The 71,439-nt window shown below is 33.7% G+C and overlaps 8 protein-coding genes and 1 long non-coding RNA gene across 12 annotated transcripts in view; 3 read left to right on the top strand and 6 right to left on the bottom strand.

Annotated features, from left to right (window-relative positions):
- Positions 1-312: 312 nt before the first annotated feature.
- LOC110229947 lies at positions 313-740 on the bottom strand. The gene is made up of 2 exons (XR_002333230.1): positions 617-740; positions 313-545 (listed from the first exon to the last, which is right to left on the bottom strand). It is a non-coding gene; the product is annotated as an uncharacterized LOC110229947 (long non-coding RNA).
- A 4,497-nt stretch (positions 741-5,237) lies between these two features.
- On the bottom strand, positions 5,238-5,450 carry LOC110230136. Its single transcript, XM_021032135.1, has one exon. The coding sequence runs from the start codon at positions 5,430-5,432 to the stop codon at positions 5,238-5,240; it is 195 nt and encodes a 64-aa protein (XP_020887794.1). The 5' UTR covers positions 5,433-5,450.
- A 1,090-nt stretch (positions 5,451-6,540) lies between these two features.
- LOC110230135 (triple functional domain protein-like) lies at positions 6,541-8,981 on the top strand. Its single transcript, XM_021032134.1, has 3 exons — positions 6,541-6,544; positions 6,896-7,472; positions 8,368-8,981. Exons 1-3 carry the CDS (start codon positions 6,541-6,543, stop codon positions 8,414-8,416), a joined length of 630 nt encoding a protein of 209 aa, XP_020887793.1. The 3' UTR covers positions 8,417-8,981.
- A 10,846-nt stretch (positions 8,982-19,827) lies between these two features.
- On the bottom strand, positions 19,828-24,052 carry LOC9319927 (zinc finger protein-like 1 homolog). Its single transcript, XM_002883814.2, has 10 exons — positions 23,950-24,052; positions 23,626-23,734; positions 23,282-23,362; positions 22,569-22,686; positions 22,376-22,470; positions 21,498-21,569; positions 21,013-21,267; positions 20,793-20,904; positions 20,388-20,574; positions 19,828-20,272 (listed from the first exon to the last, which is right to left on the bottom strand). Exons 2-10 carry the CDS (start codon positions 23,647-23,649, stop codon positions 20,185-20,187), a joined length of 1,032 nt encoding a protein of 343 aa, XP_002883860.1. The 5' UTR covers positions 23,650-23,734; positions 23,950-24,052; the 3' UTR covers positions 19,828-20,184.
- Positions 24,053-39,705: 15,653 nt separating this feature from the next.
- LOC9322007 (IST1-like protein) lies at positions 39,706-41,843 on the bottom strand. The gene is made up of 3 exons (XM_021031169.1): positions 41,337-41,843; positions 41,031-41,162; positions 39,706-40,935 (listed from the first exon to the last, which is right to left on the bottom strand). Exons 1-3 carry the CDS (start codon positions 41,784-41,786, stop codon positions 40,363-40,365), a joined length of 1,155 nt encoding a protein of 384 aa, XP_020886828.1. The 5' UTR covers positions 41,787-41,843; the 3' UTR covers positions 39,706-40,362.
- A 3,306-nt stretch (positions 41,844-45,149) lies between these two features.
- On the bottom strand, positions 45,150-46,782 carry LOC110229944 (histone deacetylase 6). The gene is made up of 4 exons (XM_021031174.1): positions 46,625-46,782; positions 46,405-46,544; positions 45,524-45,649; positions 45,150-45,441 (listed from the first exon to the last, which is right to left on the bottom strand). The coding sequence occupies exons 1-4, from the start codon at positions 46,661-46,663 to the stop codon at positions 45,312-45,314; spliced, it is 435 nt and encodes a 144-aa protein (XP_020886833.1). The 5' UTR covers positions 46,664-46,782; the 3' UTR covers positions 45,150-45,311.
- A 4,233-nt stretch (positions 46,783-51,015) lies between these two features.
- On the bottom strand, positions 51,016-55,272 carry LOC110229941 (BTB/POZ domain-containing protein NPY2). 4 transcript variants are annotated; one of them, XM_021031165.1, is made up of 6 exons: positions 55,191-55,272; positions 54,278-54,376; positions 53,605-53,884; positions 53,263-53,332; positions 51,796-52,974; positions 51,016-51,710 (listed from the first exon to the last, which is right to left on the bottom strand). In XM_021031165.1, exons 3-6 carry the CDS (start codon positions 53,664-53,666, stop codon positions 51,120-51,122), a joined length of 1,902 nt encoding a protein of 633 aa, XP_020886824.1. In that variant the 5' UTR covers positions 53,667-53,884; positions 54,278-54,376; positions 55,191-55,272; the 3' UTR covers positions 51,016-51,119. The 4 variants fall into 4 exon arrangements, with proteins under 4 accessions (XP_020886824.1, XP_020886825.1, XP_020886827.1 ...); XM_021031166.1 differs by having other exon boundaries at positions 53,605-53,700; XM_021031168.1 differs by having other exon boundaries at positions 53,605-53,691.
- On the top strand, positions 54,040-55,319 carry LOC110230134 (the record flags this gene model as incomplete). Its single annotated transcript, XM_021032133.1, is given in 2 exon segments — positions 54,040-54,211; positions 55,252-55,319. Coding segments are annotated over 2 exon segments (240 nt in total), but the record flags the coding sequence as incomplete, so codon positions are not given.
- A 13,865-nt stretch (positions 55,320-69,184) lies between these two features.
- LOC110230437 (putative pentatricopeptide repeat-containing protein At2g01510) overlaps positions 69,185-71,439 on the top strand; it is a 2,652-nt gene continuing 397 nt past the window's right edge. Inside the window, exon 1 of the mRNA XM_021033353.1 lies at positions 69,185-71,439. This exon is cut by the window's right edge and continues 397 nt beyond it. Coding sequence (XP_020889012.1) covers positions 69,218-71,439 — 2,222 coding nt within the window. The 5' untranslated portion in view covers positions 69,185-69,217.

The following is a 71,439-nucleotide window of genomic DNA, read 5'->3' as shown; positions in this document are numbered from 1 at the left end:
GTATTTTCTCATGGCCAGCTGTATGTTGCCTTATCAAGAGTCACTTCCAAAAAAGGTTTGAAAGTTCTTATTGTGGATAAAGAAGGAAAAACTCAGAGTCAAACAATGAATGTCGTCTTCAAAGAGATCTTTCAGAACCTAAGGAATTAGGATAGTTTTAGTTTTTTTGCTTCTGTTATTTAACTTTGTAGATGTTTTGTATTGTTTTTTAGAACAGCAAGTTCCTGCTCAGAGTCATTTTAATCGAAACATAATCAGACTCTCTGCAACTACAGTAGTGTAAGTTTAAGAGTTCATTTCTAGACAACAAAATCAAGAAACCTTAGTTCAATTATAACTCCGATTGAGACAAACAACAACTTCAATTTGTGTCTACAACTGAAAAAACAGATCCAAAACTAACCTTATAGAAGTGTTGTCGATTTGCAAAATTTGATCTGCAAATGGTTTCATTCAGGTTCTGTTCTTCACTGATCCCCTCTCCCAGATTTCTAACAGAAACAAATTCATCATCTCAAGTGCTTTATCCGAATCCTATATGAAATCTGAAAAAGGTAATTGATCACAGAATCTAAATTATCTTGAAACAATTCAATTGAATTAGAATGAAGCTTACAAATTAAGAAGAATTGGCGCAGAGAACATGTCTATTGATGTGAGCTTATGATCTGATTATCAGCTTCTTCGGTATCATCGGTAAAGCTTAAGCATGTCAATGGATGTAAACTTTCGGTGGAGAACGAGAATCATCGTTCTCATATGTTTTTTTTTTTGTTTTTTTTTGTTTTTTTTATTTATTTAAATACACAACTTATGTGTCTTTAATTTTTTTAAAAACATAATTTTAATTTGTTTACTTTATCTTCAATTTTTAAAAATTTTTTTATAAATGTTAGAATCTTTGTTATGCTAAAAACAAATTCTCTTCAAAACTATATAGTAAAAGAACACTTATAATCACAAAAACAATTACACCACTTTTACTATTTCACATTTTAATATCTACTTTTACTTATATTAACATTACAAACCCATTTTATAATTAATACACCTATTTAAATATATTAAATCACATTCTTCTAAGTATTAAATAACAACCAACCAATTAAAATACCACTTATTAGTTATAAAGGATTTAATTTAAAAACCAATTTTATAAATTATGTATATAAAACATAATCAACTACTTAATAAGAAAACCGCACAAAATCTACGCCCGCGGGATACCGCGGGTTAAATCCTAGTACATTGTTAATTGTTTGTTCTCCTATGTCTCTTGTAGTTCCGTTCATGCCAAATAGAATGCACAATATTTTGAAGACGCGATACGTGCGGTTGAAAAGTGAATTCGATATTAGAGGTCATCGTTGTAAGTAGGCCTGGTCATTCGGGTACCCGTTCGGGTTCGGTTTTTTTTTTCGGGTATCGGGTCTATTCGGGTAGGGGGTTAAGACTCATTCGGGTATTCTAAAAATTCGGTTCGGGTTCGGGTCGGTTCGGGTATTTTAATAAAAAAGCAAAATACCCGAAAATAACCAAAAATACCCGGAATATTTTCGGGTTCGGGTTTTTAATTCATATATACCCAAATCTAACCGAAATACCCGATTTCTCGAAAATACATTGGTTACTCTTTACCCAAATATAACCAAAAATATCTAAAATACCTAATATATTCGGATTTATGATTGTAATTTTAGGTATTTCGGGTATTATAAATATAAAAATAACTAATATTTTTATGTGTATATTTGTATTCGGGTACATTCGGGTATTGGATTCGGTTCAGGTTCGGTTCGGGTTTTTTTTCGGGTAGGAGGTTAGGACCCATTCGGGTATTTTTAAAAATCGGGTTCGGGTTCGGTTCAGGTATTGTTCGAGTTTTTCGGTTCGGGTATTCGGTTCCGGGTATTTTGCCCAGGCCTAGTTGTAAGTTGTAGTGTGATGCTGAATAAGGCCTCATGTTAAACTTTCCCAGACTCAGTAGAGTAACTAAACTACACAAGAAGAACAAATGGTTCTGATCTTTACGGAAAACAGAAGAAAAATTCACTTTCGTATTACAAGAATTCATTTTATCTTTCCCGTGGATAATCCATGTCCACGGATAATCTATAAATAACAATATTTGAGAAGTGTTTTTGCTGATGTGTCGGACTCTCGGCTCTTGTTGAGTCCTTGATTTTACGTAATTACTTAAATACCCTCTATTAAATCAAGTCGAATATCAACTAATGTTCAATTACATAAATAACCCTAATAAGTGAATATTTGATATAATTTACATTTTTTAAAATTAATAAAATTAGTAAACACGAAAAAGTAAGAAAACCTAAAAAAAATGGATCGATTGTAACATTTTTTAAAATTAATAATATTCGTAAACACGAAAAAATAAGAAAACCTAAAAAAAATAGATCGATTGTAATTTACGTACCACTTTAGAAGATGTTCATCGTACCTCATCATCATGTTCTTCGTCGCATGTAAACTTTTTAATATACATAGCGGACTTGAAAACCTAAAATATAGCATATAACCAGAGAGAATCGACAATTTAATGATAGAACATCACCTTTTGATCGAATCTGAAATGATGGAAAGACGACTCTTAATTAATATCTTGTCCATGCCAAGTTTTCAAACCATCATATTGAATTATTGATGCTATCCTGCATCATACAGTTCAAGCTAATAAAAGAGGATGTTCTTTAAAATTACCTTGGATTCACCAAAAAAAAAAAAAAAATTACCTTGGATTATCTGATTGGATATCATGCACGAATAATGAGTATAGACTGGATGAAAGTGTATTAATCTCCATTGATCGTAATAAAAAACGTGGGATTTCGTAGAAGGAGACGGAGAATGGTCGTGTGTCTTCCTTTTTCTTTTTCTTTTTTTTTTCGTTTTGTTTTCCGTTTTTTTTTTTGTTGTTTTTTCTTTCCCAACCAATCGTTTGTGATAATTATGAGTTAAAATTTAACATTTCCCTTTTTGATAAGTAGATATTTGCAAAAAATATCAAAACAATCCTACGTATATTCTTTAAATCTGATTCATATCTCTAATAAAATTTTATTTTTTAAATATTTTATGTCGATAATGATGGAAAATCTAAACAAATGTAAGATATAGTAGTAAATCTAAATCGTTATGTTATTATTCCATCTTTATCTTAAAATAAAATGAAACGTTACTTAAAATTAATATGTATAATATTGAATAAGACAATTTTAAATTATTAATTGTTATGATAAAGATTCGCTTCTTAAAAAATATATAAATCTTCCTTTTTTGTTGTAGATATTACACCGCCTCTTAAATTTCATATAAATACCTTGCTTGGTAGTCACTTTTAGATCACAACTAACCCCTGTTTTTTTTTTCTTCTGTAATTTATTTATGGCTCGATTTTTATAAAAATATTAATGTTGTTTACATTTACGTATGATTGCAGGATGGATTTGCATACACAAGCAGGTTTGTAGAGAGAAATACGTGAAGTATTACGGCTCACAATCGGTCTGATTTCAAAGTAGACCACTTAGGTACGGTGGCACCGGCGATGATGGTTTGCGGTCGGATTCATTACTTGGATGGATCGCCCCAGAAAACGTGACCAACATCAACGGTAACGGATGGACCGCCCCAGAAAACGTGACCAGCATCAACGGTAACGTTAATGGTACTCTTTGTCTTCTTTACGATTAGTGTCTGATTAGGGTTTATGTGGGAATTGAAAGTTTTTGTTTTTTTTGTTTTAATGTGGCGTTTGTAGCTTGGATGTAGCGGTTAGGGTTGCAAAACGGTGGTGGAAGTGAATCGTATCCCGAACGACCGATTGTATATATTACTTAAGAACGGTGTCTGCGGGTACGGGTCGAGACCCACAAAACTCGAGTTGGTAATCAACCCTCTTTTTCTCTCTGGCTTTGATAAAGTGTTTGTCTTTCTTTTTGTCTGCTTCCTATGTGTTTTTATTTTATTTTGATGGAGTATTTTTGTTAATGGGTGAAAAGTAGTTTATTAGATATCGCTGAAACAGAATCTATGATTTCATTTGTTCGGAAGCTCTCACTGATGTTTTTTTTTTCTCTGCTTTAGAACGTCTAAAAAGCAATCGTTTTGGAATTGGTTTCACTTTGGTGATTTGAGGAGTGTTTGAGTAAGAAGATTGATTCTTAATATTTTGTTTTTCCATGGCAATAGGTATATGCCAATGATGGAGCTTGGTGTGTCGAGTGACATGTTTGATATCAAGAAGAACGCTTTGAAGAACCTGTCTAAGCAACAGGTGAAAAGTTGCATTTCAATACTATCTTCGTCTTTCGTTTCATTCTCATGAGCTCAATCTCTTTCGTTTTAACTCACATACTAATTCTTTCTATTTTCAGAGTGCTTATCGAATCAAGCTTTTATCGTCGTACAAGGAAATGGTGAGTGTGACAATGCTAAATCTTGTAAATTTGGGAAATTTATTCTCTTGTAATTTGGAATCTATAAACAAAACTTTAGAAAAATGCAGGTAGCTGTTGTTGTTGAGATGGTAAATGCAAGCAGATCTCTGAGATGTTATACCAAGATACGTACCGAGTCACTTGTACAGTTCTTTTGCTCTAAGGAAGATTCCAGTGATGCTGGAGATTGTGGTGGCATCCCTGTATTTAATTTTTGGAATGTCTCTACATTTGGTAAGACCCAAAAACAAAAGTTCAATAGTTGATTCTCATGTGTGGTCTCTAAGGTTTGGTACTTGCCATATTGATATGATCACAGAGAAGATGGCTGAGGAGTTTGTGGAGATGTTCATACGCCAAGTAATGATAAAGGTACTGTCTATTCCTAAGTCCTGCATATATCTTGGACTCTAGATCAACTTCTGATCATTTTCTGAAAATTAACAAAGAGATATGGGAATCCCTAAAACCTCGATTTGATAATCGAAAGGCAATAAATCTCCCACTTGTTCGGGATGAATGGCAAAGTCTAAAGTTCAAAGACTTTGATAAAGTGATGGATTATAATTCCGCTATGATGGAAATTGTGGTTAAACTAAAATATTATGGTGATCTTATCACTGATTCTCAGATGCTTGAGAAAACGTATACCACGTTTCATGAAAACCACATTACCCAGCAAAAACTGTATATGTCATGTGGGTATACCAAATTTTTGGATTTATTTGTGGCACTCCTAATAGCGGAAAAGATTAATGAGACCGCTCATGCGGATAACTAAAATGCTTGTTCTTTTAGTTTTATGCAACATTGCATGGATGGTTGGCTTTCGGCTTGTACCACCGACAGACATACTCGAAGATCTGTCCAGATGCACGCCACTTTCTCCTCCTCCTCGACTCTAACCACCACTCTTTGGTCGGATCCAAGGACGACAAAAAAAGCAATGAATACTAATGTAATGAACTTCATGTCTTATAGCTTTAGTGACTCATTCACTACAAGAAAACCTGCGTTTTGCAACTAAACTTTGCGACCGAATTATTAGTCGCAAATGTTTGCGACTATTTTGTGACTTTTGAACGACCATTTAGCGACCACAATATTTACCGATGGAATATAGTCGCTATTCCGCGACTAAAACAAATAGTCTTTACTTGGTCGTTAATTTGCGACGATTTTAAGACCGATTATAGACTAATTTATTACAGTCGCAAATGGGTGGCTGATATGCGACTGATGTGCGACTCAACTTTTGGTCTCAAATGATCATCGCAATGTAGTCTCAAATGTGCAACTAGTTAACAACCACTTGTTATAGTTACACTTTCGTTGCAAATTAGTTAGAAAGAGTTGGTATAAAACACGTTAAAAATGCAGCGATAGCGACCGGTTTGCAACTAGCACCTGAGGATTTTGCGACTGACACCTGATAAAGCGATCAGTTTGCGACTATTTACCAACTCTCGATTTTTGTTTTCTCAATTTTCACATTTTAAATTTGTTTGCATATAAAGTTAAACAATTCTACACTCATTTGATGTTACTTAGTAATAAAAACTTAACCAAAGACATTAATATTGATGTTTAAAAACAAAACATTCAAAACATTCAAATCTCTTTGTCTTGTTACATTACTCTTATGAATAATGTTTAGAGATTTAGTAAAATATCTATATAACTTGAGTTTTGCAAAAAAATTCAACCTTAAACTAATATATGTCCTCTATAACACTAATATGAGTGTTTTTGAGTGATATATATCACCATTTTGGATCATTATGTGTATCTTTCTAAATTTTATTTTGTGACTAATAGATATCCGTCACAAGACAATCGCAAAATTGCCACCATTTTGTAACTATTACTAAGTTTGCGACTATTTTGCGACAACAGTTGTAACTATTTGCCGACCAATGGTGCGACTAATTTGATACTCTTATGAGTAATGTTTAGGGATTTAGTAAAATATCTATATTACTTGAGTTTTGATAAGTTTTTCAACCTTAAACTAATATATGTCCTCTATAACACTAATATGAGTGTTTTTGAGTGATATATATCACCATTTTGGATGACAATGTGTAGATTTCTAAATTTTGGCTTGTGACTAATAGTCGACAGTCACAAAAGAGTTGCAACAATTCTTGCAACTATTTGCCGACCAATGTTTCGAGGAATTTGATACTAATCGCGAAATTTCTAAGATTTTTGCTAAGTGTTTGGGTGGTTTCGATTTCCCCACAATTTTTTTATTTGACACCGTTGTGCAACTAAATAGCGACCAAATGTGAAATTCATAAGGGTATAATGTTTAGGGATTGAGTATAAACAACGACCGTTTTGTGACTGATACAAAATAATTCAGATTTTCATCAAATATTAAGCGGGAATTTATTTCTCCCGGTTCAAAATAATTTGGTGATATAATTAAGTGTTTATTGACCCTTTACATATCTCGAAAAGCAAAAGTGTTTACACTTTCCAAAACAAAAACAAGAGAAGCCCTAGAATCTCTCTAGAAATTCTTCCTCTCCGGCGCTTCTCTTCCTCTTGTTTGCTTTCTCTCCGCCATTTCCTCTACGGCGCTCTCTTCCTCTTGTTTGCTTCCTCTCCGGCGCTTCTCTTTGGCAGATCCGGCGGTGGTGTTCGAATTAACAGTGGCGGTAGATCAAACGGAGTTGGTGGGTCGTCTTCTCACTCCTCCAACCCGTCATCTTACGAGACAGGTTCGGTTTCTCAGCCGGTGTTACCTAGTCAATATCCATCATCGTCTCAACAACGACCTCTCCGTCAGCCACAACCAGCGGCTCAAGCTTCACAACCAATGTACCAGAATCCCCATCATCAACCGCCGCCTCCTCCAAATCCGGAGCATCAACCGCCGCCTCAGGAGCCGAATCATGAGCAACAAGACTTTCAGCAGTTGTTGGATGCTTTAATGGTTCTTCCTGGAAGACAACATCTACCAATCTTGAGTCAACATGATATCCCTGATCGTGAGACTATATGGTAAGACAACATCTTCTCGTTTCCTCTTGGTATTGGTCTTTGGAGCTTGACAATTTCGATTGAGATTTATCCCTTTTTCATATTTTGAATATAAGACTCATGCTTTCGTTTCTGGGTTAAGATGAATTCGATTTTGAATATGAGAGGAGCTAGTGATTTGATAAGACGTCAATTGCTGATAATTTGGAGTGTTTGGGTCTTAAAATTTGGAGTGTTTGGGTCATAAATTTGGAGTCTTTGGGTATGTGATTACAAGAGCTCAAAACAAGCTGCTACGAGTCTAAATCTAGAGTATGGTACTCATAAAAGTGTTCTGGGTAATCAATGCCTTTGTTGTAACCAATGATATCAAATGACAATGGATAAAGTGTGACTGTTTCATAGCTTCGTTTTTAAAGATGACATATTTCTTAAGGTAATTTCGACTTTAGTTTAATGATATTGAGTGTCTGGTTTGCTGATGTTGAGAGTCTTGTTTTCTGAGTAATATTGTCTGCTTTTCTCACGTTTATGTCTGATTTTGCTTAAGAGTAGAGTCTGGTTTTCTGAATTTCGTTGTCTGGTTTTGCTCATGTTTATGTCTGATTTTGTTGATGTTCATTTTCTGGTTTTGCTTATGTTCTTTGTCTGATTTTGCTGATGTTTATTGACTAGTTTTGATTGCTCTTTTGGACGTTTGAGAGAAATTTGAGATTACTTGATGTTGATTCTCTGGTTTTGAGTAAACACTTAATTGTATTCTTGTTTCTATGTTTATAATCCTCTTTTGTTTTGATTGACTTTTTTTTACAGTTTCTCTTCTCTTTCTTTATGAGAATGAATGTTTTCTCTTCTCTTCTCTTGTTTTACAGTTTCTCTTCTCTTTCTTTACAACTAAAAATGTTTTTGTGTTTAGTGTACTTTCCAAGATAATAAGGGAAACCCCTTTCGACTTGGACAGCTGAAAGAGACGATCAAAAATGGGAAGAGAAAGGAGAGTTATGGAAGCTCTTCTTCGTCTTCACTGTTAGAGATGCAAGAAGATCTTGTAGCTGCTCGTCGTAAGCTTGCTGAAGTGGACCAAGAAAATGCTAGACGTGACGAGGAGCGACACAAAGATCAAAGTCGTATCACAAGCTTGGAAATGATGGTCTCCTACATGAGGAACAAAGATCCTGCCTTTGCAGAATTATTGGCTACTCAACAGCCAGAAGCAACCGCAGCAGCCACCGTAGCTTCTTAACCACCAACAACCGCAGTCATCATACCACCCAACAGTCATCATACCACCCATCACACAAACAGGCACCCTTCCAACAACCACAGAAGCAGCAATCCAACCAGCTGGACTCGCACCTACTGAAACCACACCCGCCTCTCCTTTATGTAACACTGATTCAAACCCTATGAACTAGTCTTTTATTTGCTTATGTTTTTGTACTCTATAATACTTTGTTAGGATGGTTTTTATTAGTGTTTTTGAATGATGGATTATTTGCATTTGAAATCAGTATTGAAGGTTTAGGATTATTTGCATTTGAAAGCGAATTTGCAGGTTTGGGATTATTAACGAGTAACCAATCTGTGACCAAACTAATTAACAAATGTGACCAATGTGTGACTAAACATTATTACAAGAAACTCCAAAACGGTCGCAAACGAATCGCAAATTGGCCCAAATATGTAAGGTTATTACAGTTGCAAATGAGTCGCTAACATCCTTTCGTTGCTCTTTGGTCGCAAATTTGCAACGATATTCACCTGTCACAGATTAGTCGTTAATTTGCGACGATATATTTATAGTCGCCAAATAGTCGCAAATTAGCGACTATAATGAGACACATAAATTTTGCGACCGTTTTTTTTGCGACTAATGGAAATAGTCGTTATTCAGTTGCAAAACCCTATTTTGCGACCGTTTTGCAACCAATATGGGGGTCGCAAATGACGTGTTTTCTTGTAGTGATTTGATCCTAATCTAATTTTATTTATTTTTCTTTAAAAAAATTTGTGATTTGATCTGGAAAATAGAATTTAACCCGCGGTATACAGCGGGGCTATATTTTTTAAAAAAATGTAATGTTATTTTTTAAAAGATTAACTAAAAATATATCATATTAATTTGTATTTTTAAATGTAGATATCTATCTATCAATTTTTGAAGTATAGATACGAAAACATACATTTTTTTTAAGTAACGATGTATGGTGGATTTTAAAATTTTGAATATTTTACTCTGCAGTTTACCGTGGGTTTGTTTTTTTATAACTAAAAATTTTAAATTTAAGTTGGATTTTTTTTGTTAATATTGTTTCTTTTGTTTTGTGTTTAAGATTGTATAATTGTATTTTGATTGTCAATTTTAGGATTTCATCTGTGATATACCGTTATTTATTAATATCGACCCAAACCCGTCATCCCATATAAACCCGTCTATATTATCTCGTTAGCTAAATTATTAGTGTTATAAAATCCAAGAAAATAAATTATTATTGTTATAAAATCTAATAATTTTAGGATCTCACCCGTGATATACCGTTCTTTGAACGATTTTAAATTTATACTACTAATATATATTTCAAATTTATCATATAAAGTATATGATTTCAAGTTTTTATGTTTTTTTTTTAATTTAAATAAAGCAACGGCTTAAATGATGATAGATATAGTTCTTTTTTCTGTATGTGTATATGATTTTTCTATGTGAATATTTTGATTATTATAAATTAGTATTTTTATTGCTATGCAAAATGTTAATATAAATATTTGTTATAAAAACTTTTTGAAGATATATGGAAAGATCTACTATACATTTTTGCAGCAGTTTTTGGGGTACCCAAATCGGGTCAAATTTGTTTAATTTTGACCCGGAAATCTTCAATCGGATCTTTCCTTAAATTTTGGCAAAATTAAAAAAAGAAAATAATTAATAAAATCTAAAATATATATACTTTCACAACTAATTACTATATTTAAACGCTTTATTTATGGTATATTCTCCACGATTTTTATAGATAAAGAAATCAAATATGATGATTTAATGCTAATATAACAAATTTGCACTAATTTCCTAAAACCTCTCTACCTAATTTAAACATAAATATATGATTCTTATTTCACTTTTATTTGATCTTATATTTATATTATTTTAAATTATTATAAAATATATAAATAGTTAGTAAATTTTAGTTTTTTTTTTCTGCATATGTTACAATTCAAATTTTTTAAAACGGACATATATTACTCAATCGATGAATAAATATATGTGTGTAATCTATATTAACATTTTTAAGAACAAATTGAGCATTTAATCATATCGTTATTTTATTCAGACCCGAAATTGAGTCATTCGGATCTTTCTTTAATTTTTACAATTATCTAAAATGGGACAATATATCACGGGTGAAATCCTAATTAGTATTTTAAGATACAATTATAAATTGTTTTTACGGGTTGGTCCAAAAACACACACTAATTTAAAAATATACATGGAAACTATTTGAAAGCAACTTTCAAATTAACTCGAATTATATGACATTTAAATAAAAGTGTTATTAAGAAAATAACAAAATGATGTTTAATTTCATTTTAGATTATATGGTTGGACGGGTTTGGGTCAATATTAATACGAGACAATATACCACAGGTGAAATCCTATAAATAACAAATCAAAATACAATTATACAATCTTAAACACTAAACAAAACAAATACAACTTAAAATTTTTTATTTTAGATACAACGCATGTGACCCGCGGTATACAACAAAAAATATTATACACAATAAATTCATCAATTTATAAAAATAAAAAAATCAAATAATTAACCCGCGGTGTACCGCGGGTCATATCCTAGTTGTGTAGAGATTTTTAGAAACAAATTAGGCAAGATATTGTTTGGTTAATATCTTTTATTTAAATTTTGTAAAAGTAATAATAAATGTCAATGACATTCTTTGTAAATACTGTCCAACCCCAGGATTTATTTGCTAAAAGTATTCCAAAAATGTATATATAGATGGTTAAGATTCATAAACCTATATTCAAAGATTGATTATAAATAAAAGAATTTGGAAAGTGTATAAACAATCAAAAGAAATATATCTATTAAGCTATACAATAAATAAAGTGTAGTCACAGTAAGAAGGATTCCAAATTGGATATCTAATAAGTTTTAAATGATTTGTATTTAAGGGTAAAAACTAAATAGATTATATATAATTATAAAATTGATGTAATCCATTTTTTGTGGATAGCGTATATTGAGTTTGAATCTGAATAGTGACATAGTAAGGCCAACAACATAAATCAATAATATGATTTCGTATTCTTCTTTCATGGTATAATTTATTATATGTTTAAAATTTGTAAAAACGGTAAATTAAGGGACATTTAAAAATAATTAAATGGATAGAATTTTAAGGTTAATTAATGGTTAGAGTTACCAAACCATAACTTATATATATTTTATTTTATGGTTAACTATCTTGTATTGTTATAGTCTGGTTATGGTCTAAAATACGGTTATGATATGATTTTGGCCAATTCTAATTAGATCAACTTGAAAAGTTGGTAATTTGTTTTTTTTTGTAACAACAATATGTTACTACTAAGTTTGTTTTTATTTTTGTGGATGAATAAAAGAGACTATAATTTGTATTAAGTATAAAAATAGTATAAAAGCATTGATTTTCCTAATCATATGATTCTTCATGTTACAAAAAGCTTGCAAATCAAAAAGTATACACAAGCATATGTAATATGCAACTCAAAATATTGTTTGATATTATTAATATATTTTCATGTTTTGTTTTGGATGAACATATGTATACACATGTATGTTCGTAAACTAAAAGTATGATAACAGTAGTTTGTCAAAAATATATATTTTTATTTTTGGTTTTATTTTTAATACAAAATCATATATTATCATTTTAAATTTATCTCTTTATTGTCATGCTTACAAAGGACCAAACATCTTCAAAGAGTTTTTGTTCGACATTAAATGGTATTTTGAGAAGTTTCTCTATTCATACATCTTCTGTCATGACCTAATTTAGCCTAAATTTTGTTAATATGATTTCAATTCGACCACATGTTTCTATGGTACCACCAGAGTTTATTTGGTCAGTAGATATTTTAGAAAATATCCCTATCTTTCAAAAATTTAACTATGAAAGCCTATCAATCGTTTGAATATTTATGCACGGATTTGTGGATATGCCTTTAAACCTAAATGAATCATTTTCTTCTTCTATTATATACTCTCACTTGTGTAGTTGCATCTTCACTTATGATCCAAGCACGGATCTCTCATTTCCCTCTTTCATGTGTAGTTGGTCCCAAATACTGTGTTTTTAGAGAGAAAACTTAAATATATCCAAGGATCTTTGTTGTTTGCAATAGCCGGGTGAGAGACTTGTACATTAAAAACGAATTTTTGCTGCATTATGGGAAAACACTATTTTGTTTATTGCCTTTTGTTTCTTAGCCGCATATCTTAATCATTGCATCATTAAGACCGTCAAGTGCGCATCCAAAATGACAAAAATTATTTTTCCTTCTGAGGACTTTCTGATGCTATAGTCAAAAAGAACAACGAGTCGCTTTCCGTAGGACGATTGGAGTTTTAGTTCATAAAAATAATCTAATTTTGTTGTAAAAGTCAAGGAAAGCTGCAACATCAAATACACATGCGTAAACGATCGTAAAATAATATTTTGTGTGGAGCCCACCGTCACTATGCATGCATAGTAACTTACTTTTTCCTGCCTATATAAACGAACGAATTCGTTCGTTGTAAATCACAATTGATATTTCAACAATAAGAAGTTATAAGAACTCTCTCTCCTCCTCTCATCTCTTTATTTTCAGTATCCCGATCCTTCTGCGGGTATAATTTTCTCTTCATTAAATATTTATATATCTACCATAAAATCAAATACTCTTTTATAACACGTTATCAGCACGATCACTCTATGATCGCTGAAAAAAAAATACGGTATTATACTGGGCGGTATGTCGCCTCGTTAAAAGAAAAAATATGAGAAAAAAAAAAAAAAAAAAAAGGAGAAAAGAAAATTATATAAATAAATAAAAGAAACTATATATGTATATATATATTACTTCATGCACCATAATTAATTATTTTCTGTTAATGGTTGGCTGAGCCACCTGAAATTTTATTCACTGCTTTAAATATTTATTTCTGCTACCGGTCGGCTGAGCCGCCTTAATTTTATGTACTGCTTTAGATATTTATTTCTGTTGCCGGTCGGCTGAGCCGCCTTAATTTTATGCACTGCTTTAAATATTTATTTCTGCTACCGGTCGGCTGAGCCGCCACATATATATTTACTGTTTCTATGTGGATAATTCGTCACCATAATATCACTGTGAATTATTTGTTTATATTATGGTTTATTCACCTGTATAAATATTTTTATTTGAATCGATAATTTTTATCTGATTGATCTCTAATTTTTCAGATTATTTTTTTTTAAATATTTTTCCGCCAACGGTCTCAAAGAAAAATTTCAAAATTTTTTCAAAAAAATTCAACATTTTTCCAACGGCTAGGAATAGTATTTTTCAATCTATAAATTCATTCATTTTCTCATTCATTTCATCAAAACAAAATTTTTCATCTCTCTAAAAACTCTCTCCGAAAAAAAAAGAAGAATTTTGAAGTTTTGAAGTTTTGAAGAATGTTTCGATTACTTTTAATATTTGCTTTTGGAATAATTATTTTGTGTATTTATAATCTTTGCGTTGTAGATTTTACTCCGCAAGAATTTCGTTTGAACATTAGCTTACTTGTTTGTACGCTTTTTCTTTTTGTAATCGCTTGCATTATTAATGTAAACGGTTCATTTTAAATATGTTTTAAAATAAATTAAATAAAGATTTCTAATAATATTCCATGTTTTTATTTTAGATAACTAATGACAAGCATTGAGAAGCTTAAGTTTCCGGTTCTAGACATCACTTTATCCAATTATATATTTTGGATTGCCAACGTTGAACTACATTTACAATCTCTTGGCTTAATAAAAACCCTAAAAGAGAATAATACTTCGACGGTTCAAGAAAGGGAAAAATCGGTGATCTTTATTTTAAGACACCTTGATGAAAATATCATATGTGATTATGCACACATAAAAGATCCCAAAGAGATATGGGAATCCCTAAAAGCTCGATTTGATAATCGAAAGGCAATAAATCTCCCACTTGTTCGGGATGAATGGCAAAGTCTAAAGTTCAAAGACTTTGATAAAGTGATGGATTATAATTCCGCTATGATGGAAATTGTGGTTAAACTAAAATATTATGGTGATCTTATCACTGATTCTCAGATGCTTGAGAAAACGTATACCAGGTTTCATGAAAACCACATTACCCAGCAAAAACTGTATATGTCATGTGGGTATACCAAATTTTTGGATTTATTTGTGGTACTCCTAATAGCGGAAAAGATTAATGAGACCGCTCATGCGGATAACTAAAATGCTTGTAGTGAGATTGCTAGTCTCCAGTAATGCCATTATATAAGTTTTATGTATTTCTGTTGTTTGAAAATGAAATTGTTTCTGAAAATGAGCTAGTGTATGATTATTCTATATTTTCAATATCAATGATATTTGCTTAGATTTATTAACGTCTATATTGATTACAGAGAAATGGATCAAAATTCAAACAAAACGATAGCAAGGAAAAATATCAAAGATATTTGTATACCAGATAGTGGAACAACGCACACTATTCTGAGACATCAGAGATTTTTCTCTGAATTAAAACCGACAAAAATTATTGTCAATACAATATCGGGTCCTACGGATTTGATTGAAGGAAGTGGCAAAGCAAATTTTAAATTGCCTAATGGAACAAAGTTTTCCATAAATAATGCCTTATATTCTCCAAATTCTAAGAGGAATTTGTGGAGTTTCAAAGATATATACCTTCATGGATATGAAACTCAGTCTGCAACTGAGGATGGAAAGAAGTATATGTATATAACTTCTAATAAATCTGGAAAAAGGCACGTCTTGGAAAGATTTCCAGAACTTCCTTCTGGTTTGCATCATACCTATATAGATGCCATAGAGTCAAACCTTGTGATCAAAAGAAATCCAGAAGATTTCGTACTATGGCATGATCGCCTTGGTCACCCAGGCACCACAATGATGCGAAAAATCATAGAGAGCTCACATGGTCACTCATTGAAAAATCATGAGTTGAAACATGAAAATAAAATGACATGTGCAGCGTGTTCTCTTGGAAAGTTGATCATAAGGCCATCGCCAACCAAAATTGATAAAGAATCACCAAAGTTCCTTGAACGAATTCAAGGCGATATTTGTGGACCGATACATCCACCATGTGGACCATTCCACTATTTTATGGTAATGATTGACGCATCTAGCAGATGGTCACATGTTTGTCTATTGTCATCTCGAAATTTGGCATTTGCGAGATTTATAACTCAGATAATCAAATTAAGAGCTCAGTTCTCTGGTTATTCCATTAAGAGGGTTAGACTAGACAACGCTGGTGAATTCACATCCCAAGCATTCAATGATTATTGTATGGTAACAGGAATTGAAGTTGAACATCCTGTAGCTCATGTTCATACACAAAATGGCTTGGCGGAATCATTAATTAAACGTCTGCAATTGATTGCAAGACCATTGATCATGAGATCGAAACTTCCAACCTCTGTATGGGGACATGCCATTTTGCATGCAGAAGCACTTATTCGGATAAGACCAAGTGCATACCATAAATACTCTCCACTACAGTTAGCATTTGGTCGAGAACCAAATATATCTCATCTAAAAATTTTTGGTTGTGCGGTGTATGTGCCTATAGCACCACCACAACGTACAAAGATGGGACCACAAAGAAGGTTGGGAATATATATTGGCTGTGATTCTCCATCAATTATAAGATACCTAGAACCGCAGACTGGTGATGTCTTTACGGCACGCTTTGCTGACTGTCATTTTGATGAAAAAGAGTTCCCAGTTCTAGGGGGAGAAAGCAAACAAGTAGGAAAGAATATAAAGTGGAGTGTACCATCTTTGTTACATCTTGATCCTCCTACAAAACAGTCGGAACTAGAAGTTCGACGAATTATGCACTTACAAAGTATAGCAAATCAATTACCTGATGCTTTTGCAGATACTAAAACGATAACCAAATCACATATTCCAGCTACAAATGTTCCTGCTCGGATTGAAATTCCACAAGAACATGGAAGAACAGACGATACACGTGAGTCTAGAACACGCCTGAAGCGTGGTAGACCAGTTGGTTCTAAGGATAAAAATCCTAGAAAGCGAAAGGAAGCTGAAAAGCTCGATATTCCCAAAATAGCAGAAAGCATTTTGGAAGAAACGAATCATGAGTCTAATGACAATGATGAGCATCATGAGCCTGAAGGAAATCATGAGATTTCTATCAACTATATCCATAATGGAAAGATCTGGGATCGAAATAAAATGGATGAAGTCGATGACGTTTTCTCATACCTCGTAGCAAAAGAAATAAATGAGGAAAACAAAGATCTAGAACCACAGTCTGTATATGAATGTCAAAAGAGACACGACTGGATAAAATGGAAGGATGCCATCCAAGTCGAACTTGATTCACTTAAGATGTGAGACCGGTTGGATACAAGTGGGTTTTCGTTAGAAAACGAAATGAGAAAAATGAAATTACGAGATACAAGGCTCGTCTCGTAGCTAAAGGATTTTCTCAAAGACCCGGGATTGATTATGAGGAAACATATTCCCCCGTTATGGATGCAATAACGTTTAGATTCTTGATGAGTCTAGCGGCTGATAAAAATTTAGAAATGTTTAGATTCTTGATGAGTCTAGCGGCTGATAAAAATTTAGAAATGCGTCTCATGGATGTTGTTACAGCATATTTGTATGGATCATTAGATACAGATATCTATATGAGAGTTCCCGATGGGTTTAAGATGCCAGAAGCATTGAAATCTAAACCCAAAGAGTTATGTGCAATAAAGTTACAAAGATCATTATATGGGTTAAAGCAATCTGGGCGAATGTGATATAATCGTCTCAGTGAACATTTAACAAAAAAAGGATACGTAAACGATCCTATATGCCCATGTGTTTTCATCCAGAAAACAAAATCCAGATTTGTGATAATCGCGGTATATGTTGATGATCTAAATATAATTGGGACTCAAGATGAAATACAGAAAGCAACAAACTATTTAAAAGGGGAATTCGAGATGAAAGATCTCGGACAAACAAAGTTTTGTCTTGGCCTACAAATTGAACATTCCCAAAAGAGTATATTTGTGCACCAATCCACGTATACTAAAAGAGTGCTAAAACGATTCAACATGGATAAGGCAACTCCTCTTAGTACTCCTATGGTCGTTAGATCACTTAACGTTGAGAGTGATCCATTTCGACCGCATGAGGAGAATGAAGAGATATTCGGTCCTGAAGTACCGTATCTAAGTGCAATTGGAGCCCTTATGTATCTTGCAAATTGCACTCGACCTGATATATCATTTTCAGTCAATCTTTTGGCTAGATTTAGTTCATCCCCTACACGAAGACATTGGAACGGAATTAAACATGTCTTTCGTTATCTTCAAGGGACTATTGATTTAGGGTTATTTTATCCTAAAAATATAAATGGTCAAATGATTGGTTTTGCAGATGCAGGATATTTATCAGATCCACACAAAGCTCGATCCCAAACAGGATACGTATTCACGATTGGAGGTACTGCTATATCATGGCGTTCTCAGAAGCAGACACTTGTAGCTACTTCTTCAAACCATGCTGAAATCATCGCACTCCATGAAGCGAGTAGAGAATGCGTGTGGCTACGATCAATAAGTCGACACATTCAAACGAGTAGTGGAATTCGTCTGAATACGGAGCCAACTATCTTGTATGAAGACAATGCTGCATGTGTTGCTCAGACAAAGGAAGGATATATCAAAAGCGATAGAACCAAACATATCCCTCCGAAGTTCTTTTCATACACCCAAGAGCTCGTGAAGAATAAAGACATTGAAGTAAGATATGTCCGATCATCCGAGAATTCTGCGGATCTCTTCACGAAATCATTACCCACCTCTATATTCAGGAAACATGTTCATAATATTGGAATGCGTCGTCAACAAGACTGTAAGTTATGATCCTGATCATTCGAGGGGGAGCTTGCGCGGTTGCACTCTTTTTACCTACTATGGTTTTTCCCACCGGGTTTTCCTAGAAAGGTTTTTAACGAGGCAACATAAAATATTACGCAAGAGACATAGTGACACTGGTCTCCAAGGGGGAGTGTTGTAAAAGTCAAGGAAAGCTGCAACATCAAATACACATGCGTAAACGATCGTAAAATAATATTTTGTGTGGAGCCCACCGTCACTATGCATGCATAGTAAATTACTTTTTCCTGCCTATATAAACGAACGAATTCGTTCGTTGTAAATCACAATTGATACTTCAACAATAAGAAGTTATAAGAACTCTCTCTCCTCCTCTCATCTCTTTATTTTCAGTATCCCGATCCTTCTGCGGGTATAATTTTCTCTTCATTAAATATTTATATATCTACCATAAAATCAAATACTCTTTTATAACAAATTTGTCTTATTTGCAATTTTTGTTGAATAAGATTAAAAGAAGAAGGATAAAGAATCTACTTTGGTATTTCTGAAACTTTTTATAGTTGATGGTAGGCCTAGGCATTTGGATTTTGGTTTTGATTTTTTCGGATTCGGATAATTCGGGTAGAAAATTTTATTATATGTTCAGGTTTTATGACTAATCGGTTCGGTTTTGATTCGGATAGGTGTCGGTTTCGGATCGGTTTTCGAGAAAGAAAAAAAAAACAGAAAAGTTGTTCAATTTTAATTAAAATTTGTTTAATCTGACTATTAAATTTTGCAAAAAAAATGTATAAGTTTAACAAATATTATAACTACAAATTTTTGGATAACTAGGTTATTTACGATATTTTTGTTATTTGGTATTTTTTGGTGTAAAATTATAACTAAAAATAACTAATATTTTTGGATATAATTTTATTTTGGATTTTCAGATATACTTTTCGGTTTTCTATTAGGATGGGGTTCAGATAATTCAGGTATGAGAATTCATTATCCGTTCGGATTTTGTTATTTTATGCCCAACCCTAGTTGATGGTGTGTTACTATGTTTGTCTCAGAAAGAAATCCCTAAAGGCCTAAACTCTCTTTCAAATAGATTGGGCATTCATAAAAGAGTTCAAATATTTGGAACCATATATTTTACTTAGCTATTTAAATTACTTCAACCGAAGTAAAGGCCACGGTTGCAGAGATGCAGATTCTAACTCTTGTTTGACCCAAATTATGAGATATACTACTCAACAGCCCACGAAATATTGAACATCGAAACGTCCATAAAATGCGTTTTCGTCTACCAAAAACAATAGCTACAACTAAAACATGACGACTGAACCAGAAACAGAAAGACAATCGATAACTTTAGACCAGCCACAAAACAAGGAAACTGACACAAAGAACATGATGTGTAACGCTCTAACAAATCAAACCGCAGCCCACAATTCTCAAAATCAGCTCGTAAATAACATTTTCTAGTCGTCCAAAAGGGTTTCCACTTGATTTGGATAAAGCCGGAATGTATATGATATATGTTGCGCCAGCCTTATTCCCATGTATGATTAGATATTACCTCATCGCTGCTCCTCATCGGGTAATTCTTGACCAATTGCCTGTAGCGCAAGTCTGTAGTATAAAATCCCCATTGTTGCCATACACGCTCTGCACATTGGTCACATAGATTTAGGCTACAATTGATAATACTAATTGATTCTGCACCAAACATTTGACATTAACAAGCAGCTGAAGAAAATTTACACTGTAAACAAGGTCTTACATGAGAGCTATGAAAATTAGTATTTTCCTTATATCCATTCTTGATGATCGTTGATGCCTTACACGGCCTTCAGAACCATCATCTGCCTTGGTTGCATCCTTACGAGGTGGTGCAGTCACGGGTAGAGTTGGTAATGCACTTGACCAGAAAGGTAGTAAAGCACGTAGAACCTTGTGACGGAAAGGACCTTACAGGGGAAAAGAAAAAGAAAAAAAGAATCAGTTTCAGTCATCGCGACAATGCTATAGAATCATACAAAAGTGGAGTTCGTCTAATGGAAGGCAGACACATGCATGTCAGAAAACAAAAACAAAAAGAGGAAAGGAGAACCAAAACTTCAGCGTAAGTGTTGTAGTAAAGCAAAAACCAGACAAGAGAGTACGAACGATAAGGTTTTTCTCCCACCTCTTCTTGAGTACTTTTTACGATTCCCGTCTTCATCGTCCGCATAATATAGAGTCTCGGAGTTCTGCCTGTCCACAGCGGGTACTCCTTTACGTGCAGCAGCAGCAGCAAGCTATATACGACATAAACAAATAGATAACATTGTGACAAATCATAGAGGAAAACAGAAACTGCAACTATTTTTTGTGAAGAAAACCAAGTTTTTAAAAGAATCTCTTACTCCAGGGCTTGAGCTTTTCATGTAATTCCCAGCAGAAGCAGGAACATCTATCTCAACTATCTCTGAAACCGCAGGTTTGGAATATTCTCCGTTTCCATCTACTGAATAACCATCAGGAAGGTTATTCCCTTCTTGTGTATGAGAAGATGATGATATATTAATTAATGCATCCGAAGCAAATGCAGGTGGTGGGCTACGAGATTCGGTGGATCGAGAAACTGGATGGTTCCCAAGTAAATTCTTCTCAAGACCAGTCTGACATATAGAGAACAGACAATTAAAATCCAACAAAACCAGTAATTCTTTCAGGCTGTGTGACAATACATACAACAGGACACTGCCAAATCTCTGCGAATTTTATATGCTCTTACTGAGAGATGTCTAAGTGAGGGTAACACTTGAAAAGGTATTAGTTTTAAGATTTTGACTTCAAGAAGAAAAGTTGGATAATCTGGAAAACAATTGAGCTAAAAGATGAAACTAACCTGCGTAATTACTTCCCTTAACAGAGCATGAAGCCGAGATCCTGCATCTTTTACCATCTTAGGAGGCCATATCTGCATTTAATGATCATATGAGAACTATATTATGGCACTCTCCCAAGAATGAAACAACACTCCGAAGTAAGGTAAAACCAGGCTATACAAAATGTTTTTCCAGTAAAACATAAGGACAGAAAGGAATGGAATACAATCGGGATGGCTATTAGCTCAAACCCTCGTGAACCAAAATAATCAAGATAGTTACCTGCCTACCTCCAGTATATTACATCATAGAGGAAAGTATAACACACCAAAACATAGTAAGCAGCTAAAAGTCATCAGAAATTTGCTAGAAAAGAGTCAATAGAACATGAATTATCAATCGTTAAAATTTGCTAATTTTAGTTACTTCCCCAAGATTTATCTGTCTAGGTGTAATTTTGATAGCTAGACTTTCATCTGCTACATTACAAACAAGGGTTGCTGCTGACTTGAAAAAGCTAACTAAACTAGAAAATCATGTACCATTACTGCCCGAAGAATCAAAGGATACAAAATTGCCTAAAACGTTAGGTCCAAAACAAGACACCCAGATATTCATAAAAATTTACACATGGTCTCCACATGCAGATAGTCTTTATCATGCTTCTATGGCCAAAAGGCCCAGAAAGCAAGAACAACACTGATCAAGTGCTCAATATTATTATAGGGAAACACAGGAAATCACTCCAACTCAAATATTTCTCTAAATCCATGTATCAATATGAGACACCAAAAAGAGCTCCAGCCTATACAAACACACAAGGAAAACAATGCGATAGAAACATGAAGAACACAAAAGAACTTTTACTACTAAATTAATATGAATCAATAGGGCTTACAGGTGTGCTACATGATGGGCACACATAACCAGCAGGTGCAGTATGAGGAGGAAAACTCTTGATAAGCGAAACCAGGCAACTTGTATGTATAGCATCTGACACAAACAGAGGGTAATGAAGGTTCCATTAATTTAGTTATCAAAATTCATAACTAAAACTCCAATCCAACAATGGTAAGAGTCAGATAACATACGCAAGCAACCCAACCGAGTGACTTGATGACCTGCCCCCTCATCAAATGTTGCTTGGCATTGACAACACTTTGGCTGGTCATATTCTCCATCTATCACCCATTCTGAATAAGTCCGGACCTATTGAGTACAACATGATAAAAACATACTTCTATCATTGTCGCACCATGTCTACCATGAAGTGGTAAAAAGAAAACGAGAAATTCTGACATTGTTCAACTTATAACGAAGGAAAACAATTGCAGAAAGATCATAAAATAGAGCAGATGGCTGCTTGTGCATACAATCAGGACACAAAAAATATATATATATGCCCCATGAAATAGAACTTCCTGCCACTAATATTGATCTCAGGTCTGTTATGATGGAGCAGTGTGAAATTAACATCAATAAATGTCTAAACAGCTACATTGACAAAATCAGAGATGGAGTTTATACTTTTAGAAGTATTTAGTTGTTTAGAGTGTCAATTCTATAAATTACCACATAATTACTTGGGCACCGTATATCTACAACATCCTTTACAAATGCACAAAGATAAAAATCAATAACTAAACAAAACCAAATGCTTCCGTTCCCATAAGCAGCAATCTTTGCAACAGTTAGATATCTTCCACATAAATTTCCAACTTCTTTTCCAAACAACAAGAGACTAATTTCTCTATCAAACTATCAGTTCGCGGTAACACCAAATATAGGATTTGATCAAACATACCACACAGGTTTGATGCTCCGGGAAACAAATGCATTCCCCGCAAACAGGGACCTTGTGAACAAAGCAATACAGCTTGGTAGCCTGACAAAAACGTAGAGAAATTGGAAACATTAGGTCCGCAAGAGAATTCCAAGCAGAACAATTTTACAAACAACCAAATCGTTCATAATTTCCCACAAATCCAGATCAATATTAGGGGAAAATTGTCGCAACAAGGTACACATGCAAACAAAATAAAAAAATTCTCTCAAATTTCAACTGAAAAACTCAGATCACGAACACTTTGATTTGACAAGAAAAACCTCCCACAGATCATCAAATGGTACAATTCAAGAATTGCATACCTTTCTGCATTTGCAGACCACCATTGCAAAACGACAAGATCAGAATAAACAAGCCAGAGCTCAGAGAATTAGATCGCACTCCGCAATCGAAGCAAGCTTAGGGTCTCGGCTGGATTAAGGATCACACAGAAGAAGAAGAAAACTGAGAAATTGAGATCAAATTTATGGAAAAAACTGAACTCGTCGGAGACATTGCAATATTCATAGATCAGATCCGAATCAATCGAAGAAACAATTGAATACGACAATTCAAAACCCAGATTTTGAAGATCAAGGATCGAGAGAAAAGTGAAGAAGATGAGAGATGAGAAAGAGAGAACGTACCAAAGCAGAAGAAGCCGCGAACCAATTTTTCCCTTTGCTGGTTCCTGAAGCTCTTCTTCTTTTTTCTTGTGTGCAATTCTTCTCTTCTTTTTTTTTTTGCCCTATATGAATATGATATTACTCTTTCTTTTTGTTTTATTTCACACAAAAATCAAATAGGAAAAATGTCATTAAAATCCCCAACTTATTCAAAACGTTGATTTAAATCCTCAACTCACGACGAAACGAAATAAATATCAAATTTATGTTGACTTTCCAAATAAATATTAAACTTATGTTGACTTTCTAAATAAACACCAAACTTTCATTGACTTTGCCATATTAGACATGACGTTAAGTGAGTTAACAGACAATGTTAACGGGATTAATTTTCTGTTAACAGATCCGCTAATTAAAAATGACAGTATTGTTGAACTATAATCAAATCTCATCTAAGTCATGTAACCTAAAGTCGTATTCATATAAGTTAGTTATTTACGTAAGAGTCACGAATGTACATACGTATAGTTGTGTCTGTTCGTAAAGTTGTGTCTTTTCGATTAACACATGTACGTACACGTTGTTTCGTGTTGTATAAGTAGATCGAGTCAAACTCAATAACATCATTGTGTGTAATACATTTTATCTTATCAATAAAGATCAAATTTCTTCATACTCTATTTTTCATTTTGGTTTTGTTCTTCATACTCTGTTAAAACAGAGTTCGTTTGTTGATCAAAACACTAACAAGTATTCCTTCTAAACATAAAACGACGTTGTTTTGTCGTAACTGTTCAATAAAATCCCCAGTTTCAAATCATACTCTATTTAGGGTTAGGGATTTTGCTCGATTTGGGGATCTAAGATTGACTTTAGGGATTTAATTCAATCGTTACGACAAAACGACGTCGTTTTGTTGTTATATGAAACAATGTCGTTATCAATTAACATATATGTTAACAGAAAATTACCTCCGTTAACGAGATCTATTAACCCACTTAACGTCGTACCTAATATGGCCAGGTCAACGGAAGTTTGATATTTATTTGGAAAGTCAACATAAGTTTGATATTTATTTGGAAAGTCAACATAAGTTTGATATTTATTTGGAAAGTCAACATAAGTTTGATATTTATTTCGTTTTGTCATGAGTTGAGGATTTATTAACCCACTTAACGTCGTACCTAATATGTCAGGTCAACGGAAGTTTGATATTTATTTGGAAAGTCAATAAAAGTTTGGTGTTTATTTGGAAAGTCAACATAAGTTTAATATTTATTTGGAAAGTCAACATAAGTTTGATATTTATTTCGTTTCGTCATGAGTTGAGGATTTAAATCAACGTTTTGAATAAGTTGGGGATTTTAAAGACATTTTTCCCAAAATCAAATTGTTACAAACTTTTTTTTTTTTTTTTTTGTCAACCGCACGTTAATTAATCAGAAAATAAAAGTCTAGAAAAGCGGGTTAAGCAGTCCGTTTTAACATTACATAGACGAGAAATAAGGGAAAGCGAGAAGAAAGGAAAATAGACGCGGAGTAAGCCAAACTCATCAAGCAAATTAGAGAAAGCGGGCCATTCATCAGGTGACTGTATCATCGTGACTAACTCCGAACAATCTGTTTCAAACGCATGACAATCGATCCTTCTTGAAATAATATTCTTCATAGCCCAAATTAAAGTTTTAATCTCCGAGTGAAGGGGGGAGGGACATCTCCGAAGGCACTTTGCACCGAGCAGTATCGTTTATTCAGTTCCTTGAAAACACCACCATCCTATACACATAGTTGGATCTGAAATTTTCCAAGAGTCATCAATCCGACATCTTATTGACTGAACTGGGCTATCCAAAGTTTCCGTAATAGAGCTAGTGTCCGTAATCGGTTCCACCTGAGCTTCTTCCCACAATAATTTTTCACTCAAAGCGTGATTTAAAATATATGTGGGATCATATTGTAATCCCTTGAATACCTTTTTATTCCTATCTTTCTAAATGAACCACAAGATCCAAGCATAACAGTAGGTTTTCCCCCCCCCCCCCCAGCTAGCGAAGATGGTAACCTCCAATAAAGATAATCTAGGTTTAAAAATTCCGAGCTTAGAGGAAAACTACCTGATGCCGTAGGAATTACGGATAAATCCCATATTTTTTTTGAATGAGAGCACTCAAATAAAGCATGATTTATTGTCTCCTCTGCCAGCTCACACCTTTTACATATAATATCACATCGAATCCCTCTATGTGCTATGTTTGAAGTAACTGCTAGGGATCCCGAAGCAATTTGCCATAAGAAATATTTTATTTTTGGAGGGGCTTTGACTTTCTAAGCTTGTGCTTGTAATGATTTATAATTTGGGCCCCATTCGATCGGTTCTGTCATCTCTCGAGCAACCCGATAGCCTGACTTTACTGTATATCTTCCTGATTTTGTATGATGCCAAATAAGCCTATCTGGCTTATAAGCTTGACTAATAGTCAGTCCTCTAATAAACTGAATATCCACTGGATCCAAAAATTCTTGTAAAATGGGAAGGTGCCATTCTTTAGAAACCAGATTAATTAAATGGTTAACCATCAAACTTGGAAGCAATGATTTTCCTCTTCCATTTGCGGGCCGTGGATTAACATCAGGGATCCGAGGATCTCGCCAAACCGAGAGATTGAAACCCGAACCTAGTAACCATCTAGCTCCCACTTCAACTAGTCTTTTAGTCGAAAAAATACTCTTCCATCCAAACGATGGAGAGTTTGGTTTTTTCGCATGTAAAGGATGAATATTCCTGAAATATCTACCTTTTAACACCCGAGCTACTAAAGAGTTCGGGTATTGTATTAAGCGCCAATATTGTTTAGCCAACATGGCATCATTAAAAATATCCAGGGAATGAAAGCCTAGACCTCCTTCCTCCTTATCCTTACACATTTTCTCCCATCCTATCCAGTGGATCCCACGATCTCTCCCATTGGAACTCCACCAATAATTAGAAATAGCACTTGTTAACTTAGATGTTAACTCTTGAGGAAGTTTAAAACAAGACATGACATAGGTTGGAGTGCCAAAGCCACTGATTTGATCATTGTTTCTTTCCCACCTTTCGACAGAAATTTAGCTGACCAGTCATTAATCCGTTCATTAAATCTTTTCCGGACATAATTAAAAATTTTACTTTTCGAGCCTCCTAAGCTCTCTGGTATACCCAAATAGGTACCCATGCCACCTTCCTTAGTGATTCCAAGGATGTTTTTAAGTTGATCTTTTTTTTTGGTTTGCTAAGCGCTTGCCAAACATAACCGATGATTTACTGAGATTTATCTCTTGCCCTGAAGCTTTACCATAATTCCCAATAATATCCATCACCGTTTTACATTTCTCTGTATCTGCTTTACTAGAAAAAGAGACTATCATCCGCAAAAAGCAAATGTGAAATTGCAGGGCTTCTTTTTGCTATCTTAATTCCGGTGAGCTTCTTCTCCCTTTCCGCCTTGTTAATATTTGCAATCAGTACCTCTGTACATAAAATAAACAAATAAGGCGATAGGGGATCACCTTGCCGTAAACCTCTTTTGGGAATGATATTTCCTCTAGGTTCCCCATTCAATAAAACCTGATACGAGACCAAACTAACACTCCACATAATCCAAGAAACCCAATTAGAGTCAAATCCTAATCTAGTCATGACCGCCTCTAAAAAATCCCATTCTATCCTATCATACGCTTTGCTTGCCAAAAAATCCGTTATACACATTCTATTAGTCCGTAAGCCATGAAACATTTCTTGAGCTAACAAAATGTTATCCGTAATTAGTCTCCCTAAAACGAAAGCCGATTGTGTTTCAGAGACTAGCCGAGGTAAAACGTTTTTAAGTCTCAAGCAAATAATTTTTGAGATTATCTTGTAGAGTACATTGCAGAGACTTATTGGCCTGAACTATGTCATCCTCTGTGGCCTTTCTATCTTTGGAATTAAACAAATATTTGTTTCATTTATTCACTTATCAAAACTCCCAGCTCGGAAAAAATTTCTGACCAATCCTACCATATCTTCCTTTAAAGAATGCCAAAGCCTTTGATAAAATAAAGCTGTCATACCATCTGGGCCTGGTGTCTTTTCAGGATGCATAGAAAATAAAGCTTTCCTTACTTCTATTTCTGTAACCTCTTTGGTTAGTTCTTTATTCATACTTTCCGTAATAATTGGAGACACTTCATTTACCATTTCAGCGATACCATTCGTATTGGAGACCTTAAAAAGTTCTTTAAAGTAATTAGTTGCTATCTCCTCCATCCCTCTTTCTGATTCCTCCCAAATATCATTAGGTCCATATAGACCTGAAATCTTATTTCTTGCCCTTCTCTTTTTTGTAGAAGCTTGAAAGTATTTGGTATTTTTATCCCCCACTCTTAACCAAAAGTTTATGCTCTTTTGTTTCCAATAAATTTCCTCCTCTTGATAAGCTTCCTTTAATTTATTTTCGATTCTTTTAACTTCCTCTTGTGGAATCAAATCATCATTCTTCGCTTCTTCCAACGCCATCTTAAGAGAAGAAATATTTGCCTGACCCGTTGGAATATTATTTTTCCTCCACCATGAAATGGAATTTCTACAATTTTTTATTTTATCCACAAAAACAGGAATTCTAAAATTTCTTGTTCGATTCCAACCTGTATTTATTGCCTCATTAAGACCATCCTTTCCAACCCATCTTTTATCAAATCGAAATTTTCGTTTTCTTCTACTCGAGGTTTTCTCACACGTCAATATAATCGGTCTATGATCTGACCCAATCATATCCAGATAATCCACTTTTGAATGAGGAAATAAGTTATGCCAGTCCTCGTTTCCTAGTGCCTGATCCGGTCTGCACCTGACAATCTGTTGGTTCCTATTACCTCTCCATGATAGTTGTTCACCATAGCATGGAAATTCCATCATTCCGTTTTTTCGAATCATAAGATTAAAAGGAACAAAAGAAGCTGCTGATCTTAAATTACCACATGTCTTTTCATGATTTCCAGTTAACTCATTAAAATCACCTACCATTAACCATGGTTTTTTCCGGTTATAACCCAACTCTGTTATTTTATCCCATACAATTTCGCGTTTTGTGGCAACAGGATCACCGTAAACGAACGACATAAACACTATTTGTTTCCCGAATAATGCTTTAACATCGACAATCCGATTGCTTGCATAAAGAATTTCCAATTTTATTTCATTATTATAAAATAAAGCTAATCCTCCACTAGCACCACGAGGATCAACTGAATACAACTTATTAAAACCAAAAGAAGTTTGAAATTTCTGTAAATAGGAAAGACATTTTTTTGTTTCCGATAAAAATAAGATATCTGGCTTGTGCTCCCTCCATAAATCCTTTAAGAAATTCTCTGTCAGGTTTGCCCCTATTCCCTGACAGTTCCAACTCAAGACTTTCACGTTTGAGCCGGTGGCTTCGGGAGATCCACTATCCCTTTCTTCATTGTGCGATTAGCTCCACCAGCTTTTATTCCTTCCTTGGTTTTATTCTTACTCACTGTTTTTTGCTTGTTTCCACCATCTGCAAATTTAAGAGACATAGCCTTAGCCAACAATATTTTCCCAGGCGAAGCCACAAGCATAGTATATTTCCTATCACTAGTTGTTCCTCTAATTCCTTAAGTACTAGAAACTTTTGATTTCTGGTTCTTTTTACTATCCAAATTAATACCTTTCATTCCTTGACTAACATGACCTATATCAACAGGTAAACCATTAGAGACTTGAGAAATACCTTTTAAACCACTTTTAATCTCCTCAGAGGTCCCAGTTCCTTCGTCTTCCTGAGACTCCTCAACCGTAACTTGAACAACTGCTTCCTCATCATCCTGACATTCTCCATCTTCCAGTAGATCATCAGTGTTTTCCGAAAAGTGTGAGCCTGAAATGGGGTCCTCATCATGCATCTCAGGTTCATCCTCCATTACGAGATCATTCTGATCTTCACCAATCTCTGAATCTTTAGAAGTTTCAGCATCCATTTGGGAAACTTGTAACACCTTAGAGATTAATTGTTACAAACTTACATTAATGGTATTTAAAAAAAAATACCAAAATTAGTGAAAATATTATACCAGATAGAGGAATAAAAGATAAAGAATAAACTTCTTTTTTTTTAACAACTAAAGATAAAAGTTTATATTATGTTTGGGAAAAAACCCGAAAAAACCCTGGTTTATTTTTTATTTGGACGTTTAATACCCAATTTTTTTTTGTTGGAAGAAAAAACACATAATAATTAAAAGATACGATTTAATCAATACAATAAAAACCCTTGAAACTCTCCAGAGGTTGACACATCAGCTTTTTTAAGCTTTGTGGAGTTAACACCTCCTTTAAAATGAATAACCAATGAAAACATTCTAAATAATACAACTCATTTTTAATATCCAATAAGAACCTTTCTTTTTGCACATCATCATCTCTCATAGAAATATCAAAATGGCCCTAAAATCGTGGGCTTAGCCCAGTCCGGTCCAGGTATGAACACAAAATATTAAATCCGTTAAAAAGTAGACTTTGCGGGCAATCCCACTCGGATTACGGGGTTTAGCAGGTTATGCCGGAGATTGGCGGATTGCCCCGCGGACTGCATATATATAATAAAAATAAATATATCATATATATAATTAAATAGTTTATATATTTTTGTAAAAATAATATGTAAAATATGTGATAATATAAAATTTTTATTATAAAAAGGATAATATTAAAAAAAAATTGATGGTGTTTATACATTAGCTTTTTAGGCTATTCTCAGAGTAACACTTTTTAGGCTATTCTCAGAGTAACACATCATTAGAATTGATATCTAATCAAAATATAAGTACGGAACAAAACGGAACATGGTAATTAATTCAGTATCTCTAGCTAATACGATTTTTGAAAATTCTAATTATTAATTCTTTAAAGTTGCAAAAGATATAAAATAATTAATAAGATTTAAATTATATAAAATTTATTATATTTAGAGTGCACATGGTAATGATATTTTTTTAAGGGAAATTGTTAAAAATCTCTTTTTTGGTGTGCCATTTTTCAAAAATACTCTTTTTAGATGTCCATTTTCAAAAATGCTCTTTTCTAGATATGAAAAATTTATAAAGTTTATCAGGTTTATAAGGTATTTATGGATGGTAACTACTACTTGAAACTCGATCCAAGTATTTATAAGGTTTTATAAGGTGTTTTTAATGTTTTACAAGACATTTTAAAGGTTTTTAAAGGTTTTATACGGGTAGTGCTAATGTAAAAGCGGATAATCTGGCACGAAAAGTTCGTACAGAACCGCTTCATGTCACTTATGTAAACAACATTCCGTAGGAATGGCTCTTCTGAGCAATATTTAATTTCGGATGACAAAAAAAAAAGGTTTTATACGGTATTTATAAGATTTTAGATACATATAAAGATAGTTTGTATATGTTTTAATAATGTTACATATGTATTTGGGTAAATTTCATATTGTTTGGAGCATATTTTATAAGGTTTAAAAATGTGCCATTTTTGAAAACTGACATTGAAAGTAAAGATAGTTTTTTTAAAAATAAAGTTATTTAGTTGGTTCCGAGTGGTATAAAGGTAAACCATTAAGTTCAAAAATTTTATTTAATTATAGCAAATCACTAAATAAAAAATTCAAAAAATAACCTTTGCTACGAAAATAAATTATTAACTGAAAAATATACTAGAATTTTACTTTTGAAACATCATCTTTTCATTAGATATTAATGTTGGGAATAGAGACTATAATTATAATTACAAAGTCTAATTACATAAATAAAAAACTAATCCCTAGAAGTAAAAATAATTACAATTTAAATACAAATAAAGCATTAAATTATAAAATTATATTTAGTTATATTAAATAAAAAAATTCAAAATAACAATAGGATTAATACAATAATAACAATTGGATTCTCTCCTAATCTAACACATCAGCATTTTCAGCTTTCCTGGTTATGACACATGATTAAAAAGAAACTCTAATCAAAACATTTTAAATAATACAGCCCAACTTTATTTGCCAATAATAATCTTCTATTCTGCCACGTCACTCTTTCTCTCCCCTTTTTCTGTTGTTTCATATTATTAAAAACACACAAAAACAAAAAAAAATAACAAAGCCCAAAAGTATGACGAAAAAAATAAAATAACAAAGCCCAAAAGTATAAGCCCACTTGATAAAGTAGTGTTGAAAACATGGAGAGACTAATTAAAATTGACAAAACACGACTGTCTCTTCTTCTTCGTCATCATCTTCCTCTCGATCGGAAAAAAAATAAAAGTTTCTATAAATCTGTTGAATCAAGCAGAGAAGAAGAAGAAAAAGAGATCATGAATCCATAATCTGATTATCCTCATCTCCCTAACATCAAGATCCACCATCCTTCATCTCCTCGTCACTCTCAGCACCACTCTTCCTCCACTCCTTCAACCGCTACTCCTACCCCAACCGCCGGTGCTCGCCGTTTACCTCTTTAAAGAAAGTGCCTTCGCTGTTTGCTTTGAAAACGTGGAGAGACGAAGATTATTTTTTTGTTTTGCCTTCGCCGACAAGGTTTGTTGTCGAATCGATTTGCCATCGGAAGGAGCTCTAATAACCACCGTAAACTACCAGAAAAATTACTGACAAAATTTGTTATTGATTAAGATTTAAAGAGTACTGGGAGTACCATCTTGTTTTCCAAACATGATTCAAATAGTGTCCTTCCCTTTTACCAAAAAAAAAAATAGTGTCCTTCCCCAACATTGTTTTTTGCTTTCATTACCATCTAGATCTTTCTTTCCTTGTCATTGTTGGTAGTGTTGTAGGCATTTCATCGACAGGGAGTTATGGTAGGTTTATACAACTTATTTTAGTTATGGAAGTTTTGAATTGGTAGTACTTATTGTTGAGACTCGTGTAAAGAAGACTTCAAAAGTACACAATTGCTCGAAATCAATCATTTAATTAGCAAATAACAGCTGCGTACTTTATATATTGGAGTGCTACCTATACTTTATCAGTGTTTGCAGTCGTTTAATGGAAAATATGGTTGTTAAAATATTTCATGTGGACAGAGATATAGATTAATGATTCTAGAATTATTAATGTTTTATTTACTTACACTTCAGGTTTCCCGTGTATTTCACTTTGCCTAAATGTCATAACTTAGGTCTGGAACTATTGTTGTCCACCCCAAAGTTTGAATGCATGTATTGTGACTTGTGAGACCATAGATGATCTTTACGTAATATATTCTATTGGTCTTAGGAATAGTTAAATCAATCAAGTATCAAGCGTGTAATGCATATTGAATCTCTTGAGATGGTTGGACAATTGTATAATATTAATACATCCACAATTGTATTTGTATCTATCTAAAGAATGAAGGAGAGATTGTGCAAGTACCATGGGATCTACCGAAAACTTGTCGGAATTTCTCATCTACCTCTGCTTATACACTTCTTCCGTACATATATATACACTATTGTTCGTTTGGTCAATTTAGTTAATGTTGATTAAAGATGAAGGTGGAGCAATTTTCTAAAGATGTTGAAGTTAATGAATCCAAGGCCGGTAGACGAAGAGAAGAAGAATTTTGTGCATTGATTTCTTAAGTAATGTGTCACGGTCACCTTCTCATATCTGTGTATTAATTTGTTTTATTTGATTTGAAATTCAAAATAAAGTTTTTAAATGAGATGAAGTGGTGAAAATGATCTGTCAACCATCAAATTCTAAAATTTTATTTAAGTTTTACAAATCATATTTATATTAAATTCAAGTTTCGTATTTGTGTATTGTTTAAATTCAAGTTTGGATACTCTTTTGTTTGTATTACAAAAGAAGGAAGACAACTTTCATTGTCTAAACCAAAAAATACAAATTTCATTGTGAACGTTGTACTACATAATCTTAGTTTAAGCAAAAGTCATTAGTAACAAAAATAATTTATAAAAGATATCCCACAGCGGAGCGCGGGTTTTTACCCTAGTACCTATAAAAATAACATGTTATTTTTATACTTATGGTTTTATAACAAAAATAAATTTCCAATTTTACCCTTACAATTAGAATGTATCATTAATTTTAAATGACGTGACAATAATTTTTAATTTTATTTGAATAAAAATAATTTATATTTATATTTCGTTTTAATAAAACTATTTTATTTATAAATTTCAAAAAAAATCTGAATAAATGAAAAAAAAATGTCGAAAAAGAAAATTTAGGAAGAAGAATAGAGAATCGAATAAGAAGTCGACTGAGTAGTATGGAACTTCATCAATTGGCTTTATTGTCACATAGAATCAAAGAAGAAGAAGAGAGACATAACTTATGGAACTTCATTCATTAGGTTTATTTTTATTATCGAATTTTTTTTTTTTTGGCAATCAGACTCCATATATTAATTCACGGATAAAAACTCTCTTCTAGAGAGAGCCAATCGGGTACCGTCGAACTTACATAGGAAAAGCAAAACCCGCGAGCTCTTGCACATTTCGCAAGATGGTCGGCAGAGGAGTTACCACTACGAGGGATATACTTAATATTAAATGAAGAAAACAATTCTCTGTAATGCACAAAATCCCTCATCTCTGTAGCGAAAGTAGGCCACTCATCTGGGCTTGAAGTCATCTCAATAAGATCCGAGCAATCCGTCAGAATGAGGATACTAGTCAACGGGATTGCCAATAAGCACTTCATCGTCCACAAAAGAGTTGTTAATTCAGCATGCAAAGGGGAAAGGCTTCTACGCGAACCCTTTAAGCCCAAATGCATCAGTCTTCCACCCAAGGAAACAATCCACCCACGTCCACTCCTAGCCTCCTCCCAGTGCCATGATCCATCAATAAAACACACTGGCCTATCTGCTGTTTGCTCGCCTCCAAGCCTCTTCCTCTTGAGTTGTTAAATCCACTGTTTCCTGAGGTGGTTCGCTCAGATTATCAAAAATCTTTCGATTTCTTGCCTTCCAAATATACCACATGATCCATGGAAATACTCTCAGACTCTCCTCATCCGCACCCGCCTCTTTACCCCGCCAATACAAATAATCTAAATTATTGTATAGCGAGGGGGAGGGGAAAAGGGCTGGGGATGATGGGATATTGGAAAGGGCCCATACTTGTCTAGCAGGTGGACACTCAAAGATCAAATGATTAATCGTTTCTTCTTCTGCTCCGCATCTGGGACATCCTTTATCTCTACCAATATGGCGAAAAAATAGTCGTTGGCACGAGGCCAAACATCCTGTCACACACTGCCACACGAAATGTTTTAATTTCCGCGTAGTTTTTAATTTCCATGCTTGCGCCTTTAGTGCATTAACACTTGGTCCCTGAGAAGGGTGGTCGCAGGCAGGACGAGAAATAGTTCTCGCGGCTTCATATCCAGACTTAACTGTATAATTGCCAGACTTTGTTAGAGTCCAACAATATCCATCACTCGAGACTTTTAAGCTCGGTTTGATCCCTAGTATAAGGGTAATTTCTTCCGGTGGGAACAATTCCCGAAGATGGTCCACCTTCCACTTTTTAGTTCCGAAGTCGATCAAAGTGTTGACGCAGGCCAGTGGATCTCTCTCCGAGGTAAGGCCCTTGGGTGGGCGAGCTGGGGAATCCGGGATCCACGGATCGGTCCAAATATAAGTTCTGAAGCCCGAACCTATAGTCTTACGAATCCCCTTTTTTAGAACATCTTTGGCGGCCAACATACTTCTCCAACCATAGGATGGTCGGTTAGAGACAGTGATCTCTAAGGGACTGCAGTAACGAAAGTAGCGTCCTTTAAGGACCCGGCTAAGAAGGGAGTCCGGGAACCTAAGTAGTCTCCATAATTGCTTCGCTAACAAAGCGAGATTGAAATCTTCCAATGTCCTGAATCCTAGCCCTCCGTCTGATAAAGGTGTACAGATTTGATCCCAGGCTATCCAATGGATACCCCTACTCTCAGCTTTATTACTCCACCAGAAATTGGCAATAGCACTAGAAAGTTTGGAGGAGATTGCTTTTGGTAACAAGAAACACGACATAACATATGTCGGAAGAGCCTGAGCTTGTGATTTAATGAGGACTTCTTTTCCACCTTTCGAGAGGAATTTTGTTGACCACGAATTCACTCTCGTTTGTAATCTATCTCTCACAAACGCAAAGACTTGGGCTTTTGAGCCATGAATCTTCTCAGGAAGGCCTAGATAGGTTCCCATCCCTCCTTCCCGGGAAATCCCCAGAATAGTTTTGATTTCTTGTCGTACCGGTAATGAGACATCATTACCAAACATAATGGATGATTTGGACAAGTTAATTTCTTGTCCTGAAGCCCCGCCATAGGAGCGGATAATGTCAATAACTTCCTTGCTTTGTTGAGCATTGGCCTGACAGAAGAAGAGGCTATCATCAGCGAACAGAAGGTGAGAAACGCGTGGGCTCGCATGTGAGATTCTAAGGCCCTGGACTTTGCCTTCCTCCTCCGCTTTTCTGATCTGAGCTATAAGTGCTTCCGTACATAATATAAACAAGTACGGAGAAATAGGATCCCCTTGTCGGATACCGCGCTTTGGTCTAATGCGGCCTTTTGGATCGCCATTTATCAAAATGCGATATGAAACTGAGGTGATACATTGCATAATCCAGCTAACCCATCTTTGATCGAAACCCATTTTTTCCATTAAAGCTCGAAGAAATCCCCATTCCACTCTATCGTAGGCCTTACTCATATCGGTTTTTAGCGCCATAAATTTTTTCCGGTTTGCCGGATTAGAGCGGAGTGCGTGAAAGTTTTCTTGTGCGATCAAGATATTATCAGTAATTAGTCGTCCTGCTACGAAGGCAGATTGGGTCTCGGATATTAAATCCGGAAGAAATTTTTTAAGGCGAAAACTTAGAATTTTTGAGATAACCTTATAGCTTACATTACATAAGCTAATAGGCCGGAATCCAGACATTTCGCGCGGCCTTTCTCCTTTTGGTATAAGACAAATATTAGTCTCATTCAGCTTTCCATCGAAGATCCCGGAACTGAGAAAATTCTTTACCATTTTGGTAAGATCGCCTTTTCTTATTTCCCAAAACTTCTGAAAAAATAGTGCAGTCATCCCATCCGGTCCCGGCACCTTAGTCGGGTTTAGGGAGAATAAGGCACGCTTAAATTCCTCTTCGGTAACCTCCTTGACCAAGGACTCATTCATTGCTGAAGAGACAGAGGGAGAAATATCCCTAAGGGCCATGGAAGGATCTATCGGGTTTGAGGTTGTAAAAAGTTTCTCGAAATAATCCACTGCAACTCTCTCGATCCCTTCTTTGTTATCCACCCACACCCCGTTGTTATCTAGAATGCCGAGAATCTTGTTTTTTGCCCTCCTCTGCTTTGTCAGAGCATGAAAATATTTTGTGTTTTTATCACCTAGTGCTAGCCAATTTTGGCGGCTTTTTTGATACCAAAATATCTCTTCTTCTGTATATGCATCTCCCAATTGCTTCTTCAGATCTCGAAGAGCCTCCACGGATGCGTTGTCATCCGCATAATTTTCCTCAATCTTATCATGGAGTTCCTTGATAAGTATCTCCGAATTTGTACGGGTTGATTTCTTCCATATGGAGATTACTCGTTTACAATTCTGGATTTTTTTCATGATAGGCCGGTCCTCTCTTAAACCTTCCCCACTCCAGCCTTCTATCACTGCTTCGTTTAGTCCGGGTTTTCCAATCCATCTTTTATCGAATTAGAAGCATTGAAGATTGTTTTTCTTTGTAGGAAGGTGAGCAATAATCATTAACCATATGCCTTCCCAAATTGTGTTTGTTATTCTTGGTAGACATGTCAATTAGGGCCAAAGCCCGCGGGCTGGCACGGCCCAGCCCTGAAAAACAGCGGGCCCGGGCTTAAAAATATATGTCCAGAAAAAAATCGGGCCTTTCGGCCTAAGCCCGTTGGGCTAAAGGGCTTTTAGGGTTAGTCCGGCCGGGCTCGGGCCGGCCCGAAAAGCCCTTAAAAAGAGATTTTAATTTTTTAAAAAAAATATTATTGTTTAAAGATTTTTTTAATAGAGTTAAAAACTCTAACCCTAATTTTTTAATTGTGTCTTAGTATAAGAGTTATGATTTTATATTTTATTTAGTGTGGGTTTAAACAATTTATTTGGATTATTTATTTGATTTTAAACTTTTTTAAAACTAGATTGACTTTAGTGGGTTATTTAAGTTTCGTTTGACTCGTTTTATACATAGATTTTTTTTTTTCAAGAGATATTATAAATTAGAAGGGTTTATTTTTCTCGAAAGAAAAGCCCAAAAAAGCCCGTAAAAAACCTGTAGCCCTGTTAGGGCCGGGCCGGGCTTCAAAATATAGGTTCGGAATTTTTACGGGCCGGGCCGGGCCGGGCTCAAACATATGCGGGTTTTGCGGGCTTCGGGCCGGGCCGGACCGGGCTTCGGGCCGGGCCGGACCGGGCTAGCCCGATTGACATGTTTGTTGAGTCTCCGACCAAAACCCAGAAAATCAATTCAGTATCCAATCAAATTCAAGAAATTAAATTGAGAAAATCGAAAAAGAAACAACAAAATCAAGCAACCAATTTGAAATCAACACCCAAATATAAACTTGAAGCCCATAAACCGATGTGAAAACAACACCTAAAAATTTGTATCCTTTAGCAAAAATCGGTTAAGAACTCAATTTGAAATCAAACCCAGCAATTTTGGTGTTATTAGAAAAGATATAAAGCTATGAATTCGGAAAAAAAAAATTAAATCTTGTTATGAATAGTTATCAACCGAAAGCAAAACACATAAATCATTGCTATTGAAATTGATTTGAAGAACTTGACGATTTGAAATCGGAAAAAACAAAGGCATAAGACCAACCGGTCAATTCTCTCTATTTTTAGTCAAATCTCTTTCTTTTCCAGATTTTTTTTTTAAATTATAAATTAAATAATAAAATAATTTTAATAAAACGAAATATAAATATAAATGACTTTTTATTCAAATAAAATTAAAATTATTGTCACGTCATTTAAAATTAATGATATATTCTAATTGTAAGGGTAAAATTGGAATTTTATTTTTGTTATGAAACCGTAAGTATGAAAATAACAACATTTTATTTTTATATGTATTAAATCGTATATTTTAATTATTATGTGTTTTTTCTTCCAACAAAAAAAATTTGAGTATTAAACGTCCAAATAAAAAATAAACCATAATGTTTTGGGTTTTTTCCCTATTACTATGTTTCTCTGAAATTTGTTGACATAGGAATGAATAATGATGAACGATTTCGTTTATATAAAAATATTAAAGTTATTGTGTATGCTGTATATGCATGATGAAAGTGAATTCTACATAAATTATTTTATATAAAATATATTTAAAAACTATGTGCATCAAATTTTTTTCTTTTGTAGGCAAATTTATTTTTGAGGATTTACATCGAAATTTAAATTGATTTGATTTGTTTTTCTTGTCACAAAACAACATCATTTATTGATTAAACGTTAAATATATTTATATATACAACATTTAATACAACAAATTTATGTTTGACAATTTATGTCGACCAAAAATAAATTTACATTAATTTTATTTGATTTTTTTTTTTACAAAACAACAACATTAAAACTTTTGAAATTTAATTACTTTAAAATTCTTTTATAAATAACTAAACTAACAACATATAATTTTAATAGAGTTTTCAATCTCTGAAAATTGTAAATTCTCTAACTCCTATAAGGTAACTATATGGTCGTAATGTGAAAGGTTTTGAGAACTATGCCGTTGACGGCTCAGTCTCGGGCCGCATGTGAAAGGTTTCTAGTGTTAGACATATTGCAAAGTTTAACGTTTTACAAGTTGCTTTGTTGTCTTTCGGCTTCTGTAACTCAAAAGGAAGAACTTCAAAATTGTAATCACTTCATCCAACTCTGTTAGCTTTGGTGTTAGCGTCAAGTCGATGGACTGAAAATGTGTTTTTCATATATGCTTCTATGTTTTTATCTTTTTTGCCATAGGACATTGCGTAGGCCTATGATCTTTGATTGTATTCCTAAACTTTTTTCATTTTATGAAATATTTACCTTCTTAACAAATAAAAAAGCTAACTATATGTATTGAAGGTGTTCTTATCCTTTCTATTTTCAAATAATAACTAATAAGTTACAAATATTTTTCCTAGTTTCACAAAGGAAATTATAGAAAAGTAATATAATTAAATGTTATTGGTTATGTACTAATAGTCTTCACTTGGACTTAAGTAAAAATTAAAGCACAATTATGTGTTCCCTGTTTTTTTTTTTTTTTTTTTGGGACTAAATCACATATCATAACATCAAATGAATCATACTTTAAATGTTTTTTTTGGATAAAAAAAAATACTTCAAATGTTCATATGAAAGAATGAGAGTACCAAATTATCGTGAACGCATATGTTTTTGTTGTTGTTGTTGTTTCCTAAGAGCAGTAAAGTGAGCAACAATCTGATCATAGTCGGGAAGCTTAGGATGAACATGCATAGCTTTCTTCAAACTTTTTTCGCCTTCTTCGCTTTCCTTTTGATCCGGAAACATTGTAAACACGTTGTACACTATATGGTAACATTTACCACACTCTTTCTTTTGACGACTTCTCTTTCCCTTGTAGTAGTACCTCCAACATTCCATGTCTTTCGCGATTGGACTGCTTGATGATGATGATGATGATCTTGATTTTCTCCTTGACCTCTTTCTCTCTTTTTTCTCTTCTTCAGTCTCTATGAATCTGAATACACTCTGATCTTTTTCCACCACTTCTTCCTCTATGCAATCATCCTCATCACTTAATGCTTTACTACGACTTTGTTGCGCTTGTTTTTCCTCTGTATCCGCATCCGTGAGAGTAAACTTATACACTTCTGTTTCGCTATCAGCCTTTTGTGATGCACACGGCTGAGCAGAATCGGTACCCATGACTTCTTTCTCTTCTTCTACATACTCGCTTTCTTTTACCTACACACACTCACACCAAAGAAATACCATATCACATACTCACATCACATTAAGAAGCTTATAAGATTGATTTTTATAATGATGCAAAGAGTAACCTGTTTGTGAAATTCTGGAGTATATTCGAGCGCCAAAACTTCTAAACGAAGATTGTACTCTTCCGCTATTTCACCTAATAGTTTGGACTTGGCATCATCCGATACTGTGATTATGGAGAGTTTCTCTATAACCTACATTTGAATGTATGCATATATGCTATGTTAGATTTAGAGGTCAAAGATGTACTCTTGCTTGAACCTTAAGCAAGACTAAACAAAGTTTGAAGTTGATTGAATCATAAGAAACAAAACTCTAAATAAAACAAAACCAAGAAATGAAGACGAAAGAGATGTGCACACACGAACCTGAGGGTTGACACGATTACAAGGCAGGAGATTAAGAGCCGTGTCCACAAAGTGTTTCCCATAACGATCACCAAAAAGAATCCTCAAGGCTCGTAGCTCAGGCAAGTCTCCACATCTAGCAGAGGCAAAGACAAGTGTTGAAACAGCTTCGTTGATGCCATTAGGAAGGTCTCTATGTCTTCGAATGTAAGAGAGGTTGAAGAGGATAATGTCGGAGAAGTGAAGCAACAAGTGGTAGAGAGACATTAAGCTCTCATCAAGGAAGAGTTGTTGAGCACGATGAAGAGCACGGTCTCGTTCACCAATACGTAGTAACTGAGCTATATCGTTTCGTAAATGTGAAGAAATGGCGTATTTCTTGTTCTTGAGTAGCTTTAGACGACATTGAAGCTGTTTCACTACACTCTTACACTTGGAGGTTTTTCTCCATCCGAACAAAAAACAAAACATTGTTCTATTGGTTTGTATCTGAAACTTCAAAGATTAAGAATTGCTCATAATGAGTGAAAACAGAGGATTCGAGAGTTTGTAGGAGAAAGTGGGGTTTGATGATTGTGGGGAAGTGGGCAAACTCGCGGTTAGTATATTTTATTTTATCAGAAGATATTTGTTTTTTATTTTTTTTAATCGGCAATATGTATTATTTATTAAGACCCAAAACATGGGTAGTACAAGTGGTTTTCCAAAGCCCAACAACTTGGACTTTAACATTTTGAAAATTAAAGCCCAACATATATTATCAGAAAAAGATACATTTGCAATATTAAAAGCCCAAGATTAAGACACGTGTGGGACGCGTGTAATGCATCTTATTGGACGAAAAAACAACACCGATTGAATCTCCAAAGCTTCACCGTATGTGGTCTTCCGCTGTAATACCCTGGTTTCAGGAATATGGTGGTGCATGCGGAGAGGTTTAAAAGAATTAATTTGGCCGGGGAGTTAAGGGATAGGGTCTCGGTTGTCGCAGATCTGGCTTATTCCGGGAGATAAGCTCCGGGATCGGTGAGTTGATGCCTCAGTTGGCGACGGGAACTGCTAACTCCAGTCAAGAGCTTCATGTCATCTTCTTCACAGCAAAGGAGTAGATCTTGTTAGCATCGGGTGTGGTAGGCTAGATCTGTTGTTTCCGATGTACCGCCCGTTTGTCAGAGTTCTTTTCCGGTGTTTTTTCCGATTTGGGCCTGACCTGCTTTTGTAACCGTTGTTTCTGTCTGTGCCAAAAGCCCAAAGCCCATTTGGGAAGAATAAAAATTTAATTTAAAAAAAAAAAAAAAAAGAATTAATTTGGCCACCTATGTCACCAAAGTGCATTTATCTTTCGGTCAACTGTCCTGAGAGAAATCCACAGTTAAGCGTGCTTGGACTGAAATAGTTTCAGGATAGGTGACCTTCGGGGAAGTGATTGTCGGAACCGTCTGAGTGAGGACAAAACATAGGGAAAGATCATGTGGTGATTTGTAGGGTCGGTAAACAAGTCTTTAAAGCCTCCCGGACGAAGCGGACCGGCCGTCGGACAGGGGTGGGCCCATGGGCCCGAAAGAGGACGTGGGGCCCACTGGTAGGGACGGTCGGGGCGTTACATCCGCCGCAAACTCTGTCCAAACCATCACCGCCATCACCACCGGAGCTGACCACCGAATAGATCTAGGTTTCATTGACGAGGATTTCCAACGAATTCAGCTACTTTCTCCAGAAATTCACTCGAAAGATCCTTCTATAATTTTCACAGCCTCACATCAAATTGGATCCGTCTTGAGAAATAAAAGACTTTTTCAGATCATCTCAACCCAAACTCAAAGAAAAAAGCTCCATCCAAGACCTAAATTGAGGTCTACTTCGCATAACAACGAAGATATTACTCTAACTTTTGAGAAGAGTCAAGTGGGCGGTTGAATATGATAAAACCAATCGACAACAAACGGGATTTTACTGAAGATCATGTAGAAAGATGAGAAATCATACAAAGCATAATTCAAACTTAGCCGAAAACTGAACTAGGCTAAGCCAAAAATTATTAAAATCCGACTAAGCGAAAGGAGAGATCCGACCAGAGTCGGGAGCTATATATTGAACAAAATAAACGGCTAACACTAGAAGTTGATTCCAGTTAACCGGAAATCTCTTTCTCTCTCTGAAAGATAATAGTGTGATAAGAGAGAGTCTTTCTCAAAAGATATAAAGTTATATAGGAAAAAAGATTGCCAGCTACTTGAAGTATAGCATAACACATGCGTAGCCATGCAATCCATATACGTCAGATAGTTTAGTATCATTTAGTTTACTTGACATGTGTAGCCATGTGTTCTGCTATATTTTAGGTAGCTGATAATCTTTTTTTCAATTATATTTAATTACTTGACATATCTTTTTATCAAAGATATTAAAAGAAAATTACTATAACATTGCGTTGGTTTTTTTTTGTTTTTGTCATCCGAAGTTAAATAAATAGCGCTCAAAAGAGCCATTATTGTGGAATGTTGTTTACATAAGTGATATGTAGCGGATCTGTACGAACTTTTCGTGCCAGATTATCCGCTTTTACATTTGCACAACGAGAAATTAAAGATAGAGAGAAGTTGGAAAACTCTTCCTTGTCGCTCTGAAATTCCTCCAAATACACTGAGAATGCCGGCCATTCGGTTGGGGAAGACACCATCTTCACCAGATCAGAACAGTCTGTATAGAACGCGACATCTAGGTTGTCTGCACCAATCATACACTTCATCGCCCAGAGGAGGGCCTCGACTTATGTATGTAGTGGAGATAGACTCCTACGGAGGTTGGCAGCTCCCATAGTTGGTGGCGCGTCATTTGGTGATGTACAAAACCACCCTAAACCTAAAACTTATCAATGTCTTTGTCAACATTGCGTTGGTTTCTTTCCTGAAAATTTGGCATTTGCGTTTAGATTGAAACCATCAAAATTATATTAAAAAAAGGGAAATATTACAAAGTAGACAAAAAAACACATGAATTAAGGAAGTAACCATGCGTCAGAAACTTTTGGTAACTAACTCTTTTTCTTGTGGGGTAGGGGTAGGATAAATACGAAATTATCCTTGTAAGTTATAGTAATTACAAGAACTTTGTCGCTGGATATAAAAAAAGAAGACAGTTTCGTGATATTTTTGAAAATAGCATGTAACATTTAAATTTCGCATGTTATATTTAACTAAAAGACATTATATTTTAAAAAACATAGTGAATTTTTAAGAAAAAACATTGTTACGTAGTGTTATTTTAAGAAAAAACATTGACATGGAAAATTTAATCTGAATAGTAACTTTTTAAAAAGAAATCACATGTAATCTTTAAAAAAATCGTGTATTACTAAAAAATAATCATCTTTTTAAAAAAGAAATCACATGTGATCTTAATAAAACACGCGTTTTATTACAAAATAACATGATAAATACAGATATTCACATGTGATCTTAATAAAACACGTGTATTATTACAAAATAACATGATAAAGACAGATTTTACACTGAATATAATGTTTTTTTCGATAAATACTATGTGTTCTTTATAAATAACATGTAGTACGAGAAAAATACATGATAAAAATAGATATATTATGCTATCACATGTAATTCGGAAAAAAGCGTGTTACAAAGGACATATACGTAATTACACAGCCATTCCGACATATTATAGACATGATACTGTAGCTCATGGTTAGTTTGTGAATTCTTTTTGAATTCAAGGTTAGTTTCTATAAATTCTCTTAAAAAAATGGCGCATGTAACTTTTAATATATTAATTGATTCAAGAAAACATTGATTTTTTCACCCAAATTTGACTGAGATGATATTTAACATAGTTATTTAGAAACTTAATAAATCTCATTGGCTTTCAATGGAACCAAAAAAAAAAAAAAAACAAGAACTCAATATACCAAGCTTCCTTCACTAACACACATCTAGAGAGACAAAAGCAAGAGAGGTAAAGAAAAAGAGAGCTCTTTAATGTTCAAAGTTGGGGTAAAGGAGGAGCCTCGCCAAATTTAAGAATGTAAGCAGCTTGGTGAATTGGTCTCAGCTGCAATATAATCTGAGCATCAAGATACGCTTCGCAGCAGAAGCACCATACCGACAAGTCACTGTTCTTCCACAGACAGATATCAGCATCAGTCGCCGTTAAAATAACAAGAATGAACGAGCATATGTAATGAAAAAATGTACCTATAGCTGAGTGCAAGGCAGTGACCAGTTTGTTGATGATGCATCAACATATGCCTGTTCACGAAACGGCTGCATAGAACCTCTTTACAACAAAGGCATAACCAGTTCTCTACCGGGTTTTGGCACCTTATATCATACACATTAGAAAGAAAGATGATTGAATTAACACAACGATGATCTCAAAATCAATATACTGCCAACACAACAATGAAAACAGCTTTGATGCACAGTGCTCGAGATTGTTTCCTTAGATTTCAGAATCACTAAACACTTCCTACAGTACAAGTGGACATTGTATTGAAGCAAGATAAATATGGTATCATCGGTATGACGATGAATGTCTTTTAACCAACCTATTGCCAAGGTTTGATCCTACTCAATCATATAGAAAGAACATCCCCTACTCAGTTGTATAGAATGACGATGAACCAATTCTTACATTCTAGCCTCGACTGCAGAGGGACAAGGCCGAACTGATTCTAAGTTTAGTAAACACAATAATGATATCAAAATCAATATACTGCAAACAAAGAATCACAAGAGCTTTGGTGCAGCGCTTGAGTTCGTTCCTTAGAATTCAGAATTACTTAACACACTGCTATGTGGCACGAGTATCTAATTCTATCTTCAACTTCAACAAAAATCACAAAGGAGAAGAGCCAAATTCATACATTTTCAGCCTAGTACTTGTTCATGCTACAATTAAAATGAATCAATCTAAAACAATGATGTCAAAACCAACAAAACAATCACAGGCTCGAGCTTTGGAGCCAATACTTGAGATTGTTTTTTTAAAATTCATAATCACTAAACAACAATCACAAAGCAGAAGAGTCAAATCATCTACTCCAAAAAAAAAGAGACCTAGAAATCAAAATTACCTTGAACAAGGAGTATCAGGAGTTTGTAAGTGAAGTAAATCGGGAGAGAGAATGTTCAAGTGATCGCAAGATGTACGAGCTTCGACCCAACCCGACCCGGCTCCGAGTATCCAGTCTTGTGTTTCATCTGCAACTTCTTCCTGAGAAAAAGTTTTGGTTTAGAAAATAGTGACAGAGATGAGAGACGATATCGGAAAAGAGAGGACGGTTTTTAGGTTACCGGCGGAGAAGAGGAGGAGGACGTTGCTTTGTCCGCCATGGATTGAAAGCGTCGCCGAGAACCCTAAACGCAGCGTTTAGTAAAAAAAACTGAATGATCTGTGGTTGCGTTTTGACTTTTTTGACTAGCTATTATTACTTTTATTCCTTACTTTTATACAAGTAGTGGAGATTTAAGAAAAAGTGTATTAAAAAGACTACTAATACAAGTAGTGGCTTTGTTGGTGGTCAGCTTATCCTCTGTGAGTTGTTGTTGGGTGTCCGAGATCTGTCGATCTGGCGGGTGCTCGTTTCTGGTAAGATTGGGCGAGGTTTTTCGCGAATCAATGGCCATGGTTTCGTCCGTTTCTCTTGTCCGGTAAGCCAGCCTGCTAGTTCCGTGGGTTAGATAGAATCGTTTTAGGTTGTTTCTTTTAGGTCTTGTTGTGGTATGTGAGGCTTGAATTGATGGAGGTGGCTCTGTTTGTGGTTTTTGAAATTGGATCTTTGCTCTACCTCTCCTTCGAGTCCTCTTGCTGGTCAGGGGTTGCGATTTGCTCTAGGTTCGTTCTTGGTGTGAGCCATTTTGATGGTATTTTGTTGCTGAGTCACCTACTAGCCTCTCTTTGAGTTTCCTTTGGAAGTTTTGGAGTTAGGTTCTAGTCGAAGCAGTGGATTCGTTCTCTAGTTCTTCTCTTGCGAGGACGTCGTCAGTTTTTTGTCTGTAGGTGGCTGAAGCTGTTTCGACGAGTGTCCGCGTGTAAGAATTGTTGAGCTTTCGTGGTTTGTCTCCAGTCGATTTCAAGGTTTTGCCTTCACCCTAGTGTTTCTTGCTCTCTCTGATTGGCTGGTGAGGTGTGTTGGTGGTTGTATTTGTGTCTCTGGTCGCGTTAGATTCTTGCTTTCCTCCCTGCCAGTTTGCTTCTGGTTTGTCTTCGGTGTGAGGTATATCCGGTCTTATTGGTGCTTCTGGCGTTTACAGGTTCTATAGGGAAGCTTTGTGAGTGTCTCTCGTGCCTTTGTTCAATTATAGTGCTTAGACTAGATTTGAACCCGCGGTACACCGCGGGGTTATAATTATTTTTTAAAAAATCTAAATATAATTATTTTTGTTTATTAATAGAGAGTATACTATAATATTTCGACCTATTTTATAAATGTACCATCTATATGTCTATATTAATAGTTTTGAGTATATTAATTGTGTTTTAGGTTTAAATGGTATATCTATATATACACTTAAACGACATTTGGTTTTCTTCTTCTTCTTGCCTCAGTTTAGGAGAAAGATTTTTCTTGCGGTACACCGCGGAGCCATTATTTTTAAAAAAAAAATTTCCTTCCTTAAACTTCCAAATCTAGATTTTACCCCGCGGTACACCGCGGGTCGATTTTTTTATAACTAAAAAATTATTTTGCAAAATTTTTAAGTTGTATTTGTTTTGTTAATATTGTTTATTTTGTTTAGTGTTTCTGATTTTATAATTAAATTTTGATTTTTAATTCTAGGATTTCATCCATAGTATATTGTTTAATATTAATATTGATCTAAACCCGTTGCACCATATAACCCCGTCCCGTAAAATTAAACATCATTTGTTATTTTTTTAATAATATTTTTATCCACTACGGGTCGCAGGTTCATGCGGATAAGCCCGTAGAGAGTTGCGGGTTTGCGGGTCGACCCGCCAAAAGAGAAGCTATCTTTTGAAACCCTTTGTTTTGTTTAGAGTTTTAAGAAAATATCCCTAAAAAATAATTTTCATTATATAAAAAAAAAAGAAGTAGAAGAAATTGTAGTATCAACATTCCCGATTTTTACATCACTCGTTACAATTATTTTATTTTTTTTGCAGATAAAAATCAGAAGTTAACTAAGTCGAGATTTTTAAAAAGATTGAGTAGAGATTTTTGGTAAATTGTTGAGAACATATTTGATTTCAAAATCTTTACTTAAATAAAATAAATCTAAATAATTAATGCTAATGGCATGTCATTGTAAATACTTCTCAACTTCAGGATTTATTTGCTAATTGTGATCCAAAAATGTATATATAGATTGCTCTTTCTCCATGACGTTTGTTTCCTCTTTAAATTTTTGTTTCTATGTTTGGTTTTAATCAGTTTCCCTGTACTTTAGGGCTTTGTTTCCCTCTTTTGGGCAAATGTTTCTGGGGACATTCATGTCGTCTGCCGGCTTATGTATTCCATCTTGTAACTCTCTTGGTTTATTAATAAAACTTCAGACGAAAAAAAAAAAAGACTACTAATAATAATTCATGTTTTTTGACAAATTACTAACAAATTCACGTTTTCAAAATAAAAAATCTAGGGATTTGAGAACCAACTAATTTTTATCCACTCAATTTTAGTGAGTTTATAAAAAAAAATCAATTACCGGATTGGACTTTATTCCGACATAAATTATCGGATCCGGTTCTTTTGTCCATACTTGATGATTTAGGTATTTTTTTTATACCAAAATATCTTTTTTTTTTACCCTTACACCCAGTGACGAGAAGCTTTGATGACATTTCGATTTAGACTCTGAGTTCTCTGTGACAACGTGTCAACAACGATTTGTGGAGATGATGGTGACGATGATGAACTTCGGAGAACGAAATTGTGAAAACGATGACAAATCCGGTGATCGAGATGGTGGTGACGATGAGGAGACGACACGCAGAAGTCGATACTGGAAATTAGATGGTTGGGATGAAGAGATCCGGTGACAATGTTTAGTTATAACTAAACAAATTATATATAGCCAAAATGAGTTTGGTTTATAATAAGTAATATAGCAAAATGAGTTTGTAAAATAACGAATAGTAACCATAATTTAATTAATGTACATTAAAATAAATATATTAAAAAAATGAATTACTTAAAAAATTGATTTTGTCAAAATATCTTTAAGATATTATGGAAAGGATTAGTTATGGTTAAGATATTATGTTAAGATTTTTTGGTAATTAATATCTTTGATTTAAAATTTTGAAATTAAATAATTAATGCCAATGACATTTTTTGTAAATACTTAGCAACTCTATGATTTATTTGCTAAGTGTACTCCAAAAATGTATATATAGATATATACCCTATTTAATAAGTGATTAATGATTTAAATTTAATAAAAAAGAGCTTTAAGTTAAGGGTAAATTAGGAAATTCTGTATAAAAGTCACATTGAAAATGTAGAATGACACTCTTTGTGAAACAAAAATCAAACCCTAAAATGACACTCTTTGTGAAACCGAGGGAGTAAGTTTTTTTTTGAGTATCAACAAAAAAAATTGACTAGTATCGGTTTTCCAAACCATTGTTTCGTATATTACATTTTTAAACGTTAATTTGAATGGGAAAAACCTAAAATTTGTTTTCTATGAATTTTTAGGCATAGTGTTACAGCGGATCTTCGAAAAAAATCATATGGGATCGAAACTCATCTCCTAAGTTTATAAAGTTGGCTGATTGAAGTTCTAGCACACTAAGCAATAAACGACATAGGTTTGTTTAAACGGAATGTCGTCTTAGTCATCGATTTTAAACGATTAACTAATATTGGTTGTTTGACAAAAAAAAAAAAAAAAAAAAAAAAACTAATATTGGTTAAGTAATGTTGGTTTCGATTCAAAACATAATTTTAAAGCTTTGATGAATTCCTATTGAAAAACCACTGACCTTTTGTATAAGTAGGAAAAAGCATGGTGCGAAAATGTGAGGTTGAAATTGAAATACATCTTTTTCTCATTTTTCTTCTATAACTCTAAATCTATCTTGTAATAAAGTTTCTCTGTATCATCAAACATAGGCCTGGGCATAATATCCGAACCCGAAGAACCGAACCGAACCCGACCCGAAATACCCTAACCCGTTCTACTTCGGTTCTGGCTAATTACCCGATCGGGTTCTGTTTTCAAATAATTGTGGGTATCGGATATTACCCGAACCGAACCCGATACCCGTGAGTACTTTTTATTACCCGAACATATATACACATATGAGGACATATATGCACTAATAACTTGAATTTGTGACTTGTTTAATGATTTAAGTTCAACTCAAAACAAGGTTTACTTCTTGTTTTATATTATTGTCTTAAGGAACAACTTGTTATAATTTAAGATCTTTCGGGTTTTATGAGTATTTTTATGTATGTTTGGGTATATTTGGACAAAGTTTGGGTAAGTAGTACTCAAACCCAAAATAATTTTGGTTATTTATGGGTTCTTTAACCAATACCCGAATTACCTGGACCCGAAGTGAACCCGAACCGAATCCGACCCGAAATTGTACATATAACCCAACGGGTCCAAAATTTCTAAACCCGAAAAACCCGAACCCAAAAGACCCGACCCGAACCCGACCCGAATACCCACATGCCCAGGCCTAATCAAACAGACCAAAAGACAAAAGTCAAAGAAATTACAGTTGATTCATATAATCTGACGTGATGTTGAAAAATAACCTAAGTAAAACCATTAATTTAAAACATGTTTGTAAAAAAAGAATTGTTCATCAAGAAACAGATACCCTCCTAGTCAAGTTTCTCGAAGGCGTCGCGGTTTTCGCTGTTTCTTCAGCAGCGTTCATAGATCCAAGACTTTCCGACGAGTCCGACCCACCGCCTCCTCCATTGTTCTTCTCTCCTCTTTCTTTGCTCTGCAACTGCGACTTCTTCCCAAATATCTTCTTTGACATTATCAAGCTTCTCATTTTGCTTATCGCCGTGACCCCTGCTCTGTCCATGCTCTTCCTCCCACTCTCTTCCTGCAGCTTCAGCGCCGCTATCTCACTCTTCAATGCTCTCATCTCCTCTTCCGTTGCAACAGCTTCCCATTCGTCTTCCATAACTGTTGGCACTGATCTTGAGCTCCCATAGGTCCCGCAGCTGCGTAGTTCCCTTCCCATACCTCGAGGCAAGTCAGGTGTGCTGCTTCCAGATGAAGCAGCCGCTCTCACTTGCTCAAAGAAGAGTACTTGGACTACCACTCGTAACGGGAGCCTGTCGTTTTGCACAGCATGCATACACGCTTCTACCGATAGTTTTCGGCAATCCATAAGTTTGCACATCCTTTTCTTTTCTCCCTTTGTGATTCCTGGATGTTCCTGTGTTTATAATCCAATATCAGGAAACATAATTCGACACTACAAAGAAGATGCGAAAAACAGAGTTTTAGATTATTTTTGGTACCTTTAAGAACATGTCAATAGCGCGGTAGAGTGCATCATGTGCGGGTCTAGGGATGCTAGTAACAATCTCAGCAAGATCGATGAATTTAGATGCAGGAAGATTTGGATCTTTTGCAATTTCAGTAAGGTAACTATCTATCAGTTTTGCCACCATTAGCTTTGAAGCTTCAGACAAAATCCCGGGTAATTTCCTTACCTCATGAACTTCGAACCCATCGTCATCATCTTGAATCTCTATCTCACTGTTTTGATCTCTTCTCATGAACTCCATAACTATCTTCTGCACTAAGTCTACATCATACAATGTTTCGCTTCCTTGATGCGATTTTATCAAGAGTTCAGCCATAGAAGCTTCCTCCAGTTGCTGTCCTATTCTTCTTACAAGTTGTTCCTTAACCACCTCTCCAGAGTTCACCATAGTCACTGCTTTCAACAGTTTAAGCAAGAAACCACACGAGACACTGTTTTTCTCAGTTGGCAGCAACCAAACAAGTGTCTCAATGACTGTCTTATGCTTCAACAAATCTCCTTGCTCCATCACGCCCTTGTTAAAACCTGATAATCTTCTATAACCATAAGCTTTCAAAGCTTCTCCAATCACTTCTCCACCGATTATACATTTGGTTTTGATGTTCATGATAACCCGTTTGTAATAATCAATCTCTAGTTCGCACAAATCCTCCACCCACCAATCATGTGGAACATCTCGAGCCTTAATTGGATCCGCCCCGTTGTTTTCTTCAGCTAGTTTCTTTTTGTTGTAAGTATATGACCACTCGACGTGAGAAACATCGACACAGGCCTTAGTGGCTATGGCATCAATACAAAGGCTAACCAATTTGAGATCCTCGGAGAGTGGTAAGAACGGTTTGGTGGTCTGAAGGACAATGATGGAGTCTTTCCAGCTACGGAAGAGACTTGAGCTTAGGAACACATCAATCTTGTAGATGAGATTACCTTTTTCGACTGTCTCATGCATTCCTAGATACTCAGCTGCACATCTGGTGGCCACAACGTTGTAGGCACTTAGCGTTACTGTCATACCGTAACAGAATTTGGCACATGTCTCGAATGCGGTTGGACCACCGGGAATACCAGAGATATCGATATCATCGGTATTGTTCTTGTCCATGCTTGAGAGCAACTTTTGCAGGCATGCACATTTAGAAAGAAGAGGAAACTGCAGAGGATAAAACAAGAATCATCATATCTCAAGCAAAACTCAGTTTCAATAAAATGCTAAAGCAACATTGTATTTTTATCAGACAAAACTAATGAATTATGTGAAACAAGACATTTAAAACTGATGCTTGCAAAACTGATCTCTGAACAATGGTTTCATGAGATTTATAATGAAAGCAGAAAATATCCAGACGAAGTAATCACTAATGGTAAGAACTATGGACCGGTTAAAGTCTTATCTGTGTAACTAGATGTGCATAAGAACTTGGAGACAAATTGTACATACCTTATGCAGACAAAATGTTGATCCCTCAACATTGACACTAATGTCACTAGCCAGTTCATTTTCTACATACCTGCGTGAGATAAAAACAACATCTAGAGTCAGAGACCATCAAATAAGAATACTCTGTTTCTGATATGAAATACACAAAAGTACAAGCACTTGTATTCTCAAGACAGGCTCATAATGAAAAGTTGGTCAAAGTCTCGCGCATCAGGATTCAGTTTCATAGATCTTTCACAAGATGAAACCTCAGAATAAATGACAGAACAAGAAAGAAACACAAGGATAGATCATAACAGTAGCTGCAATAACAAGCTAAACTTAATCAAGATTAGCTATTACCTGACATTGTTCCCATCAGTTTTAAAAGAATCTGGCTTCGAACCAATTTTCATGAACTTCATCTTCTTCCCCTAGGTAAAAAAAACTCTTGAAAAGCTAAAGATCAATTACTTACAAGACCAAGAAAAAAAGCCTCAAAGATCACAACCTCCACTTCTTCCAAATAAGTTTAACCAAAACCATAAACCATTCCCTTAAATAGAAAGAAAGTGAGGATGTTCCAAGAACTGAGGGTGGGGACCAGATTGATGCAACTAACTTAACTTCTTCCCTTGGAGATCTAAAAGCACAAACACAGAGAAGAACCAAAAGGAAGAAAACAAAACCTCAAATACAGAGAAACTGACTCTAAAACCAATTAGATTAGCAACATGATTTGAAACTTTTCCTTCCTCTTTATTAAATTGTTAACTTGTACTATAATCAAATTAAAAAAAAAAAGGTTCTCTTTTCAATGGGAAAGCCAATAAGAGAAGCAAATTGCTTCCTTATAGACTAGCAAAATGCCGTGAACCACGGCGATACTCAGCAATCGAAGGGGACAATACCGTAGCGAAATGTCTCAAGAGCACAAAATGGAATCAAGATCCACACCCTTAATCACTTGTATTGTAAACTATTAACTATAATTAATGTAATGCAGCTTAAGACGAGATTAAAAAAATGGATTAACCTGTGTGGTGACTGTGTTGTGTTTGTTCAAGTCTTCAAGTTCCAACTTTGTAGCACATGTTTGTGGTATTAGTTTATTGAACCGTAGAAGTTTGGGAACCTGCAAAATTAAAAATAAAAATAAAACAGCATCTTGGTATCAGTAGAAGAAAACCACCACAACGGTAGACAAGAAGCATCTTTTGTGTTTTTTACACTTTATTTGTTATCTTTGCAATTAAAGATTAATTAAGCAAGACTGCAAATTGCAGGTGCTATGATCAATTTTGAAGTTGACCCATTAGCTAAATCTGAGAAATCTACAAGAAAAACTCATAGCAGAAAGTAAAGTTTAATGCTTTGGCCAAGAAAAAGAGGGGTTTCGAACCCTAAAACACCTATTAACAAAACCCACAAAATCAAGCAAAAACTGCAAATTTCAAGTGCTATGATCAATCTTAAGTTGACCCATCAGCTAAATCTGAGAAATTTACAAGAATAATTCATCATAGCAATCAAAATTGAATGCTTTGTGGTTTAATAACCTTGAAACCCTATTAATAAAACCCACTAAATTAAGAAAAAAAACCCTGCATTTTCAAGTGGTATGATCAATTTTAAGTTGACCCATCAGTTAAATCTGAGAAATTTGCACCACAAAAAACAAAGTTGTTAGCTTTGTGGGTTTTAGGGTTTAAACCCTGATTAAGAAAACCCACTAAATCAAGTCAAATAAGATTTCAAAATCAAATGTGTTTATAAGCAACTTTGTGAAACAGCAAAACATAAAGACAGTTCCCTGAAATATCTCTCCGTGTCAAACCCAGAGAAACCCATTCTTAAAGCTATCACATAGTTTAAAAGAAAAAATCTATAGTTTGTTTCTGAATCTTTGACAAAACAGATCAAAACAGAACATAAAAGAAATTTACAACCTTGAAGGTTCGGACGTTACACGCCAAAGTTCATTTTTTTTCTTCTCAAAATTTTGATTTTTGAAAGTATTTGTTGAAGATATAATCATAACTTTTTCTCCGTTTAGGCACGCCAAAACTGACACATGAGAGTCTCTTTCTCTTTACTTCTTTTGAATTTTGTTCTCTTTAACTATTTCATTAAATGAAATGACATCTTTCACGTCTTCTCTAATTAAGTTTAGTCAACATTTTCCAAAAGCTGGTTCGGTTCAATACCAAAAGCCAAAAGGAAGTTCCTCCTAATTCACTCCTAATTCACGGTGATATGCTCTGGTGTCTATTCTATCAAAATTCAACCAAAACTTCAACCAAAACTTCAACCAAAATTCAAAATTTTATAAGTGATTGTTGAATTGTTTTTTACATAATCGAAAATCTTGGTTGAATTTTAAGTGATTCATATAAAGTTTTTAATTTTGGTTAAAGTTTTGGTTGAATTTTGATAGACTGGACCTGATACATATGAACATTTAAGATATATGTAACATAATTTACATATCACTATTTTTTGTTTACAACTTACATATCAGTTTATGTATATTTTGTTATACAATTCATGAATAATACAATCATTGTTATTATTAATTTTTTAGAAGATAGATTATAAGTTTTTGAATTTTTAAGATTTGTTTCTACAGTTTTACAAAAAAGTGTGACTCTTTCAATGTCTTTGACTTCAATTAAAATTCTTAAGTTTGGTTTAGTAAATTTTCTTAACTGAACATTTAATAATAATGAAAAACGCTTTTTATTATATTTCTCTTACAAATTAATGTCTCACTTAAAATTTTATTTTTCTCTTTACAGTTTTAGAAACACAGTTACATAAATATTTTTTTACACAACCATGCATTTAAATTTTACTTTCACACTAAAACTCATTAACACATTCAAAAATTAGAAGTATGATCATTTTTAATTTTCTTTATGTTTTTTAATGTCTGGATTTATTAATTTTCTTTATGTTAAAAGTTGAATAATATTTTATTAGTAATAATATTTTCATAATATAATTTTGACTATTTTAAAATTTCATTTATTTTATTTAATTTGTTTGTATTTAATTAAAATTTCTGTTAATTATAATTAACGTCAATATAAATAACGGTTTTCTGCAAAACAACCCTCTAAGTCAATTTTGTTTGCAAGTTTACCCTCAAAATCTGAATTATGCAAGTCAACCCCACAATCTCAAAAGTCACCCGCAATACAGCCCTCCCGTGTAGCGATGACGTGGCACCCGATAACTCCGTTTGAAAACATAAGGGTTTTTTGCAGAAAAACCCTCCATGTATTTTTTTTTTCAAGAAAAACCTCCACGTCAAATAAATGCAGATCAAACCACAATCTCAAAATTCACCTACAGTATAGCCCTTCCGTGTATCGATGACGTGACAATAGATAACTCATTTTATGTAATGTACAAGTATCATGCATCTCGAGGCTCAACTTGGCTAATTCCTCCATCATAGTCTCATCCCACTATTTCCATATGTGGCATGCCCGAGTCTATCAAAATTCAACCAAAACTTCAACCAAAATTCAAAACTTTATATGAATCACTTAAAATTCAACTAAAATTTAATCAAGATTCAACCAAGATTTCCGATTATGTAAAAAATAATTCAACAATCACTTACATCAAAATTTGACATGTGTAGAATACCTTTCCCGGATTCGTCGTTGTCCGAAAAGATTGTGGAAGGCTATTCTACACATGTCAAAATTTTGATGTAATTAGTGTTTGTTGAATTGTTTTCTACATGATCAGAAATCTTGGTTGAATCTTGATTGAATTTTAAGTGATTCATATAAAGTTTTAAATTTTGGTTGAATTTTGATAGACCGGGGCATATCACATATGGAAATGCTGGAATGAGGTTATGATGGAAAAATTAACCATTTGAGGCTCGAGATGCATTATACTCCTACATACTACATCACATAAAATAAATTATCGATTGTCATGTTATCGATACACAAAAGGGCTATATTGTATGTGACTTTTGAGATTGTGGTATGAAATGCATTTATTTGACATGAAGGTTTGTTTTGCAAAAAAAAATTACATGGAGGGTTTTTTTTTACAAAAATCCCTTATATTTTCAGACGAAGTTATTGGGTGTCACGTCATCGCTACACGGGAGGGCTGTATTGCGGGTGACTTTTGAGATTGTGGGGTTAACTTGCATAATTCCGACTTGGAGGGTAAACTTGCAAACGAAATTGACTTAGAGAGTTGTTTTGCAGAAAACCCTATAAATAATACATGGATTAAAATGAACATTGAAATTAGACTTTAATGTAAAAATAAAAAATATTGACTAATAATATGGCTTTGTTTAATTGGAAGTTTAACATGATGAGGTGAGCACCTTAATAGGAGAATTTATTATATAAAAGTTGAATTATATTATGTTTACTAATAAAAAATTTCTAGTAATACTTTTACTATTTTAAATTTTCAATTATTTTATGGGTAATATTATGGAATTGCAAAATAAAACACTGAAATTAAGAAAATAGCAGAAAGAAAGTTTTTTGTTGCAAAATAGTCATGGTCCCACATTGTCAGATGATGTGAAATACCAAAACTATCATTTGTTTGTTTTGAGATCAACGATATTCGAGACAGTCTCGTGAGATTTTTCAAAATAGCATGTAACATTTAAATTTCACATGTTATATTTAACTAAAATACATGATATTTTAAAAAACATAGTGAATTTTTAAGAAAAAAACATTGTTACGTAGTGTTTTTTAAAGAAAAAACATTTTTATGGTAAATTTAATATGAATAGAATCTTTTTAAAAAGATATCAAATGTAATCTAAATAAAAATGGTGTATTACTAAAAAATAATTATCTTTTTTAAAAATAAATCACATGTGATCTTAATAAAACACGTGTATTATTACAAAATAACATGATAAAGAGATATATTAATCTGAATAGAATGTTTTTTCCAATAAATACCATGTATTCTTTATAAATAACGTGTAATAAGAGAAAAATACATGATAAAAAGAGATATATTATGTCATCACATCTAATTCTAAAAAAAACGTGTTACAAATGACATTTACGTAATTACATGTGCATTCCGACATATTACATACATGTTACTGTAGCTCATGGTTACTTTGTATATTCTTTTTGAATCCATGGTTACTTTGTATATATTCCCTTATTTTATTTATTTCTTTTTTATTTAAATAAATTTTTATTAATTATAATTAACATCAATATAAATAAAAATGAATTGAATAAATATTGTAATTAGACATTAATAGAAAAATAAAACTTTTAACTAATGACATGGTTTTGTTCAATTGGATATTTAACATGATGATATGGACACCTTAAGAGGAGAGAAAACTCTTCCATTATATATATAATTTTTTTATGAAAATAAAAGTTTCTGAGATAGAGGAGCAAGAACAAGGGTGTTTCCTAAGTACTATTTAGTCTCTAATGTCTTTGGGTTCTAGACTTTCAACAATTTGTATAATGCGGCTTAATAGAAACGTTTTAAGGGATAGGATGTTCAATGATTTACGGGTTTATGATTAAAAAAAACGCTTCTAATTTTGAATTCATTGTATTACAATTTAAGTAAAGTTTGTGATTTCAAATAAAGTAATTGTCAAGTCTTCCAGAGATGTTGTAGGTTCAATAAGAAACATATCTGTTAGTCACAATATTGATATAGAGATATAATTTGAATAGGAATAAAAATATTCAACCAACCTCGTCTGTAGTAGATTGGTGTAACTCCTCTTTATTATGTCTAGTCATGTTCTTGATTTCTTCGTAAAAGTGTTGAATATAGTTTGAAAGTGTTTGTAACGCTGTCTGGTGAGTGTGTATGCCAGACTTACGCTGCTCATCAATTGATTTCTTGTTATCAAAATAGTTCTTTTGAAGATGTTGACGTCTTGCTTTAGTGGTGGTGTAAAAGGTATTTTTTTCGGGTACCCAAAATATTTCGGTTTGATGTCGACTCAAAAATTTAGGATCCATTCAAGTATTTTCAAATTTTGGTTCGGTTTTGTTTCAGTTCTTATTGCTTCGGTTCAGTTAATTTGTCCAACCTAATTAAAACCATGAATTTTTAGCGATTTTAAGTGGTTTTATATTATAGTGTTAAGTTTTTGGATTTTTATTTTGGTTATCAGTTTTTGAACTGTCAAATAAGAATTTATATGAATGAAAATTAAAACATCGTGCTGCTTTGAAAAGTGAAAATTCAAGTAGATTAGTTTTTAGATTGTAATGGAAAATTGGTAAAAACATTAAACGCCTAGATTTTATATTTTTTTTCAGGAAATCTACGTTGACAAAAAAATTAATTGAAAAATTTGAGTTTTGTAAGAACTAAATCCAAAAAAAGTTCTAAAAATCGGAAACAATGAAAGCTTAGATTAGGCAAGTTCTCCTTCCGTGAAGTGAAAAAATGACTAAAAATTAAAAAGGAAAGACTACACTTCAACTTTAAATAAAAGATATAAAACTTATTTGATAATATCTTTTATTCATCTTTCAACGATCTAACTTATAATTTTTTCCACGAATTAAAAATTGTGATGTAGTTTTTATGAGGAGCTTATTCTTGACGTGGTCCGTGGGCAGTTTGTACAACTAAAAACTAAAATTGCAATAATAGTTGTGAATTTGTAATATACTTTAAAATAAATTGTATGTTTTCTTATCTTTTTGCCAATTAGTTTTTTTTCGCTAAAATGCTTATTATAAGCATGATTGTTATACTCTGTTATTATATACTAATATATATTTTGATAGACGAGGTGAGTATGAAAATGCTAATTAATGAATTATTTGGTTTGGTTAACATCATAAAAGTGATGAGATGTTCTCATGAAAAAAAAAACATAATTTGAAATCATTAACATCATAAAAGTGATGAGATGTTCTCATGAAAAAAAAAAAACATAATTTGAAATCATCCATAATAAGGGAATGTAACAAGCGGAAAACAAATCGCGTTGAAAGTGAATTTTTAATGCTGCAAAACCTTTAACAGCAGATTAAGCCAATGAATATTCGAGAGGCTTTAAGTAGTTTTTAGGTTATATTTTGTGGTTTTTGATTTTCCAAATATATATAAATGGAAAAGAAAATTACTTTAAAAATGAAAAACACAAGTATATTAGTTATTAGTTATTAATGCTCTCTCTATTAGACTTCCAATAATTTCATTATTACCACAATCAATCTGTAGTGGGAAAATACACACATTATTACTTTTATTGATTAGAAGTAAAATAACAATGAAACACTAGTAATTTTTTATTGATAAAGTAAATATATTTCAACAACTAAATCATTTATTTTGGCTTTTTGAAAAATTTTATCCAATGACAAAATTGTTATTTTTAGTAAATATAAGGTAAGCTTTCAAACACTTAAAACATTTTGTGTAAATTCAAATTTGTAACAAAATTTAAGAATATCCAATCACATTAAACTTTACCTGGTAGACATGACCAAATGTGTTATGATATATTCCTTCATGAATCAAGTATGCCAAGTTTACATTGATTTCACCCTTCATGTGACATTCAACAACTTCTTTTTGAAAAAGAAAACGTTAAAAAAATATGAGGGAACTTCTGATCAGTAAGTATTATAGCAACAAGAACACAAAAAGTCATACTTGATATTCACTGTAGACCTCTTCATAAAAAAATTTCTTAAACAATCTACTTGGTAATTAGAATGATAGTTTTCCCCTTGTATATAACTCTACCATCATTATATTGAAAGAAACTTTAACATATTCAATAAGTCCATTTTCAACATCATGACTGTTTTTAATAACTGCAATTGTCTCTCTGTATTTATCATTCGTAAGCGAACGGATCGAAACCGTATGCCAACCACTGAATCTAGAAAAAATGATGTTGGTCCACGATACACCCTCTACACTATAAGCAAATAAGTTAGTTTTTTTTTTAAAAAAAAAAACAGATGATTTATTGCTTCATTGGTGCGTTTGATCATCGATTATTTGGTTTTCTTAAATTTTGGTGTTGCTCAATGATGATGAGAGAATCTCTTCATTGTTTGATATCTTTTTAATCTTTTATTATTCATGATCCGTTTGAAACATTTATGTCTTATCTTCATTTTTTGTGTGGAATTTGTGGTTTTGTATTCCATCATTTCTAAATAAAATTAGAACTTACTTTATTGTGTTTGCTTAAAATTTCTTATGATTTTGATGTTTATTTCTTTTTGGTATTTTTTGAATCACATCATCTGTTGTTATCGTTTACTTAATTGGTGCATTATTAAAATTTATCTACTATGTTTTTCATTGATTATTTAGCTTAAGAATGGTTATAGTTTATATGATCATCATCTCTTTAATCACTGATTAATCTGTTCCACTTCCAACGCGAGATCACTTTTAAAACCTTTCTCTCCAAAGCAATAAAGATAATATATAATGGTAGAAAATCAAGTTTGCTTCCTTAACCAATTTTCAGCTAGAAAAATATGAACAACGTACAAAGTATTAACGAACAGAAAAAATATAATGAATTACAATATAAAAATATATAATTGATATGATTTGAGGCAACTATAAGGGATTTCACATATAGTAAAAACATCTAGAGTTGTTCATATCATTTGTGAGCAACATGTTAAAAAAAAATAGTCATCATATGCATGTTAAAAGGTTAACTTGAAGAAACATATCAATGATCAATTGGTATCATTGGAGAGAAAAATTACCATTCCTAATTTACATCAACTTTCTCACGAATATTAGGATCGAGGCAGTAATGTTCAAATGAAAGAGGATTTCTCAAGTTCTGGACATTTAAGTAAACAATTATATGATTTTTTCTTGAATATTTTTTATAATTGTATTTATTAATATTATTTACTAATTGTTGATTTTTATGCGTAGTTTGACTTTTCTTCTTGTGTTTTTTTTCGATTTCTTTCACCTCAACCGAGTTACTTCCATAATTATACAATTATTGTACAAAATAAGGTATGGTGTGAAGTATTTGATTCGAGAAAAAAATTTAGATTAATTATAGTAATGCGGTTGTACTTAATTGTGATACTAGATTTTAGGCATTGCTAGTTTGTGTTTCTTTTTCAACAGAATGAGTAGTACTTTACGTGTTCTAATGTTTGCATGAGTAGTACTTTACGTGTTTCTTTTTCAACAGAATGAGTAGTAAATTATGTGTTCTATTTGCTTTTCCCTAGGTTATGACGTAATTATGCTTGATAAATGATTAGCCATATATAAATATATTTTGTCTCTGTTAAACTATAGATTTAGTTGTTAAATTTAAGTTGTTGGTAATTCTCTTTAATTTGTGAGTAAGGCGTTTATCAGTTCATTGGTTGAAGTATTTATTTTTCTATTAGTATAATCAATTTTGTTTGTAAATCCCGTTAAATTGACATACGCAATAAATTGATTTGTAAAATAGATGAGATTAATAATCTTATAAACATGTTAATGGGTGGATGGTGCCATAATTTATTCATTTATCAAAAAAGTAATAATAAAAATTTATATAGAAGTCATTATTATTTTTGTAATAATATTCCAACGAATACTTTGCCTAAACCAAATTGAAGATTTAGCAACAAGTCACATATTTGGAAACTTTTTGATCTAGAAAAAATCGTAAACCAACAAACCGATTCACCTGACTACCGTGAAGACCCGTTTAGATCAAGCCAATTTCAAGATCATCAAATCAAAGTCAAATTTTCTCGAACCAACTTCGTCATTCATCGATATTATCAATATTTTATAAAGATTGATTGAGAGACTTTCACACAATATTGGACGAGAATGGGAATTGTAGAGATACCGTATATTCCGACTGTACCGGATCACATCATGTTCAAGATCATCGAACCAACGATGACTTCTCTTGAATAACATTGAAAATTTATTGAAAAAACCCCAATTTTTGAGGATTATTTGTGGATTATCGAGCTTGATTGAGAGATTATCGAGGATCCCCACTCGGCTATCGTCAGCTGCTTACACCGGATGATGTGGGTCAAATTAGACTTTAAGTAATCTCCTCAAATAAAGAGATCGTGTGTAGTACTTAATGGTCGAATTCTCAAAAGCTCTTTTGTTCACACAGAAAGCTAACAATTTTGAAATTAAGGTAAATCAAATATCAAAACAAGGCAAAGCAATTAAATTTATGTAAATCAGATGGAATTAAAACGTCAGGTTTAGGAAATTTTTCAAAAAATATCTAAATAGTAGATTTAGCAATTAATTAGGAATTATTAGCGAACCGTTCTAGAACTCGAATCACAAAACTATAACCAACCAACGCTCGTCTGAATTGATTATCTATACCTAATAGCAGGAATTCAAACTCTCGTATGTAAATCCCTAAAACTAAGCAAGCATTAATGATCAGGTTCGACATTTTCACAAAAATATCTAGACCAACTCTCATATGAATCTAGCTACTTCTGCTCATCTAAGATAGTTCAAGTAATTAGCGCACTCTGGTGTCTAACCTATAATCCTAAGATCAAGTTCTAGTTAGTTACTCTAAAACTAGCATTAAGAACAATAAAAAAATAAAGAACTCTGTAAATATTATCATAACAGCTTATCGATCTACTATTTCATCTAGATCCTTATTAAGAATCCCTAAACCTAACAAGAGAACTACTCAGAAATGATCATGAAACACAAAACATGATTGAAGTAGAAATCATAAAAGAAAACAAGAAGAGAATATAGTTTTGAAAGATCTTCTCTCTACAGGATTTTGAAATCTCTGAAATAAAGATATTGATTTCCAATTATCTTCCAAAGGGTTCAAGCTTTCAGAGAATACAAAGTAAAAAGCAAGATAGATCCAAACAATGACCCTAAAACCTATTTATATGTTCTAAAAAACGTGCATGGACTAATAATATAAATAGGGAAGTTTTTTGAGCAATTCTGGAATATTCAAAACTTGTTAAATCTCGAGACTTCTTGTTGGGCCGTGAACGGTGTCGACCGACACTAGGGGTGTCGATCGACACTGATGCCTTGCTCTGACTCCAAATTCATCTCTTCAGCCTTTGTTCCTCGGTTTTGCTCCAAAATGCTCCCTTATCTCCAAATGTATCCCACTTACGAAAACACTTGAAAAGACACTAAAAAAACTCTAGATACCTATATCATGGTTAAAAAGGGTAAAATCTATGATATAACACTGGATCAGTAAGCCCATTTTAGAAATTTTTAGCCCATCAACATTCAGCTCTGCCCAAGAGTGAACCACCCAGCCCTCTTGACCCATCAAAGAGCTCAGATCTACAAAGACCCACTTGGAGCAGACCCAACCCGAAGCCATTCTTTTGATCTTACCCTCAGATCCACTTGAAGCCAAACAAGGAAAGTCTCCTTTTCCTTCATTTATGCGAATATCAACACCACATATGGGAAGCTGGAGATCATCTAGACTATCCAAAACCTCTTCCACTCAAGCTTTGGTGCACCTTTCCACGATTTATCGTACGAAGAGCAAACTTGCCATAATTGGATCAAAGTAGCTTTGAATCACAACATATTTTTCTTGTCATTGTTGCTATGTTTTGAAGATCCTCTTATATCAATGACTTGACGAAAAATCTACTTAGGGATACAATGGTAAATTAACTTTGGGGTTTCTTCGGAAGAGGTCTAAGATGTAATTTGATACTTTGTAAATAGGTTATGTAGAAAATAATTCTTTTGATGGAGGGGAAGTTAGAGCTCTCCGCGCTACAAGAAAACATGATTTTTCTGATTATAGAAAACTACTACATATGTAATCGCCAAATTTAGCGACTATTGAATGACTACTAAGCGATAATTTTACGACAACAAATATTTAGTCGTATATCATTCGCCAAAAAGGCGACTGCATACAGTAATCAATATTTTAGTCGTAATTTAGCGACTATTTTATGACTATATTGCATACCAAAAACGGGAATCGGTAAATAGTCACCAATTTAGCAACTAATATGCGACTGCCAAAGGTCCACGGGATCCTCTTTCGTGATGTACTTATTTTTCAAGCTTTCATGGAGATGATGGCATAGGAATACCATAACCTTGACTTTATTCTCATTTGATGTTTGTTCTGACTGATCGATGGTGCTAAGAAGTCCATTTGATTTCAGATGCATTCTTGCATCTGATGTCCATGTCATGTAATTTTTTCTAGATAGAACAAGGGCAACAATATCAAGCTTTGCCAAGTTTGACATGATGATCTATATGAATGATTAATCAATTATTAAATTATTCCTAGAATTTTCGAGAAGGCATAGCCTATCACTCGATTATGGAGGATGCATAACCTACTACTCCGTAATTAATAAATTCAAAATATATTTAACATGAAATTTAATATGTAAATGGTACCTTAGTTTTATGGGATAAAATGACCAAGAGATTGATCGAGTATAAATAAGATTGGATCGATAGATGCTCAAACGGAGAATCGATCGTGCTGATAACATGTTGTAAAATATAAAATCAAAACAAGAAAGTACGATAATAAAAGAGAAAGGAGAGAACAACTCTTATGATTCTTATTATTGTATCTTTCTACTATATTTCTCAATTTGAACAACTCCTATTTATAGAGGAGAAAAGAAAAGAGGATGCTTAGTCATACACATCTAAGAATGTAATGACAAGTGTTTATGTATAATGACAAGCGTGAAACTTGAGTAAGAACAAGTATTAGGAGGTGTTATTGGTTCCTAATTTACATGGAATTTTGATGACTTTAATAAAATCATAGAAAATAAACAAATGAAGATTCTAAACTATTGTTAGAGAGTTTTTGAGAGTTTTCTATAATCTTGTTGATTAGTATTTTATAATCTTGTAAAGTTTTCCAAACAATCTCTTTATTTTGATGATACTTTTCATGACTTTGTTTTGTGAAGAAAAGTGTAGAAAATTATAAACCAATAACATATTAATTTAATTCATTAACAATCATAGATTCTTTTGTTGTAATTGAATAACACAAAACTTTTAATGACTTTATAAAATTAAGAATCCAATAACTCCAGATTTATGAAGATTTTACTATTTACAAATCTTAAACTAATAACACCAAATTTTAACAAACTTTTAAAAAATCTTGATTGAATAACAACAGATTCTACATAACATTTAAAGTCACTAAAACTCTATTTAAATCACAAACCAATAACACCCCCTTATTATACTTAAGATTAGTCATTGGACATGTGTAATAACATATGGAAAATCACATTTTTTAGCTGAGATATTTATTTTATTTTTTTCACCAAACTAAAATATTTTATTAATCCCAAATAGGTTTATGAAAGTTGGGCCAAACGACCAAAACTGAGATATTATAAAGTTGGGTTTATTAATTCTTTGTTTATTATCACGAGATATTTTAATGTTGTTTTTTTTTACTGATTTGGTGCTCATTATCAGGTTATATATTTAGTGGATTTTCTTCTTTTGAGATATGGAACAAGATTAGATCTACTTCAGGCTGCTACCACTATAGAATTTTGGTTTACTCAAGAGGCTAATTAACCCCAAGAGGCAAATTGGACTGTATTTGGCTTCTTTTTATTTTATTATGTTGGGCTGTTCCCACTAAACTTTATTGCCTGGGCTGGGCTTGCCAGGGCTTCTTTTTGGCTTCTGAACGGTTGCGTCTTTTTATCGTAATCTTTCGTTTGAATCGGTTATTTTTTACGGTTATGTCTTTCTATTAAATATTCTCTTTGAATTTTCGTTGAATTATTTACTGTTATATTTGTTCAATTACAGTCATATCTTTTCAGTTTACAGTTATATCTTTGTAGTTGCATTTATTCATTTAAAGTTACGTCTTTCCATTATAAAATTTCACTGCATTTTTTGTATAGTTAGTAATACTACGAAGTTTTATCGCAATTCTTCATTAAAATATTGACGTCTTTTTTTCGATTGTGTTTTTTTATTGCAACTTTCTGTTAAAATATTGGTTGTTACTTTATTCGTTTGTGTCTTTTTATCGTAGCTTTCCGTTAAAATATTGACGGTTATTTTTTCTCGGTTGTGTCTTTTTATCGCAACTTTCCGTTAAAATGTTAACGGTTATTTTTCTCGGTTGTGTCTTTTTTATCGCAACTCTTCGTTAAAATATTGACGGTTAATTTTTTAGTTGACGGTTATTTTTCGGTTGTGTCTTTTTTTGCAACTTTTCGTTAAAATATTAACGGTTACTTTTTTCGTTGACGGTTATTTTTTGGTTGTGTTTTTTTCTCTTTACTTTCCGTTAAAATATTGACGGTTACTTTTTTTCGTTTCTGTTTTTTATCATAACTTTTTGTTAAAATATTGACGATATTTTTTTCTCGATTGTGTCTTTTTTGTCTGTTAAAATATTGACGATTATTTTTTTCTCGGTTGTGTCTTTTTATCGCAATTTTTTGCTAAAATATTGACAGTTATTTTTTCTCGGTTGTATCTTTTTATCGCAACTCTTCGTTAAAATATTGACGGTTACTTTTTTCGTTGACAATTATTTTTTAGGTTGTGTCTTTTTATCGTAACTTTCTGTTAAAAAGTTTACGGTCATTTTTTTTGTTTGTGTCTTTCTATCGCAACTTTCCGTTAAAAGTTTGACGGTTATTTTTTCTCGGTTGTGTCTTTTTATCGAAACTCTTCGTTAAAATATTGACGGTTCTTTTTTTTGTTGACGATTATTTTTTTGGTTGTGACTTTTTATCGTAATTTTCCGTTAAAATATTAACATTACTTTTCTCATTTGTGTCTTTTTATCGCAACTTTTCGTTAAAATATTAACGGTTATTTTTTCTCGGTTGTATCTTTTTGTCCTAGCTCTTTGTTAAAATATTTACGGTTACAATTTTTCATTGATGGTTATTTTTTCGGTTGTGTCTTTTTATCGTAACTTTCAGTTAAAATATTGACGGTTTCTTTTTTTTGTTTTTGTCTTTTTATCGTATCTTTCCGTTAAAATATCGACGGTCTTTTTTTCTTGGTTGTGTCTTTCTATCGCAAATTTCCGTTAAAATATTAACTGTTATTTTTTGGTTGTGTCTTTTTATCGCAACTCTTCGTTAAAATATTGACGGCTATTTTTTTTCGTTTATGTCTTTTTATCGCAATTTTTTGTTTAAATATTGACTGTTATATTTTCTTGGTTGTGTCTTTTTATCGCAATTCTTCGTTAAAATATTTATGGTTACATTTTTCGTTGACAGTTATTTTTTCTGATGTGTCTTTTATCATAACTTTTCGTAAAAATGTTGACATTTACTTTTTTTGATGTGTCTTTTTATCGAAACTTTTCGTTAAAATTTTGACGGTTATTTTTTCTCGGTTGTGTTTTTATCGCAACTTTCCGTTAAAATATCGACAGTTATTTTTTCTCGGTTATGTCTTTTTATCGCAACTCTTCATTAAAATATTGACGGGTACTTTTTGTGTTGACGGTTATTTTTCTGGTTGTGTTTTTATATCTTTTTGGTTTTGACCCTCTATAATTTTTCCTCTCTATATTATATTCTCTTCGTTAGTTATTTTTTCACTTATAAATAATTTTATATTCACAAAAAATGTTTCAAAAGTGTTTTTTAATCATAATTTTTTTTTTTACATTTTATTCATAATTTTTGTTTAATATCTTTAGAAAATATTTACGATATAACTTTAAGACATAGTTAATTGTATATAATAATTCAATTATTTGAATATATTATAATAATAATTTAATACATAAACGTAATAAAATATATTTGTTGAAAATGAGTTTCCCCGCGATATCGCGGGTTTCATAACCTAATAATAATAATAATAATAATTTTATTGCAATAAAAGAAAAAAAAAATAATTTTATTGCAATTTAAATTTCTTCTGCAATTTAAATTGAAAGTCTTTCTTCAAAAAAGAAAAAAAGAGACTTATGAAACTTTATTGCAGTGCTAATGAAGTCCGCTCAAGAACTCTTGCCACTTTACGGCAGCTCCGACAACCGCCACCGGCGACACGACGTGTTGATGCTCGCATCATTAAAACTGGCTTCAACACAGATACGTGTCGCTCCAATTTCACCGTGGAGGACCTACTCAGGAGAGGTCAAGTTTCTGCTGCACTCAAGGTGTACGACGAAATGCCTCACAAGAACACTGTCTCCACCAATACCATGATTTCCGGGTACGTGAAGATGGGTGATCTTTCTAGCGCCCGACACCTTTTCGACGCAATGCCCGATAGAACTGTTGTCACTTGGACTATCTTGATGGGCTGGTACGCCGGCAACAACCACTTCGATGAAGCTTTCAAGCTTTTCCGTCAAATGTGCAGGTCTTGTACCCTTCCCGATTACGTCACCTTTACTACGCTTTTACCAGGCTGCAATGACGCTGTTCCCCAGAACGCGGTCGGTCAAGTTCATGCTTTTGCCGTCAAGTTAGGCTTTGATACCAACCTCTTTCTCACTGTCTGCAATGTTCTGCTTAAGTCTTACTGTGAGGTAAGGCGACTCGATTTAGCCTGTGTGTTGTTCGAGGAGATTCTAGATAAAGACTCTGTCACATTCAACACCCTTATCACAGGGTATGAGAAGGATGGTTTGTACACGGAGGCGATTCATCTCTTTCTTAAAATGCGGCAGTCTGGTCACAAGCCTTCAGATTTCACTTTTTCTGGGGTTCTCAAGGCTGTTGTTGGGTTACACGATTTTGCTCTTGGTCAGCAACTCCATGGTCTGTCAGTTACTACCGGCTTTTCCAGGGATGCTTCTGTTGGGAATCAAATTCTTCATTTCTACTCCAAACATGACCGTGTTCTTGAAACGAGGAATCTTTTTAATGAAATGCCTGAGTTGGATTTTGTTTCTTACAATGTGGTCATCTCAAGCTATTCACAGGCTGAGCAGTACGAGGAATCGCTCAACTTGTTTAGAGAAATGCAGTGCATGGGGTTTGATCGAAGAAACTTCCCTTTCGCTACGATGCTGAGCATCGCAGCTAACTTGTCATCCTTGCAGGTGGGTCGACAAGTGCACTGCCAGGCCATCGTGGCAACGGCTGATTCAATCCTCCATGTTGGGAATTCTTTAGTAGATATGTATGCAAAATGCGAAATGTTCGACGAAGCTGAGTTGATATTCAAGAGTTTATCACAACGGAGCACCGTTTCCTGGACTGCCTTGATCTCAGGTTACGTTCAGAAAGGGCTTCATGGAGCTGGGCTTAAGTTGTTCACCAAGATGCGAGGAGCAAATTTACGAGCAGACCAATCAACTTTTGCTACTGTATTGAAAGCTTCCGCTGGTTTTGCTTCTCTGTTGCTCGGGAAACAACTCCATGCATTCATAATCAGATCAGGGAACTTGGAAAATGTCTTCTCCGGAAGTGGCCTGGTTGATATGTACGCCAAATGTGGTTCTATCAAAGATGCAGTTCAAGTATTCGAAGAGATGCCCGATAGAAATGCAGTTTCCTGGAATGCTTTGATTTCTGCATACGCTGATAACGGAGATGGAGAAGCAGCTATTGGTGCATTTACAAAGATGATTCAATCTGGTCTCCAGCCAGATTCAGTCAGCATCCTAGGCGTCTTGATTGCATGTAGTCACTGTGGATTTGTTGAACAAGGAACAGAATTTTTCCAGGCAATGTCTCCAATCTATGGGATAACTCCAAAAAAAAAACATTATGCATGCATGCTGGATTTGCTTGGTAGAAACGGAAGATTTGCAGAAGCAGAGAAGTTGATGGACGAAATGCCCTTTGAGCCAGATGAAATTATGTGGTCGTCAGTTTTGAACGCATGTCGGATTTACAAGAATCAAAGCCTTGCTGAGAGAGCAGCAGAGCAGCTCTTCAGTATGGAGAAGCTCAGGGACGCCGCTGCTTATGTAAGCATGTCAAACATCTATGCAGCGGCTGGGAAATGGGAAAATGTTAGGCATGTGAAGAAAGCAATGCGCGAACGCGGAATCAAAAAGGTTCCGGCTTATAGCTGGGTTGAAGTTAACCACAAGATCCATGTGTTCTCATCAAATGATCAAACACACCCAAACGGAGATGAGATCGTGAAAAAGATCAATGAATTGACAACTGAGATTGAGAGAGAAGGGTACAAGCCTGACACGAGTTCGGTAGTTCAAGACATAGATGA

Source organism: Arabidopsis lyrata, assembly GCF_000004255.2.
Source record: "Arabidopsis lyrata subsp. lyrata unplaced genomic scaffold ARALYscaffold_3, whole genome shotgun sequence".
Taxonomy (NCBI): domain Eukaryota; kingdom Viridiplantae; phylum Streptophyta; class Magnoliopsida; order Brassicales; family Brassicaceae; genus Arabidopsis; species Arabidopsis lyrata.
The sequence above is the reverse complement of the archived record's forward strand: the minus strand, read 5'-3'. Positions and strand labels throughout refer to the sequence as shown.

Coding starts and splice junctions, on each gene's coding strand:
- LOC110229944 (XM_021031174.1), bottom strand. CDS start 46,663: ATGGCGGACAAAGCAACGTCCTCCTCCTCTTCTCCGCCG. Junction 45,650..46,404: donor CCTGATACTCCTTGTTCAAG/GTAATTTTGATT, acceptor GTATGATATAAG/GTGCCAAAACCCGGTAGAGA. Junction 45,442..45,523: donor TGCCTTGCACTCAGCTATAG/GTACATTTTTTC, acceptor GTGGAAGAACAG/TGACTTGTCGGTATGGTGCT.
- LOC110229941 (XM_021031165.1), bottom strand. CDS start 53,666: ATGAAGTTCATGAAAATTGGTTCGAAGCCAGATTCTTTTAAAACTGAT. Junction 53,333..53,604: donor ACTGATGGGAACAATGTCAG/GTAATAGCTAAT, acceptor TATCTCACGCAG/GTATGTAGAAAATGAACTGG. Junction 52,975..53,262: donor CAACATTTTGTCTGCATAAG/GTATGTACAATT, acceptor TATCCTCTGCAG/TTTCCTCTTCTTTCTAAATG.
- LOC110230135 (XM_021032134.1), top strand. Junction 7,473..8,367: donor CCTGATCGTGAGACTATATG/GTAAGACAACAT, acceptor TTTTGTGTTTAG/TGTACTTTCCAAGATAATAA.
- LOC9319927 (XM_002883814.2), bottom strand. CDS start 23,649: ATGGTGGTCTGCAAATGCAGAAAG. Junction 23,363..23,625: donor TGGTCTGCAAATGCAGAAAG/GTATGCAATTCT, acceptor CGTTTTTGTCAG/GCTACCAAGCTGTATTGCTT. Junction 20,905..21,012: donor TGAAAAGCTCAAGCCCTGGA/GTAAGAGATTCT, acceptor TGTCGTATATAG/CTTGCTGCTGCTGCTGCACG.
- LOC110230136 (XM_021032135.1), bottom strand. CDS start 5,432: ATGAAGTTCATTACATTAGTATTCATTGCTTTTTTTGTCGTCCTTGGA.
- LOC9322007 (XM_021031169.1), bottom strand. CDS start 41,786: ATGTTTTGTTTTTTGTTCGGATGGAGAAAAACCTCCAAGTGTAAGAGT. Junction 41,163..41,336: donor GTAATCGTGTCAACCCTCAG/GTTCGTGTGTGC, acceptor ATTCAAATGTAG/GTTATAGAGAAACTCTCCAT. Junction 40,936..41,030: donor CTCCAGAATTTCACAAACAG/GTTACTCTTTGC, acceptor GAGTGTGTGTAG/GTAAAAGAAAGCGAGTATGT.